General features: G+C 39.2%; 1 protein-coding gene across 10 annotated transcripts; it reads left to right on the top strand.

The window, feature by feature from the left end:
* Positions 1-29,753: 29,753 nt before the first annotated feature.
* Positions 29,754-53,744, top strand: LOC125798652 (uncharacterized). 10 transcript variants are annotated; one of them, XR_007437461.1, is made up of 5 exons: positions 29,754-31,791; positions 31,865-31,942; positions 39,138-39,185; positions 44,623-45,170; positions 47,509-53,744. XR_007437461.1 is itself a non-coding variant. In XM_049474189.1 (4 exons), the coding sequence occupies exons 1-4, from the start codon at positions 30,414-30,416 to the stop codon at positions 44,862-44,864; spliced, it is 1,746 nt and encodes a 581-aa protein (XP_049330146.1). In that variant the 5' UTR covers positions 29,754-30,413; the 3' UTR covers positions 44,865-53,744. The 10 variants fall into 10 exon arrangements, 1 of the variants encoding a protein (XP_049330146.1); XR_007437463.1 differs by having other exon boundaries at positions 44,623-45,380; positions 48,195-53,744; XR_007437460.1 differs by having other exon boundaries at positions 44,623-45,380; positions 46,327-53,744.
* Positions 53,745-55,000: the final 1,256 nt, after the last annotated feature.

Below are 55,000 nucleotides of genomic sequence, written 5' to 3'. Positions count from 1 at the left end.
TGTATAGAGCTGAATGTGCACTGACTGCACTGATGATTCATGGTAGTGTGTGTTTTCTCCTATCAATCACATGGAATGGGTTCTTTCACAAAGCGATAGAAACAGTGCTGGTTGACTGTATATTTTATGTTAAAGGTTGGAGGGTCCAAACAAACATTCATGAAATGTGAAGGGGGCAGGTTCCCCTCAGATTCAATGGCGACGGTGCCCATGAAACGAACAAAACTCTGTAATACATTCCTCTTTTCTCTACAATATAATTTTCATACATAAAGCTACATTAGCAGAGTCTTAAAGGGGTGGCCGGAGTGGCCAATGTCTTTACTACAATCTGGTCACCCAAAAAATATATACATTGTGGTTCTACCAAGAATGCTTTCCCTGTCTTACTTGGCTTTTGAGAGGAGAGTTTTTTCCTATCAAAGAGACTGCAAAGAAAGGCCATGCTCTGAGTGGAATGTAAGCAAGAACTAGGAAAACAGGACACAGCTTTTCAGTGGAATGACAGCGGAATGACAATTTACAAAAGGTAAGTCCATTTTTATATGTCATTAAACGTTTTGCACTCATCAGCTCTGTTGCTCAGATGAGTCGTAAGATACCTTAATCACTCACATATTCATTGTCAAACCTGGTTTATCTGTCAGGGCCTTGGGTGCAATCTGCTTTAAGAAACCTAATGTAAGTAATCCTACACATGCTGAAATTTAATGTGACAAATTATGCTCAATTTGAAAAACCATAGTCATATTTTGCTTGTTTTACTATGACATGTCATTACAAAACCTCCTATTCTTATTATTAATATATTGTTCAAATTCTTATTCGGCCAATAAATCATATTCTTTTAGCCTTTACAGAACCTTTGCTTTATTATATGGAACATAAGACAAATCCTGTTCATGACAAATCCTGCTATAATCCATTAAAGATTTTTTTAACATTCAACACTAAATATTTTTTGATTAACCATCAAATCATTATTTTCTCTTTTTGTTTAGTTACACCTTTGTTTTAAAATGTGAAAAACATCATTTTAGATTATTTTTCTCTGGCTAGTTGGGTAATTATTTAATTGGGATTTTAATGTTACAGCAGAGTATTGTCAGTAAAACAGTTTAACCTCTTAAGCTCCAAGCCTATTTTTACCATTTTCCGCCTGAAATTACATACTCAAATTTGAAGGCTTATCACTCTAGTATTAAATAATTCAGAGACAATTCTATGAATTTATATTACTTAGAAGCCTTTACACAATTCATTTAAGGCACTTTAATTATTCAATGGAACATGTATTGGCCAAAATATGATAAAATATGAAAAAAAAAAAGAAAAAAAAAATTAGGCGCTTTTCAGATTTCTATTTTATTTTTTTATCTTCAGACTTATAAAATGAACTATTTATATGGATGAAGTGTTTTGGTAGCTCCACATTTTGCTATAAAGTGTTTATAATCATCAAATAAAATTATAAACTGCTCCCTTTCACTGGTTAGATATTATAGTGATTTGAACCAGGTATTGAACAAGGTATTTTTTTTTCTCCAAAGGACTGGATATTTTAAGAATAAAAACTACCACTACTCGATTTGCACTGATAAGGCTGTTTTTGTGTGGTCTGCTCATATAGAAACAGAAATCCGCACTGTCGCTTTAACACAGCTCTTTCTGCCGAGTGGGAATTCTCTGAGAGCCAGAGCTCTGTGGCCGAGCAGCCCTGCCCCCCCTCCCCCTCCTTTCAGGTGGCAGAGCTCGGCACCTGATTGGCTGACACAGCTCATTTGCATAGCGTCTGGTCTGCGAGGGTCTCCTGATTCATTAGATATGCGTGGATTCGTGGAGCGACCAATAATCCGCTTTTAATAACGGGTTAAAATTCATATTTTAGTTCTGCCTCAAATTATTTTAAGCACTGGTTGGATAAATGTGAGAATTACTGGTGAGTGGATTTATGGATTTTCTTAAGTTTGGAGGCATTTTGAAGGTAAGAGTGTGGTGGAAGCCCTTGAGGGGGTTGAATGTGTGTCTTGAGTGTCCTGAGGTAAACACAAAGCGAAACACAAGCAGATTTAAACTGTAAACACACACTGTAACGCGCTGTTTTGGCTCTAATTCAGGAACCGTACATCCTACAGTAACGGAGCACTGTTCCATAATCCGGAGAGGCAGACGGTTCACATGATGAATATCATGACCGCATTTGATTAGATATGGACGTATGAAAAACGCAAATATGAAAATAATATTTCATAACGTTCATAAACTATTTCGCCCTAAATGTTTATTTTCTGAAAGAAGATAAAGCCTAAAAAGGCTAGATAACCGAAAAGCAGAGATTCTAAGCTTTAAAATTGCATATTGGGTGTCTATATTGAACCTATAAGTATTCATAAACACAGCCAGATATTAAATATCATATTTTTCTGGCCCGCCGGCGGCCAGAAGCGTGTTAAACTACTTTTGCTAAAACAAAGTTTTGTAGCAGTAATGACATGGGTTTCTGGTAATCAATGAAAAAATGAACACTAACATTAAAAAAAGAGAAAAACCTGGTTTCAAACAAGAAAAAATGTAAATGAGAGGTGCAAGGGAGAAGTGAGAGTGAGAAACAGATTAAAAATTTAGGAGAGGCAGTGTAATGGAATAACTTATTTTAATTATGGGATAAGTCAAAGTATTACTCCACAAGGCAAATAAGGCCTGCTTTTTAAAATAACGGAAAATTACGAATTAAATTATAATAACAGAAAAATAAATAGGAAATAGGAAAATAGCTAACCTAATTAGAAAACTAAACTAATCATATTACAAAAATCTAATCTAACGAATTTCAAAAGATGAAAACGAAAAACTCAGCACAAGAGTAGAAAAACAAAGTAATATTACTTAAATAAAAAACTGCAAATATTTGCGTCTAAATAAATTGCGAATGGACAAGTTAGCAAAGCTATGCGTTTCTCAATGTTTTGTTCTGCTGCACCAAGTGCTGGTATCAGAAAGAGCTCTGCAAACTAGAGTTTAGAATTAGATTTTTTTTACATACTCTATGATCAGGATTTATAGTAGTAGTAGACGAGAGAGGCTCGCGGGCCGGTACACACTACGGCTCACGGTGGCTCACAGCGGCTACGCCGGTACACACTACGGCTCGCGGCGGCACGCGCGTCGGTACACACTGTACACACACATCGTGCTGTACCCGCGCACGTGCCGCTGTTGGCACCGGCGCGCCAGCCTCTGTCCTGAAGCAGAAGCAAAAGAGGTTCCAGAAGCAAAAGTCTTTAGCAGCAAAATCCACAAAAATGCACAGAAAATCCAAAAAACACAAAAATGAAAGCAAAGACTGGCAAAATCCAAACAAAAATATTTTTCTAATAACTGCAAAAAATAATAAAATAACCAAATATATTTAACAATATATTTTTGCTATATATTTTTTTTCTCTTTTGAATTTGTAACATACACTTTTTCCTTTTAATTTTTAAAATTTTGATTGTGGATTTAATATTTTGGCGTAAAACTTTTGGCACAAAATTCACTCCATATAAATCCTCTTCTGGTGCATTGGCCCGCCACCGGGCAAGAAATAGATCATAATTAATATTTGCCAGTCTTTATAAATAATTATTGACAGCCAATATGCAATATTAAAGTTTAGAATCTCTGCGCTTCAGTTATCTAGCCACTTTAGCTGTAATTTCTTTCAGAAAATAAATGAACCTTTTTAGCTAAACTTTTATAAAAAATATTATTCATAATTTGCATGTTTGTGTTTTATCCATATTTCATCCAATGTGGGCATTTTATACATCGTTCATACCAACGAAATGCAAACATGTATTACATCTAATTCAAACTTAAATTAAAATACGTTCTCCTCTAGCTATTGCTTTAAAACTCAAGCTGTCAGCTTTCCAACAACACATCAATCAAACCGGGGTACGTTTCCCAAAAGCGTAGTTGCTAAATACGTTAGCAACTTACATAGTCTGGACGATGCAGCTGCGACGCAGGTGTTTCCCAAAAGCGTAGTTGGAACTATGGAGGTAACCACGTTAGTAACTTACATAGTGCGAACCTTAGTTAAGCTACTCAGGTGTTTCCCAGAACCGTAGTTCCAGCGAATGTTCGCAACTACAGTGGTTCAGCTGTGTCGTTCCAACTACAGCTCTAGACCTGTCGTTAGGAGCTTAGTTCCTGGTGATTAGTGCAGACGATGGACGGTAGGATTCAAAAAGCTGATTTATCACATTAATATTGCTGCACGAGGATTTAAGATGTCAAGTGTACCTTTTTTTTTTAATGTTTGTGTTAATTAAATTAATTGAGCCACTTCACTTTTAGCCATGTGCGCCCAGGGAAAATAATAAAATTCAGTCCTTAAATGTATTTTGAAAATGTAAGTTAATTGCCCATTTTTTAATGTTTGTCTTTAACATTTAGCTTTATTTGGCAAACAGGAATTCAGTGTAGTGAAAAAAGTGCACTGAAGTGCTCTTTAGCTAAAATGTATTTCACAGTCTTGGAAAGATGTATGTCAATTATTCAAGCAGGCATCTATTGAGTAAAGATAACTTGTGCTGTGCATATTTATGAATTAGTTAATTTTTTTTTTAAACCCACTGTGCTTTATGCACTCTCCGAATAAGGCTATTAAACTGTCACTGGGGTAATACTCTAAAATGACTTTAACGTACACACTAAGAAAAGTAAGTACAGATTTGTACCTAAAAGAGTACAAAGCTTGTCGCTGGGGCTGTACCTTATATTGAGGTACAAAAAAGTACCTTTTAGTGAAAGTCCTTTTTTGTACCCATATTTTTGTGCCAGTAAAGATTATAAAGATTATAAACATTATCATCAACTGAATATGTGTCAAGAACTTGATGATCTAAAATTGTCTGGCTTTCAAATGAAACATGTGCAGTTAAAATATATATTGTTTATTAGTACAGTGATACAGAATACTGAATGTACCTTTTGGCTGGTTAAATGGTACAAATCTGTACTTATTGCTGTTAGGAATGACTTTGTACTTCAATGGGAACAAATCTGACCCTGTAAAGACCAATATTGTACCATTGAGGGTACAATTATAAAGAATGTACCTTTGAGAACAAAAAAGTACTCATATCGTACCTCTGTTTTTTAGAGTGTAAACACCTGTACCCTAAGGACCTTTGAGGGTATATTTGCATTGTTTGTACCCAGTGAAACAAATGTATCCATACAAGAAAGTGTCTTTTAATAATATATTCATAAAAAGAAAAAACTAAGTAAAAAGTGTCTTAAAATAAATAGAGACATGCAATAAGCAGGTGTTTTGAATTACCTAACTATCCTCTGGAGGTAACAGGGCCAGACAGAGGAAAAAAAAGTATAATTTAGCCAGTACAACGTGTGTGTTTCTAGGCCTATACAAATGTTATCAATTAGTATTTGTTAAATAATATATTACAGGAAATAAGTAGAAATATGTAGGCTACATTAATATATATGTAAAAAGTAATAACATTAATTGCCATTATGAAAAAAACATTAAGAGAATAAAACCACGACTGGGATTCGAACTAGGCTTCAATCCGATGTTCTGTCGAGTTTTGCTACCCTGTCAAAGCGTACTACCCTAGTGCATATTTAAATTTTAAATATAAAATTGCTAGAAAAAGCCCTATATTTAAACATGCTTTAGGTAGAATATTTGGACAGCCTGAATCAAAATATCAGGAGACAGTTTAGGGTTATTAGGGGTGATTATAACCCTTATTTTTTTATTATTGCTCACTTATTATTACTTTCATTATTATTAGCTGTCATTTATTTGTAATACTCAGAAATAATGTCAAGGGTTTTCTGGTTGTTTAATGCACCAAAAAAAAAATACTATAAAAAAAAACAATAAATAAATAAAAAATGTTTCCACGCATGGGCACTGGTGTTAAGAAGCACATCTCTATGGGTTGCACAATTCGACAGAACGCAGAGCGCTGCACGGTTGTAGGCGCACTGCTGAACCACTGAGTAACACACATTTCTCAGGTCTCATTTTAATAAGACTCATTCAGAATGGTGATTATTTAATAAAAAAAAATATTGCAATAGCAAATATGTGTATGTTTTTTTAAGTAACAATTTCTGTTACAATTAATAATTAAGCTATATAATATATAGCAATTATTGTGTAAATTTTACTTGCAGTTCATTGTAATTTTATTAATAGTATTGTTGTCCATTATGTTGTGGTGATAATTACAATATAAATAGCCTAAACATAAGTAACATATTTTTGGCAAAATATTTTAAAGATTGTGAGTTTTGCACGTTTTCTGCTGGGAAAGTCTGGCCGAACACATCTGGAAACACCTTAGTTAAGACCACGGTGGTTCAAACCAACATAGTTCAGACTTCTGTGGTACCAACAAAGTACGATGGTTTCGGGAAACGGTCGTACTTCAGATGTTAGTTAGTTTAACGATGCATCGTACCACGTTAGTTTAATTCTAGCCTCCGTCGTTGTACGGGAAACGCACCCCCCGGTCAGCCCCCCGGTTTTTTTTTTTTACCATATTTTTACCATTACATGTTAATTTCAATAATTTTAAGTGTTTTAACTAATTTTGTGAATGCTTTTGAGTAATATTACTTCATAAAATTGCCTCTGGAATATTAGAGTAAAAAGCCTTAATATTCGGGTAACTTATGTAATTTCAGGAGGAAATTGGTAAAAAAAAAAATAGGCTTGGATGGTAAGAGTATAAACAATATAGCGCCGACTACAAAATGACAACACGATTGCAGTAGTCAGCATTCTGAAACATAATTTGGAAATATGTTATGTGTTAAAGGTGCAATTTATTAACGAATACATACATTAAAATGGTACAGTGGAAAACAGAATTGTCTTATAAAATTATAATTACATATTACATATTACATTTAGATCATATATCATACACTTTACTGATCAAAATACACTGAGGGTTTTTTGTGAGAGAAAAAAAAAGTTCCCGCCAAATCGACCGCCCCCCTCCCCCCTCCCCCGCCCCTCAGTCAAGTTCTTCTGAGGGAAGGGTAGCTTTGGCGCAGCTGCATTCATTTTTTCATTTTTTAATCATCAACGCGCCTAACTGTGACAAGCGACAGAGAACACAGACTTGACATACGAGTAAGTCGTTAAATGTTTAATAGTTTAAATTTAACAATTGGGTAAGGTTAAACACAGTAACATTAGCTAACTTTAACGTTCTGCCAAACCGATAGCTAGCAGGCTAACTAACGTAACATTACCTCAGTTATGAACTAGCTTAGCTTTTCTTATTTTATTGAAAGGTAAAGCCACTGTGAGGTATGTGTGCAAAGGTAACGTTAGTTAAGAATTTTAGGTTGATGTTAATGTTATTTCATGAGCTAACGCTGTGTTTAACTCGGATAAACAGACTGAAAGACAGACCTGCTACTCTGTAAAGTTAGCTAATGTTACTGATACAGAACTCACTCATTAAGATAAGATCATCTTTTTAGTCCCAATTTGGTAAATCGTATATCCTAGCAAGTGCTGGCGACAGCACTAGGTCACAAAGGATATAAAAGTAATAAAAAAGATGTAGCAAACATGTAATTGGAGGTGGGAAACCCAGGTCCAGAAAGTGTGAATCCATCCCAGGGTTTTGTACCAGCTATAAACGGTAGCCGCCCTGGCAGCTGATACAAAACTCTGGGAAGGATTTTTACTTTGTGGACCTGGGTTTCCCACCGCTGCATATAATAATAAAATATCTATATAGTTAATCTATTAACGTTAACCCAAAAGTCCGTGTAAAGCACTTTCTCAGTCATTTTAACTCATGAAGTTCCTAAGTACATCCGAAATACAGTGAGTGAATGTGTGATTTTGATCTCAGTTATAGAATATAGTGAGGTATTCTGAGTTAGTGCTGGAGATAAAACTAAACTAGGTACTTTAAAAACTGTATTTTCTGCATCTACAGCTATGTTCAAACTATTTAAACATTCAATTGCTTTAATTAAGGGTTTTACGTTCCATATATGTAGTTGTGACCCCATTTCTCGAACAAAATTTTGAAATACAGATTATGAAATGGTGGTGTTCGTTGTGTTGCATCAGGATTTTAACCATCACAATATTTACAGTCACACACTCACAATAATAATAATAATAATAATAATAATTAAAAAACATTAATGCAGCTCAATTAATTTATCTGATTAAATGTTGTACTTATCAATATTCAGAAATGGGTCTGAGCTCTTATGGATTAAATAAATAAGATGAATAAAAGGTAAATAAATATGTTGTTTGAAATTTTTAATTCTTATGATAAGACTAAGATTAAATACATTTCAGATGACTAAATTATGACAAACGAAATGACGTTTTAGTCGAAAGACTATGACTAAAACTAAATCAAAATTTGCTGTCAAAATTAACACTGTCTGTAACATTATATTTTAGTGGAATCAAGGAAGAAACGCAAAAAACTAGACCCCATTAAAGAAGCAGAAATGTACATGTCAGAAGGAAGAGATAGGGCTGATGAACTGGAAATGCGATACATAAACAATGTCAAAGGTATGTGGCCATTAAATTTATTCTAATTGTATTTTTACCAGCAAGAATGTATGTAATTGGATATAAATACGTATAAATACTTATAAATTCAAAGAAGCAAGAATATCTTATTTTGAAAGAAGTAGATAATATCTTGTAAGCCAGTTTTAAGAACAAAGCTTAGTTTCTCCTGGACGCCTCAGACATTGCATGAATTTATTCAACTTCTTCACTGGGCAGTCTTGCTTTAGCTTAATGAAGTACTCAAAGCAGGTATTAGAAGATAACTAAATAATACTAGGTTGTTTCCACAAGGGAAAATTAGAAAGGATTAAACTTACCAATCTATGTAAAAACACTACTTACTCTATTAATACGATTTGAATACTTAAAAATAAAATTTATATGAATAATTTGATATCTGTATTTATTGCTATAAGAAATGTTTCAGTAACGGTGATATAATTTTTGAGGTATTTCGATATGTATTATGTACAGAATCTCTTACTAACAGGCGCTTTTTACTGCCGTCAGTTCACTGCATTGAAGCAGAGCTAAACACAATCAGCCCTCCGTAGCCGGGCTACGTCAGTGCGTGATGATTCACTCACACAGGCATGCAGCTAAACTAAGCTAGGCTAAGCTAAGCTAAGCTGCGCCTTTACTGTGTTAAAACAAGCTACGTGGAACTAACCTCTAGGTAGCTTTTTTTTTTAGAATTACAGTTTTGTTTACTTAGTTTAGCTTTATCTTAGATATGCTGATGCTGTTTTTTATGGTGGAAAGCGAGTGCTTTAGGAAAATGATGTTGGTCGTTGAGCGCCGATATGAGCTCCCTGGCCGGAGGTATTTTTCATGCTCAACTATACCTAAGCTTTATGACAAATTTAGGGAAAGTGTGGAGGAGAAGGTGAATGCCTAGGTTTATGTTTGACAGGGATGTCATGTTTTTGTTTGTATATAAAGGCTATATATAATCAAAGTGAGCATTGATTTATTTGGATTCATTTTTATTTCTATATAAGTATTATATAGTTTTTTGTGGAGTATGTTTTAAAGACATTCAAATTTTAGACAGTAGTAGGTACAGATTTCCATTGTTATGATTCTTAGCAGTTTTTCTGAAGCCTTCAAAAGTATTTATATTGATATCGAAATTATATCGTATCGATCAAAATTAAGGAATATATCACAATATAAATTTAGGACGTAACATCCAGCACTACAACCAACATAATGTCCCTCCCTTATTATGCATGTAGCTGTATGGAGGCCATCAGGTGCTAGTGCTGTTAGGCAACAGAGCAGGAGATTAGTTGTTTAAAGGAGGAGCAGTTGAAGTACCAAGAAGAATCAGGTGTAATGGAAACATGCATTTTAAATGTCCATATTGTATCCAAATTCCACATCAGATTCAAACCATATTTTTTCTACTGCTTATAATACTCATCATTGTCACCTTTACAACAAAATTAAATTGTGTTGTCAGTTGTGAGTCATGAGAGACATTAGAGTCTCTTATAATTTTGAGGAAAATGTAGTTTTAGTCGCTGTGCACCAGTAAAAAAAACAACTTGCCACCTCTTGGGGAATTTCTTTAGTTAAGTTTGGGTTCCACAGCTTTAGTCTACTTTATCAATTTGAAAGAACTTTGAAACTAATAGATATTTCATATTTACCATTTACAGGACGGGGCGTATTTGCAAAATCTCATTTTGAAAAAGGGAGATTCATTTTAGAATACAAAGGAAAGCTTGTCAAAGGAAAAAGTCCGGATCTGTGTACAGCAAATGTAGATTACATGTACAGTTTTCGTTACCAAGGCATGACTTATTGGTAGGTACAGTTCTACAATACTTTTTGAATTACATGTTGTGGTGTTTTCCTCGCCTGCAATTGTGAAATTTTTCATTGATAATTAATTGTGATTTATTTTATTATTATTTTTTTTAGAGATGTATTAATGTACAAGTCTAAAAAACAAATTGAGATATTAGTTCAGTTGTTTCATAGCTGTCAGTATGGCTATAACTAGGCTGTATTGACTTTGACATTGACAAATATTCTGAATAAAAAAATTACATGGCAAGAGCTGTAAATCTCAGTGATGTAAATTAATCTCTACGCAACAGATTATAATGTATGCAAATGTTGACAGAATAAGGAACTCTAGTTATATTGACTTATATAGTTCAGTTTAAGTGCAGTGATTCCTCTCATATATTTACTTGTGTTTGAGTGCCTGTATGAGCTGATCTTTCCTACGTTTACATGGTTTTGATTTTAACATTTGTTTTTTATATCATTTAGTATTGATGCATCTGTTGAAGATGGCTCGCTGGGAAGACTTTGTAATGATAGCGAGAAGCCAAACACCAAAGTAAAGACGGTGGTGATACAGAACAATCCTCACTTGTGTTTATTTGCAATAAAAGACATTGAAGTTGGAGACGAAATAACATATGATTACGGTGGTGAGGGCCTTCCGTGGCGCCAAAAACATCTTAAAAAAAAAGTAAGTTAGCAGTCTTGGTTGATTTCACGTTGAAAGTTTTGTTATTTAATCTCCCTAACTTTCCTCCCGCTCATTCACTCTTCCTCTCTTTTACTGTTTTAACAGCGGATAATCCAGGAATCACAGTCATCAGTCTCTGTTGAAAGTAAGATGTTTTAGTAATTTTATGTTAGTTAAACAATAAGGCTATTTCTAATTATGAATTCCACAAAACTTTGTGACATATTTGTGGCCTAACCTTTTTGTGTGATGCACTCTATTGGAAAACTATTCTTTGAAAGCAACACCATCATATGTTTGCAGGCTGTAATGTTCAGCAATGGTAAAATCACTGAAGCTGCTTTTACTTCATTGATGTTTCTGCTGTTTTATTCTGTAGCTACTGGTCAGGAGAATCACCAGGCTGGCTGTGAAAATCCTGAGATGTGTGGACCGAGCAGTTTAACTGATGAGATCAGATCACTGACTCAGCTTCGAGTGGTGCCCAACCATTCTTCAGACTCTGTTCAGGTTAGTGTGGATTTTACTGTGGCTTTTTTCATCTCACTGTACGTCTCACCCTAAGACTCTCCCTAAGTCTCACCCTAAGACTCTCCCTAAGTCTCTCCCTAAGTCAGTCTCTCCCTAAGTCAGTCTCTCCCTAAGTCAGTCTCTCCCTAAGTCAGTCTCTCCCTAAGTCAGTCTCTCCCTAAGTCAGTCTCGCCCTAAGTCAGTCTCGCCCTAAGTCTCGCCCTAAGTCAGTCTCGCCCTAAGTCTCGCCCTAAGTCTCGCCCTAAGTCTCGCCCTAAGTCTCGCCCTAAGTCTCGCCCTAAGTCTCGCCCTAAGTCTCGCCCTAAGTCTCGCCCTAAGTCTCGCCCTAAGTCTCGCCCTAAGTCTCGCCCTAAGTCAGTCACGTCCTAAGTCAGTCTCGCCTTAAGTCAGTCTAGCCCTAAGTCAGTCTCGCCCCAAGTAAGCTCTGTGTCTTTGACATTAAGCTTCTAGCTGTGGTTGCTAATGTACTGCAGTTTTCTAGGGCATTGCAAGGTGGTTGATGCAGTTTTCTGGTTGGTTGCTACGATGTTGCTAAGCAGTGACTGTGATATCCAATGTGGTTGTTAGGTGACTGTTAGCTGGTTGATATTATGTTGCCAAGTGTTTTTTTTTAAGTGGATGCTGTGACCAAACTCGAAATAGTGGTCCTTCCTAAGCACCCTGTCCTCACATACCATGTATTTATCTTTACATCTCACACAGTCTGGACAGAGTACAGTATTGATCTGTTACCAAACTCACATTAGTAGTGGTCCTTCCTAACCACCCTGTCCTCACATACCATGTATTTATCTTTACATCTCACACAGTCTGGACAGAGTACAGTATTGATCTGTTACCAAACTCACGTTAGTAGTGGTCCTTCCTAACCACCCTGTCCTCACATACCATGTATTTATCTTTACATCTCACACAGTCTGGACAGAGTACAGTATTGATCTGTTACCAAACTCACATTAGTAGTGGTCCTTCCTAACCACCCTGTCCTCACATACCATGTATTTATCTTTACATTCACGTTGAAAGTTTTGTTATTTAATCTCCCTAACTTTCCTCCCGCTCATTCACTCTTCCTCTCTGTTACTGTTTTAACAGCGGATAATCCAGGAATCACAGTCATCAGTCTCTGTTGAAAGTAAGATGTTTTAGTAATTTTATGTTAGTTAAACAATAAGGCTATTTCTAATTATGAATTCCACAAAACTTTGTGGCATATTTGTGGCCTAACCTTTTTGTGTGATGCACTCTATTGGAAAACTATTCTTTGAAAGCAACACCATCATATGTTTGCAGGCTGTAATGTTCAGCAATGGTAAAATCACTGAAGCTGCTTTTACTTCATTGATGTTTCTGCTGTTTTATTCTGTAGCTACTGGTCAGGAGAATCACCAGGCTGGCTGTGAAAATCCTGAGATGTGTGGACCGAGCAGTTTAACTGATGAGATCAGATCACTGACTCAGCTTCGAGTGGTGCCCAACCATTCTTCAGACTCTGTTCAGGTTAGTGTGGCTTTTACTGTGGCTTTTTTCATCTCACTGTACGTCTCTCCCTAAGTCTCTCCCTAAGTCAGTCTCTCCCTAAGTCTCGCCCTAAGTCAGTCTCGCCCTAAGTCAGTCTCGCCCTAAGTCAGTCTCGTCCTAAGTCAGTCTCGTCCTAAGTCAGTCTCGTCCTAAGTCAGTCTCGTCCTAAGTCAGTCTCTCCCTAAGTCTCGCCCTAAGTCAGTCTCGCCCTAAGTCAGTCTCTCCCTAAGTCAGTCTCTCCCTAAGTCAGTCTCTCCCTAAGTCTCTCCCTAAGTCTCTCCCTAAGTCTCTCCCTAAGTCTCACCCTAAGTCTCTCCCGCCCTAAGTCAGTCTCGCCCTAAGTCAGTCTCACCCAAAGTAAGCTCTGTGTCTTTGACATTAAGCTTCTAGCTGTGGTTGCTAATGTACTGCAGTTTTCTAGGGCATTGCAAGGTGGTTGATGCAGTTTTCTGGGTGGTTGCTACGATGTTGCTAAGCAGTGACTGTGGTATCCCATGTGGTTGTTAGGTGACTGTTAGCTGGTTGATATTATGTTGCCAAGTGTTTTTTTTAAAGTGGATGCTGTGACCAAACTCGAAATAGTGGTCCTTCCTAAGCACCCTGTCCTCACATACCATGTATTTATCTTTACATCTCACACAGTCTGGACAGAGTACAGTATTGATCTGTTACCAAACTCACATTAGTAGTGGTCCTTCCTAACCACCCTGTCCTCACATACCATGTATTTATCTTTACATCTCACACAGTCTGGACAGAGTACAGTATTGATCTGTTACCAAACTCACATTAGTAGTGGTCCTTCCTAAGCACCCTGTCCTCACATACCATGTATTTATCTTTACATCTCACACAGTCTGGACAGAGTACAGTATTGATCTGTTACCAAACTCACATTAGTAGTGGTCCTTCCTAACCACCCTGTCCTCACATACCATGTATTTATCTTTACATTCACGTTGAAAGTTTTGTTATTTAATCTCCCTAACTTTCCTCCCGCTCATTCACTCTTCCTCTCTGTTACTGTTTTAACAGCGGATAATCCAGGAATCACAGTCATCAGTCTCTGTTGAAAGTAAGATGTTTTAGTAATTTTATGTTAGTTAAACAATAAGGCTATTTCTAATTATGAATTCCACAAAACTTTGTGGCATATTTGTGGCCTAACCTTTTTGTGTGATGCACTCTATTGGAAAACTATTCTTTGAAAGCAACACCATCATATGTTTGCAGGCTGTAATGTTCAGCAATGGTAAAATCACTGAAGCTGCTTTTACTTCATTGATGTTTCTGCTGTTTTATTCTGTAGCTACTGGTCAGGAGAATCACCAGGCTGGCTGTGAAAATCCTGAGATGTGTGGACCGAGCAGTTTAACTGATGAGATCAGATCACTGACTCAGCTTCGAGTGGTGCCCAACCATTCTTCAGACTCTGTTCAGGTTAGTTTGGCTTTTACTGTGGCTTTTTTCATCTCACTGTACGTCTCTCCCTAAGTCTCTCCCTAAGTCAGTCTCTCCCTAAGTCTCGCCCTAAGTCAGTCTCGCCCTAAGTCAGTCTCGCCCTAAGTCAGTCTCGTCCTAAGTCAGTCTCGTCCTAAGTCAGTCTCGTCCTAAGTCAGTCTCGTCCTAAGTCAGTCTCGTCCTAAGTCAGTCTCTCCCTAAGTCTCGCCCTAAGTCAGTCTCGCCCTAAGTCAGTCTCGCCCTAAGTCAGTCTCTCCCTAAGTCAGTCTCTCCCTAAGTCAGTCTCTCCCTAAGTCTCTCCCTAAGTCTCTCCCTAAGTCTCTCCCTAAGTCTCACCCTAAGTCTCTCCCGCCCTAAGTCAGTCTCGCCCTAAGTCAGTCTCACCCAAAGTAAGCTCTGTGTCTTTGACATTAAGCTTCTAGCTGTGGTTGCTAATGTACTGCAGTTTTCTAGGGCATTGCAAGGTGGTTGATGCAGTTTTCTGGGTGGTTGCTACGATGTTGCTAAGCAGTGACTGTGGTATCCCATGTGGTTGTTAGGTGACTGTTAGCTGGTTGATATTATGTTGCCAAGTGTTTTTTTTAAAGTGGATGCTGTGACCAAACTCGAAATAGTGGTCCTTCCTAAGCACCCTGTCCTCACATACCATGTATTTATCTTTACATCTCACACAGTCTGGACAGAGTACAGTATTGATCTGTTACCAAACTCACATTAGTAGTGGTCCTTCCTAACCACCCTGTCCTCACATACCATGTATTTATCTTTACATCTCACACAGTCTGGACAGAGTACAGTATTGATCTGTTACCAAACTCACATTAGTAGTGGTCCTTCCTAAGCACCCTGTCCTCACATACCATGTATTTATCTTTACATCTCACACAGTCTGGACAGAGTACAGTATTGATCTGTTACCAAACTCACATTAGTAGTGGTCCTTCCTAACCACCCTGTCCTCACATACCATGTATTTATCTTTACATTCACGTTGAAAGTTTTGTTATTTAATCTCCCTAACTTTCCTCCCGCTCATTCACTCTTCCTCTCTGTTACTGTTTTAACAGCGGATAATCCAGGAATCACAGTCATCAGTCTCTGTTGAAAGTAAGATGTTTTAGTAATTTTATTTTAGTTAAACAATAAGGCTATTTCTAATTATGAATTCCACAAAACTTTGTGGCATATTTGTGGCCTAACCTTTTTGTGTGATGCACTCTATTGGAAAACTATTCTTTGAAAGCAACACCATCATATGTTTGCAGGCTGTAATGTTCAGCAATGGTAAAATCACTGAAGCTGCTTTTACTTCATTGATGTTTCTGCTGTTTTATTCTGTAGCTACTGGTCAGGAGAATCACCAGGCTGGCTGTGAAAATCCTGAGATGTGTGGACCGAGCAGTTTAACTGATGAGATCAGATCACTGACTCAGCTTCGAGTGGTGCCCAACCATTCTTCAGACTCTGTTCAGGTTAGTGTGGATTTTACTGTGGCTTTTTTCATCTCACTGTACGTCTCACCCTAAGACTCTCCCTAAGTCTCTCCCTAAGTCAGTCTCTCCCTAAGTCAGTCTCTCCCTAAGTCAGTCTCTCCCTAAGTCAGTCTCTCCCTAAGTCAGTCTCGCCCTAAGTCAGTCTCGCCCTAAGTCAGTCTCGTCCTAAGTCTCTCACGTCCTAAGTCTCGCCCTAAGTCAGTCTCGCCCTAAGTCAGTCTCGCCCTAAGTCAGTCTCGCCCTAAGTCAGTCTCGCCCTAAGTCAGTCTCGTCCTAAGTCAGTCTCGTCCTAAGTCAGTCTCGTCCTAAGTCAGTCTCGTCCTAAGTCAGTCTCGTCCTAAGTCAGTCTCTCCCTAAGTCAGTCTCTCCCTAAGTCTCTCCCTAAGTCTCTCCCTAAGTCAGTCTCTCCCTAAGTCAGTCTCTCCCTAAGTCAGTCTCTCCCTAAGTCAGTCACGTCCTAAGTCTCACCCTAAGTCTCACCCTAAGTCTCACCCTAAGTCTCACCCTAAGTCTCACCCTAAGTCTCACCCTAAGTCTCTCCCGCCCTAAGTCAGTCTCGCCCTAAGTCAGTCTCGCCCAAAGTAAGCTCTGTGTCTTTGACATTAAGCTTCTAGCTGTGGTTGCTAATGTACTGCAGTTTTCTAGGGCATTGCAAGGTGGTTGATGCAGTTTTCTGGGTGGTTGCTACGATGTTGCTAAGCAGTGACTGTGGTATCCCATGTGGTTGTTAGGTGACTGTTAGCTGGTTGATATTATGTTGCCAAGTGTTTTTTTTAAAGTGGATGCTGTGACCAAACTCGAAATAGTGGTCCTTCCTAAGCACCCTGTCCTCACATACCATGTATTTATCTTTACATCTCACACAGTCTGGACAGAGTACAGTATTGATCTGTTACCAAACTCACATTAGTAGTGGTCCTTCCTAACCACCCTGTCCTCACATACCATGTATTTATCTTTACATCTCACACAGTCTGGACAGAGTACAGTATTGATCTGTTACCAAACTCACGTTAGTAGTGGTCCTTCCTAACCACCCTGTCCTCACATACCATGTATTTATCTTTACATCTCACACAGTCTGGACAGAGTACAGTATTGATCTGTTACCAAACTCACATTAGTAGTGGTCCTTCCTAACCACCCTGTCCTCACATACCATGTATTTATCTTTACATTCACGTTGAAAGTTTTGTTATTTAATCTCCCTAACTTTCCTCCCGCTCATTCACTCTTCCTCTCTGTTACTGTTTTAACAGCGGATAATCCAGGAATCACAGTCATCAGTCTCTGTTGAAAGTAAGATGTTTTAGTAATTTTATGTTAGTTAAACAATAAGGCTATTTCTAATTATGAATTCCACAAAACTTTGTGGCATATTTGTGGCCTAACCTTTTTGTGTGATGCACTCTATTGGAAAACTATTCTTTGAAAGCAACACCATCATATGTTTGCAGGCTGTAATGTTCAGCAATGGTAAAATCACTGAAGCTGCTTTTACTTCATTGATGTTTCTGCTGTTTTATTCTGTAGCTACTGGTCAGGAGAATCACCAGGCTGGCTGTGAAAATCCTGAGATGTGTGGACCGAGCAGTTTAACTGATGAGATCAGATCACTGACTCAGCTTCGAGTGGTGCCCAACCATTCTTCAGACTCTGTTCAGGTTAGTGTGGATTTTACTGTGGCTTTTTTCATCTCACTGTACGTCTCTCCCTAAGTCTCTCCCTAAGTCTCTCCCTAAGACTCTCCCTAAGTCTCGCCCTAAGTCAGTCTCGCCCTAAGTCAGTCTCGCCCTAAGTCAGTCTCGCCCTAAGTCAGTCTCGCCCTAAGTCAGTCACGTCCTAAGTCTCTCCCTAAGTCTCGCCCTAAGTCAGTCTCTCCCTAAGTCAGTCTCGCCCTAAGTCAGTCTCGCCCTAAGTCAGTCTCGCCCTAAGTCAGTCACGTCCTAAGTCTCTCCCTAAGTCTCTCCCTAAGTCTCTCCCTAAGTCAGTCTCTCCCTAAGTCAGTCTCTCCCTAAGTCAGTCTCGCCCTAAGTCTCTCCCTAAGTCAGTCTCGCCCTAAGTCAGTCTCGCCCTAAGTCAGTCTCGCCCTAAGTCAGTCTCTCCCTAAGTCAGTCTAGCCCTAAGTCAGTCTAGCCCTAAGTCAGTCTCTCCCTAAGTCAGTCTCTCCCTAAGTCAGTCTAGCCCTAAGTCAGTCTCGCCCAAAGTAAGCTCTGTGTCTTTGACATTAAGCTTCTAGCTGTGGTTGCTAATGTACTGCAGTTTTCTAGGGCATTGCAAGGTGGTTGATGCAGTTTTCTGGGTGGTTGCTACGATGTTGCTAAGCAGTGACTGTGGTATCCCATGTGGTTGTTAGGTGACTCTTAGCTGGTTGATATTATGTTGCCAAGTGTTTTTTTTAAGTGGATGCTGTGACCAAACTCGAAATAGTGGTCCTTCCTAAGCACCCTGTCCTCACATACCATGTATTTATCTTTACATCTCACACAGTCTGGACAGAGTACAGTATTGATCTGTTACCAAACTCACATTAGTAGTGGTCCTTCCTAAGCACCCTGTCCTCACATACCATGTATTTATCTTTACATCTCACACAGTCTGGACAGAGTACAGTATTGATCTGTTACCAAACTCACATTAGTAGTGGTCCTTCCTAACCACCCTGTCCTCACATACCATGTATTTATCTTTACATCTCACACAGTCTGGACAGAGTACAGTATTGATCTGTTACCAAACTCACATTAGTAGTGGTCCTTCCTAACCACCCTGTCCTCACATACCATGTATTTATCTTTACATTCACGTTGAAAGTTTTGTTATTTAATCTCCCTAACTTTCCTCCCGCTCATTCACTCTTCCTCTCTGTTACTGTTTTAACAGCGGATAATCCAGGAATCACAGTCATCAGTCTCTGTTGAAAGTAAGATGTTTTAGTAATTTTATGTTAGTTAAACAATAAGGCTATTTCTAATTATGAATTCCACAAAACTTTGTGGCATATTTGTGGCCTAACCTTTTTGTGTGATGCACTCTATTGGAAAACTATTCTTTGAAAGCAACACCATCATATGTTTGCAGGCTGTAATGTTCAGCAATGGTAAAATCACTGAAGCTGCTTTTACTTCATTGATGTTTCTGCTGTTTTATTCTGTAGCTACTGGTCAGGAGAATCACCAGGCTGGCTGTGAAAATCCTGAGATGTGTGGACCGAGCAGTTTAACTGATGAGATCAGATCACTGACTCAGCTTCGAGTGGTGCCCAACCATTCTTCAGACTCTGTTCAGGTTAGTGTGGCTTTTACTGTGGCTTTTTTCATCTCACTGTACGTCTCTCCCTAAGTCTCTCCCTAAGTCAGTCTCGCCCTAAGTCAGTCTCGCCCTAAGTCAGTCTCGCCCTAAGTCAGTCTCGTCCTAAGTCAGTCTCGTCCTAAGTCAGTCTCGTCCTAAGTCAGTCTCGTCCTAAGTCAGTCTCGTCCTAAGTCAGTCTCTCCCTAAGTCTCTCCCTAAGTCTCTCCCTAAGTCTCTCCCTAAGTCTCTCCCTAAGTCAGTCTCGCCCTAAGTCAGTCTCGCCCTAAGTCAGTCTCTCCCTAAGTCAGTCTCTCCCTAAGTCAGTCTCTCCCTAAGTCAGTCTCTCCCTAAGTCTCTCCCTAAGTCTCTCCCTAAGTCTCTCCCTAAGTCTCTCCCTAAGTCTCTCCCTAAGTCTCACCCTAAGTCTCACCCTAAGTCTCACCCTAAGTCTCTCCCGCCCTAAGTCAGTCTCGCCCTAAGTCAGTCTCACCCAAAGTAAGCTCTGTGTCTTTGACATTAAGCTTCTAGCTGTGGTTGCTAATGTACTGCAGTTTTCTAGGGCATTGCAAGGTGGTTGATGCAGTTTTCTGGGTGGTTGCTACGATGTTGCTAAGCAGTGACTGTGGTATCCCATGTGGTTGTTAGGTGACTGTTAGCTGGTTGATATTATGTTGCCAAGTGTTTTTTTTAAAGTGGATGCTGTGACCAAACTCGAAATAGTGGTCCTTCCTAAGCACCCTGTCCTCACATACCATGTATTTATCTTTACATCTCACACAGTCTGGACAGAGTACAGTATTGATCTGTTACCAAACTCACATTAGTAGTGGTCCTTCCTAACCACCCTGTCCTCACATACCATGTATTTATCTTTACATCTCACACAGTCTGGACAGAGTACAGTATTGATCTGTTACCAAACTCACGTTAGTAGTGATCCTTCCTAACCACCCTGTCCTCACATACCATGTATTTATCTTTACATCTCACACAGTCTGGACAGAGTACAGTATTGATCTGTTACCAAACTCACATTAGTAGTGGTCCTTCCTAACCACCCTGTCCTCACATACCATGTATTTATCTTTACATTCACGTTGAAAGTTTTGTTATTTAATCTCCCTAACTTTCCTCCCGCTCATTCACTCTTCCTCTCTGTTACTGTTTTAACAGCGGATAATCCAGGAATCACAGTCATCAGTCTCTGTTGAAAGTAAGATGTTTTAGTAATTTTATGTTAGTTAAACAATAAGGCTATTTCTAATTATGAATTCCACAAAACTTTGTGGCATATTTGTGGCCTAACCTTTTTGTGTGATGCACTCTATTGGAAAACTATTCTTTGAAAGCAACACCATCATATGTTTGCAGGCTGTAATGTTCAGCAATGGTAAAATCACTGAAGCTGCTTTTACTTCATTGATGTTTCTGCTGTTTTATTCTGTAGCTACTGGTCAGGAGAATCACCAGGCTGGCTGTGAAAATCCTGAGATGTGTGGACCGAGCAGTTTAACTGATGAGATCAGATCACTGACTCAGCTTCGAGTGGTGCCCAACCATTCTTCAGACTCTGTTCAGGTTAGTGTGGATTTTACTGTGGCTTTTTTCATCTCACTGTACGTCTCACCCTAAGTCTCTCCCTAAGTCTCACCCTAAGACTCTCCCTAAGTCTCTCCCTAAGTCAGTCTCTCCCTAAGTCAGTCTCTCCCTAAGTCAGTCTCTCCCTAAGTCAGTCTCTCCCTAAGTCAGTCTCGCCCTAAGTCAGTCTCGCCCTAAGTCAGTCTCGCCCTAAGTCAGTCTCGTCCTAAGTCTCTCACGTCCTAAGTCTCTCACGTCCTAAGTCTCTCCCTAAGTCTCTCCCTAAGTCAGTCTCTCCCTAAGTCAGTCTCGCCCTAAATCAGTCTCGCCCTAAGTCTCTCCCTAAGTCAGTCTCTCCCTAAGTCAGTCTCTCCCTAAGTCAGTCTCTCCCTAAGTCAGTCTCTCCCTAAGTCAGTCTAGCCCTAAGTCAGTCTAGCCCTAAGTCAGTCTAGCCCTAAGTCAGTCTCGCCCAAAGTAAGCTCTGTGTCTTTGACATTAAGCTTCTAGCTGTGGTTGCTAATGTACTGCAGTTTTCTAGGGCATTGCAAGGTGGTTGATGCAGTTTTCTGGGTGGTTGCTACGATGTTGCTAAGCAGTGACTGTGGTATCCCATGTGGTTGTTAGGTGACTGTTAGCTGGTTGATATTATGTTGCCAAGTGTTTTTTTTAAGTGGATGCTGTGACCAAACTCGAAATAGTGGTCCTTCCTAAGCACCCTGTCCTCACATACCATGTATTTATCTTTACATCTCACACAGTCTGGACAGAGTACAGTATTGATCTGTTACCAAACTCACATTAGTAGTGGTCCTTCCTAACCACCCTGTCCTCACATACCATGTATTTATCTTTACATCTCACACAGTCTGGACAGAGTACAGTATTGATCTGTTACCAAACTCACATTAGTAGTGGTCCTTCCTAACCACCCTGTCCTCACATACCATGTATTTATCTTTACATTCACGTTGAAAGTTTTGTTATTTAATCTCCCTAACTTTCCTCCCGCTCATTCACTCTTCCTCTCTGTTACTGTTTTAACAGCGGATAATCCAGGAATCACAGTCATCAGTCTCTGTTGAAAGTAAGATGTTTTAGTAATTTTATGTTAGTTAAACAATAAGGCTATTTCTAATTATGAATTCCACAAAACTTTGTGGCATATTTGTGGCCTAACCTTTTTGTGTGATGCACTCTATTGGAAAACTATTCTTTGAAAGCAACACCATCATATGTTTGCAGGCTGTAATGTTCAGCAATGGTAAAATCACTGAAGCTGCTTTTACTTCATTGATGTTTCTGCTGTTTTATTCTGTAGCTACTGGTCAGGAGAATCACCAGGCTGGCTGTGAAAATCCTGAGATGTGTGGACCGAGCAGTTTAACTGATGAGATCAGATCACTGACTCAGCTTCGAGTGGTGCCCAACCATTCTTCAGACTCTGTTCAGGTTAGTGTGGATTTTACTGTGGCTTTTTTCATCTCACTGTACGTCTCTCCCTAAGTCTCTCCCTAAGTCTCTCCCTAAGACTCTCCCTAAGTCTCTCCCTAAGTCAGTCTCGCCCTAAGTCAGTCTCGCCCTAAGTCAGTCTCGCCCTAAGTCAGTCTCGCCCTAAGTCAGTCACGTCCTAAGTCTCTCCCTAAGTCTCTCCCTAAGTCTCTCCCTAAGTCTCTCCCTAAGTCAGTCTCTCCCTAAGTCAGTCTCGCCCTAAGTCAGTCTCGCCCTAAGTCAGTCTCGCCCTAAGTCAGTCACGTCCTAAGTCTCTCCCTAAGTCTCTCCCTAAGTCTCTCCCTAAGTCAGTCTCTCCCTAAGTCAGTCTCTCCCTAAGTCAGTCTCTCCCTAAGTCAGTCTCGCCCTAAGTCTCTCCCTAAGTCAGTCTCGCCCTAAGTCAGTCTCGCCCTAAGTCAGTCTCGCCCTAAGTCAGTCTCTCCCTAAGTCAGTCTAGCCCTAAGTCAGTCTAGCCCTAAGTCAGTCTCTCCCTAAGTCAGTCTCTCCCTAAGTCAGTCTAGCCCTAAGTCAGTCTCGCCCAAAGTAAGCTCTGTGTCTTTGACATTAAGCTTCTAGCTGTGGTTGCTAATGTACTGCAGTTTTCTAGGGCATTGCAAGGTGGTTGATGCAGTTTTCTGGGTGGTTGCTACGATGTTGCTAAGCAGTGACTGTGGTATCCCATGTGGTTGTTAGGTGACTCTTAGCTGGTTGATATTATGTTGCCAAGTGTTTTTTTTAAAGTGGATGCTGTGACCAAACTCGAAATAGTGGTCCTTCCTAAGCACCCTGTCCTCACATACCATGTATTTATCTTTACATCTCACACAGTCTGGACAGAGTACAGTATTGATCTGTTACCAAACTCACGTTAGTAGTGGTCCTTCCTAACCACCCTGTCCTCACATACCATGTATTTATCTTTACATCTCACACAGTCTGGACAGAGTACAGTATTGATCTGTTACCAAACTCACATTAGTAGTGGTCCTTCCTAAGCACCCTGTCCTCACATACCATGTATTTATCTTTACATCTCACACAGTCTGGACAGAGTACAGTATTGATCTGTTACCAAACTCACATTAGTAGTGGTCCTTCCTAACCACCCTGTCCTCACATACCATGTATTTATCTTTACACCTCACACAGTCTGGACAGAGTACAGTATTGATCTGTTACCAAACTCACATTAGTAGTGGTCCTTCCTAACCACCCTGTCCTCACATACCATGTATTTATCTTTACATCTCACACAGTCTGGACAGAGTACAGTATTGATCTGTTACCAAACTCACATTAGTAGTGGTCCTTCCTAACCACCCTGTCCTCACATACCATGTATTTATCTTTACACCTCACACAGTCTGGACAGAGTACAGTATTGATCTGTTACCAAACTCACATTAGAACTGGTCCTTCCTAACCACCCTGTCCTCACATACCATGTATTTATCTTTACATTCACGTTGAAAGTTTTGTTATTTAATCTCCCTAACTTTCCTCCCGCTCATTCACTCTTCCTCTCTGTTACTGTTTTAACAGCGGATAATCCAGGAATCACAGTCATCAGTCTCTGTTGAAAGTAAGATGTTTTAGTAATTTTATTTTAGTTAAACAATAAGGCTATTTCTAATTATGAATTCCACAAAACTTTGTGGCATATTTGTGGCCTAACCTTTTTGTGTGATGCACTCTATTGGAAAACTATTCTTTGAAAGCAACACCATCATATGTTTGCAGGCTGTAATGTTCAGCAATGGTAAAATCACTGAAGCTGCTTTTACTTCATTGATGTTTCTGCTGTTTTATTCTGTAGCTACTGGTCAGGAGAATCACCAGGCTGGCTGTGAAAATCCTGAGATGTGTGGACCGAGCAGTTTAACTGATGAGATCAGATCGCTGACTCAGCTTCGAGTGGTGCCCAACCATTCTTCAGACTCTGTTCAGGTTAGTGTGGATTTTACTGTGGCTTTTTTCATCTCACTGTACGTCTCTCCCTAAGTCTCTCACTAAGTCAGTCTCGCCCTAAGTCTCGCCCTAAGTCTCGCCCTAAGTCAGTCTCGTCCTAAGTAAGCTCTGTGTCTTTGACATTAAGCTTCTAGCTGTGGTTGCTAATGTACTGCAGTTTTCTAGGGCATTGCAAGGTGGTTGATTCAGTTTTCTGGTTGGTTGCTACGATGTTGCTAAGCAGTGACTGTGATATCCAATGTGGTTGTTAGGTGACTCTTAGCTGGTTGATATTATGTTGCCAAGTGTTTTTTTTTAAGTGGATGCTGTGACCAAACTCGAAATAGTGGTCCTTCCTAAGCACCCTGTCCTCACATACCATGTATTTATCTTTACATCTCACACAGTCTGGACAGAGTACAGTATTGATCTGTTACCAAACTCACATTAGTAGTGGTCCTTCCTAACCACCCTGTCCTCACATACCATGTATTTATCTTTACATTCACGTTGAAAGTTTTGTTATTTAATCTCCCTAACTTTCCTCCCGCTCATTCACTCTTCCTCTCTGTTACTGTTTTAACAGCGGATAATCCAGGAATCACAGTCATCAGTCTCTGTTGAAAGTAAGATGTTTTAGTAATTTTATGTTAGTTAAACAATAAGGCTATTTCTAATTATGAATTCCACAAAACTTTGTGGCATATTTGTGGCCTAACCTTTTTGTGTGATGCACTCTATTGGAAAACTATTCTTTGAAAGCAACACCATCATATGTTTGCAGGCTGTAATGTTCAGCAATGGTAAAATCACTGAAGCTGCTTTTACTTCATTGATGTTTCTGCTGTTTTATTCTGTAGCTACTGGTCAGGAGAATCACCAGGCTGGCTGTGAAAATCCTGAGATGTGTGGACCGAGCAGTTTAACTGATGAGATCAGATCACTGACTCAGCTTCGAGTGGTGCCCAACCATTCTTCAGACTCTGTTCAGGTTAGTGTGGATTTTACTGTGGCTTTTTTCATCTCACTGTACGTCTCTCCCTAAGTCTCTCCCTAAGTCTCTCCCTAAGTCTCTCCCTAAGTCTCGCCCTAAGTCAGTCTCTCCCTAAGTCAGTCTCACCCTAAGTCTCACCCTAAGTCTCACCCTAAGTCTCACCCTAAGTCTCACCCTAAGTCTCACCCTAAGTCAGTCTCGCCCTAAGTCAGTCTCGCCCTAAGTCAGTCTCGCCCTAAGTCAGTCACGTCCTAAGTCTCACCCTAAGTCTCTCCCTAAGTCAGTCTCGCCCTAAGTCAGTCTCGCCCTAAGTCTCTCCCTAAGTCTCGCCCTAAGTCAGTCTCGCCCTAAGTCTATGCCTAAGTCTCGCCCTAAGTCAGTCTCGCCCTAAGTCTCGCCCTAAGTCAGTCTCTCCCTAAGTCTCTCCCTAAGTCTCTCCCTAAGTCTCTCCCTAAGTCTCTCCCTAAGTCAGTCTCGCCCTAAGTCTGTCACGTCCTTAGTCAGTCTCGCCCTAAGTCTCACCCTAAGTCTCACCCTAAGTCTCACCCTAAGTCTCACCCTAAGTCTCACCCTAAGTCTCACCCTAAGTCTCACCCTAAGTCAGTCTCGCCCTAAGTCAGTCTCGCCCTAAGTCAGTCTCGTCCTAAGTCTCTCCCTAAGTCTCTCCCTAAGTCTCTCCCTAAGTCTCTCCCTAAGTTTCTCCCTAAGTTTCTCCCTAAGTCTCTCCCTAAGTCTCTCCCTAAGTCTCACCCTAAGTCTCACCCTAAGTCTCACCCTAAGTCTCACCCTAAGTCTCTCTCTAAGTCTCTCTCTAAGTCTCTCCCTAAGTCTCGCCCTAAGTCAGTCTCGCCCTAAGTCAGTCTCGCCCTAAGTCAGTCACGTCCTAAGTCTCACCCTAAGTCTCTCCCTAAGTCAGTCTCGCCCTAAGTCAGTCTCGCCCTAAGTCTCTCCCTAAGTCTCGCCCTAAGTCAGTCTCGCCCTAAGTCTATCCCTAAGTCTCGCCCTAAGTCAGTCTCGCCCTAAGTCTCGCCCTAAGTCAGTCTCTCCCTAAGTCTCTCCCTAAGTCTCTCCCTAAGTCTCTCCCTAAGTCTCTCCCTAAGTCAGTCTCGCCCTAAGTCTGTCACGTCCTTAGTCAGTCTCGCCCTAAGTCTCACCCTAAGTCTCACCCTAAGTCTCACCCTAAGTCTCACCCTAAGTCTCACCCTAAGTCTCACCCTAAGTCTCACCCTAAGTCTCACCCTAAGTCAGTCTCACCCTAAGTCAGTCTCGCCCTAAGTCAGTCTCGCCCTAAGTCAGTCTCGCCCTAAGTCAGTCTCGTCCTAAGTCTCTCCCTAAGTCTCTCCCTAAGTCTCTCCCTAAGTCTCTCCCTAAGTCTCACCCTAAGTCTCACCCTAAGTCTCACCCTAAGTCTCACCCTAAGTCTCTCCCTAAGTCAGTCTCGCCCTAAGTCAGTCTCGCCCTAAGTCAGTCTCGTCCTAAGTCTCTCCCTAAGTCAGTCTCTCCCTAAGTCTAGCCCTAAGTCAGTCTCGCCCTAAGTCAGTCTCGCCCTAAGTCTCGCCCTAAGTCAGTCTCACCCTAAGTCTCTCCCTAAGTCTCTCCCTAAGTCAGTCTCTCCCTAAGTCTCTCCCTAAGTCTCTCACTAAGTCAGTCTCTCCCTAAGTCTCTCCCTAAGTCTCTCCCTAAGTCTCTCCATAAGTCTCTCCATAAGTCTCTCACTAAGTCAGTCTCTCCCTAAGTCTCTCCCTCCCTAAGTCAGTCTAGCCCTAAGTCAGTCTCGCCCAAAATAAGCTCTGTGTCTTTGACATTAAGCTTCTAGCTGTGGTTGCTAATGTACTGCAGTTTTCTAGGGCATTGCAAGGTGGTTGATGCAGTTTTCTGGGTGGTTGCTACGATGTTGCTAAGCAGTGACTGTGATATCCAATGTGGTTGTTAGGTGACTGTTAGCTGGTTGATATTATGTTTTCAAGTGTTTTTTTTAAGTGGATGCTGTGACCAAACTCGAAATAGTGGTCCTTCCTAAGCACCCTGTCCTCACATACCATGTATTTATCTTTACATCTCACACAGTCTGGACAGAGTACAGTATTGATCTGTTACCAAACTCACATTAGTAGTGGTCCTTCCTAACCACCCTGTCCTCACATACCATGTATTTATCTTTACACCTCACACAGTCTGGACAGAGTACAGTATTGATCTGTTACCAAACTCACATTAGTAGTGGTCCTTCCTAACCACCCTGTCCTCACATACCATGTATTTATCTTTACATCTCACACAGTCTGGACAGAGTACAGTATTGATCTGTTACCAAACTCACATTAGTAGTGGTCCTTCCTAAGCACCCTGTCCTCACATACCATGTATTTATCTTTACATCTCACACAGTCTGGACAGAGTACAGTATTGATCTGTTACCAAACTCACATTAGTAGTGGTCCTTCCTAACCACCCTGTCCTCACATACCATGTATTTATCTTTACACCTCACACAGTCTGGACAGAGTACAGTATTGATCTGTTACCAAACTCACATTAGTAGTGGTCCTTCCTAACCACCCTGTCCTCACATACCATGTATTTATCTTTACATTCACGTTGAAAGTTTTGTTATTTAATCTCCCTAACTTTCCTCCCGCTCATTCACTCTTCCTCTCTGTTACTGTTTTAACAGCGGATAATCCAGGAATCACAGTCATCAGTCTCTGTTGAAAGTAAGATGTTTAAATGTGTAATAATAATAGCAAAAATAACATGTGGTCATAATATGTCTGAAATCAGTTAACATTTACCTTACATTAAATTAAAATAAACTTTATTTTAAAAGGAGCGTTATGTAAGTTTTAGCATACAAATCAGAATTATCAATTTGCTGCTCTTTGCTCTAAAATGTTTGTTACAATGCTTAAAAAAGTTCTTGGTTTCCAAAATATATCTTAAATGAGAGCTCCGATGTGAAAAGGATTGTAGGGTGTAGTGAAACATAATTACGAGTGCTAACCTTTGCTGAATACCACAACTCTGTCTTCTCTATGTGGTCGAAAATCCACCATTTTCTTCAGTTTCTCCAAACAGCCCTGGCCTCTAAAAAGAGGCATCAAGAACTTTGAAAGTGCACAGGAAGTTTATTAAATAAGTCTTTTTACATCACGATAGCACTAAGCTAGTTCTCTGGGCGCTGCTGTTGTTGGCAAGTCACGGTGAGTCGTCAGTCGACCATGAATGAATAGGTAGGATAGGGGAATCTTTTTTCACAATTGAATTCTAGCTCTTGCTGAAAATTTCTGGTTACTGACAATATGAGATGGAAGAGCACCAATAACAAATTAAATAAACGTTGCTAAAAATGTTTTATTATTCGTCCTGAAACAGCGACTCGCCATGACTGAACTTTAAGATAGCTGTGGCCAGAGAGCTAGCTTAGTGCTACGCAATGTAAACAGTCTATTTTAATAAACTTTCTGTGCACTTTCAATGTTCTCAATGCCTTGTTTACGTGTGGAACTACTTTGAGCTTGTTAGCGGTGGAAAAAATTATTTCTCTGCATGAGCAAAATATGCTCCTATAGCGCCCATTCTAAAGCTTGTTTGGAGAAACCTGAAGAAAATGCTGTGTTTCTGAATACTGGGGGAGAATGGAGGTGAGCTATTCAACAATGGTTAGTACTCGTAATTATGTTTTACTACACCCCAAGTCCATTTCACACTGGAGTTCTCCTTTAACACCGAAGTGGTTTGGACTTTGGAAATTGTTGAACTGTTTGAAGAATAAAATTTGTACTAGTTTTGGTAATGAGAATATACATTTTTAAAATGAAAACTAGCTGTTATCAGTCTGAGATAAACAGTACATCAACAACCTTCCGATCATGAACTCTTTAAGCTTCATGAATTAAAAAAATAGGATAAGTAGCTGTTTTTACACTGTCATTGTTTCCAGTACCAATTTTTTACTTATAGTATTGTGATTTCATGATTGGAAGGTTGTTGATGTACTGTGAACTTCATTTACAGAACCCTGCAGAGGACTTACAGAGGAAAGTAGAAGCATAATTGCATCCTCTGACCTTACAAATGGTCCAACTTTATTGAAAATCGTCATCTTATTTGTCCTTTTTGACCAGTCGCGTTTCCAAACTTGTATATATTTGTATGTTAACGGTTGTTTGGTCAGTTGTCAAATGTTAACTAGTTATTTACACGTCACTTGTACGTCTTTTAATTAAGGGATTTGTCAAGTCATATTATCTAACACAAGGTGGTTTAGTGTTGCTTAGTCATCTGAAGTAATTACCTTTTTTTATATAGTAAGCAGTGGTGTATGGCATAGAGCATGCCTTAAGAAGTCTGAAGGCTCAAGGCTATCCTGTGTAAGTTTACTGGAACAAATTACCTCAAACAAATGATACTCCTCGGATGTAAACACTGTACTTATAGTATGATTTTTCTTTTATGTTTCATATATAGGACATCAATTTATCTGAGGAGGAGTGTAGTGTAGAAGACAGTTATTCATCAGGAGAAGAGTACATTCCAGATTCTGCATCTGAAAGCTTGGACTCTGAATATGACATTGACTCTGACAAAAATCAAGAAAAAACAAGAAGAGAAGATGGGCAGATCCTTTTAGAGACATCAAGATTGGATATTTCAGAGGACGTTCAGATTAACCGTTCCATTGGAGATGTTCAAAACAGCAATGAGACTACAGTAACAGAAGACAAATTGGAAAGCTGCGTAGGAACAACTGAGAAAAATTATTGTTTTGTGTGTGGAAAGCCTCAAACTAAAATTACACGACATTTCAAAATACATGAAAAAGAATGTCTAAAAATTGCTCAAGCTCTTAGCCTCCCCAGTGGATCCAAAACCAGAAAAATACTGTTGGAAAAATTTAGAAATGAGGGAAATTTTAAGCACAATGCAGAAGTACAAAAGACTGGAATAGGTTGTCTGAAAGTAAAAAGGATCCCAAAAACTAGCAACAGAAAAGAAACATTTGACTACTGTTTGTACTGTAAAGGAATGTTTGCGAAGAAAGAACTGTGGAGACATGCACGGAGATGCCCTTTAAAATCTATAGCCCACAGAGAGAGCTCACATGATGCATTTAAAGACAGAAGAAAAGTTTTGGGTGTGGCAACCTCTCAATCAACCCTGTCCCAACCCATATCTGATGGTGTGTGGAAGATATTGTCGAAAATGCATCAGGATGATGTGTCACTTGCAGTGAGAAATGACCATTACATACTGCAACTTGCTCAGTCATTATTTAATAAACATGGCCATGACCCATCTAAACATGAATACATTCGCCAAAAAATAAGAGAACTTGGTCGATTAATTGTCACCCTTCATAATACTACGAACATTCATAACCTGGAAGAAGCCATACAGCCCCGGAACTTCATCACACTCACCAATGCAGTAAAGGATGTAGCAGGATTTGATGGTGAAAACAACAGCTACAAGTCTCCAAGCCTTGCTTTAAAAATTGGTCATTCTCTGAGAAAGGTCAGTGACCTCATACAGTGTCGAGCACTCATGACGGATGATCAGGAGGGCATCAGATCTGTCGAAATGTTCCAAAAACTGTATGAAGCCAAATGGTCAGAGTTCGTCTCCCATTCTGCTTTGTCAAATCTAAGTGAAGCAAAATACAATAAAGCTTCCTCTCTGCCACTAACTAGAGACATACAAAAGCTCCATCAATTCTTAGATCAGGAGGCAGAATCAGCACTGAAGGTTCTAAAAGGGACATCATGTGCTACAAATTATGCTAAACTGTCTAGATTGACTCTTTGTCAAGTCATTCTTTTTAACAGGAGACGGGCAGGCGAAGTGTCAAAGATGACTGTTAAAAATTACCAGGACCGCAAGACTTCAAAGTTAAGTGATGTGAACTTTGGCCTGTCTGAGATGGAAAAAAAACTTTCTGAGCATTTTGCCAGAGTTGAGTTAAGAGGCAAAAGAGATCGAAAGGTTGCTGTTCTTCTCACTCCCAAAATGACCACTGCCCTTTCACTTCTTGTAAGCAAAAGACAGGAATGTGGTGTGGAGGACTCAAACACCTACCTTTTTGGAATTCCTCGATGTCAGAGCCACTACAGGGGTCAAGACTGCCTTAGATCCTATGCAGATTTGTGCGGTGCAGAAAACCCAGCATACTTGAGGTCTACAAACCTAAGAAAACATGTTGCTACGATCAGCCAGGTGATGAACCTAAAAGATAATGAGTTGGACCAACTTGCTGATTTTCTTGGGCATGATATACGAGTGCACAGGGAATTTTATCGCCTGCCAGAGTCCACAATTCAGGTGGCAAAAATTTCTAAACTGCTTTTGGCTATGGAAAAGGGAAGTCTGTCCAACATCCAGGGAAAGTCCCTTGACCAGATTGATGGTGTGTATTATTGCAAAGGTGATCCACATATGATCTGAAATGACAAGTGTACTTAAGTTTATTTGTATTTCAGATGAAGTGGATATGAGCAATGCCAGCAAGGAAGGAGTTGAGGCAGACATTTTTACCACTTGGCAAACTGAGGGAGAAGGTAAGTGTCTTTCTGCTACTTAATGTGATTTTTAACTATGGGTTTTTAACTATGGGTTACATTACAGTATTACCACCTCTAATGGCATTTTAGACATCACTTTGTTGTGACTGTATAGCAGGGGCACTGGGCACTAGTCCAGGGTATCTGCCATCATGAAAATATCAGATTCATCACACTTGGCTCTAATAATAAGATGCCTCTGAAGGCTTTAGGCTTGGAACTTAGTAGAGTGGTAGATCTCCAGGGCCAGGCATCCCTGTTCTGTTAATGCATTTAAATTTTTTAAGTTCTACTAGGGGTGGGCGATATGGCCTTCAAATATTGTCACAATATTTTATGATATGTTTGCGATAACGATATTCAATAACGATATATAAACAATAATGTTTTTTTTTTCCCAAAAATTGTTTTGCAGGCAACTGTTTAACTGTAACTGTAAAACAGGGTTCAGTGCTAAAACTCAATATGCACATAGGGGTGGGCGATATAATATCGTTTACGATAATACAGGTGTTGTACCGAAATCTGACTCCCCCACAGAATCTGACTCCCCTTCGCGTGCAGGCCTGCTAACATTCAGCCCGATTTAAACCAAACATTTTTTAATAAGTAGAGCTTTAACTGAACTTTTTACAAAAAAAGAAAACATTTGGGTGGTTTGAATGAGCGAAATCAGTTCAGAATGATGTTAATTAACATTGCAACACTGAAGACGCATAGACCTATTATTTAAGAAAAATGTTTTAAGAACAGATCTCTGAAAGATTAAAATGCCAACAATGCGAACAACAGGCCTGAACATTAGTAAAATAGGCTACAAGTATGCTGTCTGAATGACTTTCCTCTAATCTAATATAATTTAACATGGTTTAAGAATATAAAATACTTTCTAAACAAACAAACTTTTTTATATTGAGCTTTGCCTACATCCAAAAACACACACAAAAACAGTAATACGGCTATACACTGCACAATCATTAAACCATAATAGGTCAAGAACAATATCATAATTTACAATTACTTTCGTGTTCTCTAATATTATTAACAATGTTTAAGAATATAAAATACTGTCTGAACAACAAATCTTTTTTATTTTAAGCGCAAAAACACAAACCGCAATAAGGTTATGCACTGTACAATCATTAAACCGCAAAAGACCAACAATTTGCAAAAAGAAAAATAAAATCGGATATATATTTTTGTTACATAGTAAAGGCATATCAAACTATCAAACAACATGTATTCTACTTAAAACTTCAAATATATTGCACATATTGCACAGTGCAGTGCACACTGCGCAGGTCAGAGCTGTGTGATAACATTCTAATGTGTTCAACTTAAAAAAAAAAACAGTTTGATTTGTTACTTTGCTATATTGCGATTATCACGCCATAACTTTATATAAAATCTAAAAAGCATTAAAAAAACTGACATCACAGACCAATTTCTTGAGCCCGACCCGGCCGAGGAAAGTGGTGGGAAATATCTGCCCAACCAGGTGTACTGGGCCGAAATCCGACTCCCCTTTGTGTGCAAGCATGTCATGTAAACGTGGGCGCTAGAGGTTACGCACGTGCTGTGGGTTATTTTTGTGTGTAAATAAATAACACTTTATCTTTATATTTCACTCAGAACACAGTAAGATATAAAGACTCTTGCAGTGCTGGTTGAGTTTAGTTGTAAGGAAACAAAGAAGGTTGTTGCAGTACTAAATAACCCGTAGGACTGAATGCCTTTCAGCCATAATGATCGATATTACGAGAACATGATACACACAGTGCTGGGGCTCTGGGGTGTCCAAACTTTTGACCCATGTCTCCATTACACACAGTACTGGGCTCTGGGGTGTCCAAACTTTTGACCCGTGGCTCCATTACACACAGTGCTGGGGCTCTGGGGTGTCCAAACTTTTGACCCATGGCTCCATTACACAGTACTGGGGCTCTGGGGTGTCCAAACTTTTGACCCGTGGCTCCATTACACACAGTACTGGGGGGGCCGGGGTGTCCAAACTTTTGACCCGTGGCTCCATTACACACAGTACTGGGGGGCCGGGGTGTCCAAACTTTTGACCTAATGCTGTTTTATCCCATAGCTGCTCCATACACTCACAGTACTGGAGTTCTAGCTACCTGTCCTTCGATCTAGCTGCCGTCCTCCGATTGGCCCCATTCATTCCTATGGGGCCACTTCGTACGACATTCGTACGAAATCCGTACGTCGTAACTTTTCGTAACGCATATTTTCGGAAAGAGCTCAATAAGTTCTACAGGTCCTCAATTGGTTTCATCTTCGTATCTCAAAAATTGCGACGTCCACGGGCGTGCAAAGTTCTGCCCATTCATTTTCAATGCGCGAAAAAACGCGTACTTACGAAGTTTTTACGAAAAACGTAATTCCGATCGGAAAGCTTTATACAACCCACCATTCCCGATAAGGACGCACGTTTTCTCTTTTGAACGAAGTCGATATTTCGAAAACTGCGGCACTAGTTAACCGGACAAAAAACAGGTGGAATAATAATAATAACTAGATTGCAGTTCCTACAGAAACTGCGAGTGTGATTGCAGTGCTGGCCGGGGTACCCAAACTTTTGACCCGTGGCTCCATTACACACAGTACTGGAGTTCTAGCTGCTGTCCTTCGATCTAGCTGCCATCCTCCGATGGCCCCATTCATTCCTATGGGGCCACTTCGTACGACAATTGTACGAAATTCGTATGTCGTAAGGTTTCGTGACGCATATTTTCGGAAAGAGCTCAATAAGTTCTACAGGTCCTCAATTGGTTTCATCTTCGTATCTCAAAAATTGTGACGTACACGGCCGTGCTAAGTTCTGCCCATTCATTTTCAATGGGCAAAAAAGCGCACACTTATGAAGTTTTTACGAAAAACGTAAGTCCGATCGGAAAGCTGTATACAAGCCCACCATTCCCGATAAGGACGCACGTTTTGTCTTTTGAACAAAGTCGATATCTCGAAAACTGCGGCACTAGTTAACCGGACAAAAAACAGGTGGAATAATAATAATAATAATAAGAAGAAGAAGAAGAAGAAGAAGACTTAAGAAGATCAATACTGTGATTGCATTACTGCAATCACACTAATAAGACTTAAGAAGAACAATACTGTGATTGCATACTGCAATCACACTAACTAGATTGCAGTTCCTACAGAAACTGCGAGTGTGATTGCAGTGCTGGCTGGTATCTGCTATGGTGTTGCTAAGGTGTTGCTAAGTGGTTGCTAGGTGGTTGCTAAGGTGTTGCCAGGCGGTTGCTAAGGTGTTGCTATGGTATCCGGGGTGGTTGCTAAGGTGTTGCTAGGTGGTTGCTAGGTGGTTGCTAGGTGGTTGCTAGGGTGTTGCTAGGTGAAGAAGAAGAAGAATAAGACTTAAGAAGATCAGTACTGTGATTGCATACTGCAATCACACTAATAATAATAATAAGAAGAAGAAGACTTAAGAAGAACAGTACTGTGATTGCATTACTGCAATCACACTAATAATAATAATAATAAGAAGAAGAAGAATAAGACTTAAGAAGAACAATACTGTGATTGCATACTGCAATCACACTAATAATAAGAAGAAGAATAAGACTTAAGAAGATCAGTACTGTGATTGCATACTGCAATCACACTAATAAGACTTAAGATCAGTACTGTGATTGCATTACTGCAATCACACTAATACTAATAATAAGAATAAGACTTAAGAAGAACAGTACTGTGATTGCATACTGCAATCACACTAATAATAAGAAGAAGAATAAGACTTAAGAAGATCAGTACTGTGATTGCATACTGCAATCACACTAATAAGACTTAAGAAGAACAGTACTGTGATTGCATACTGCAATCACACTAATAATAATAATAAGAATAAGACTTAAGAAGAACAGTACTGTGATTGCATTACTGCAATCACACTAATAATAATAATAAGAATAAGAATAAGACTTAAGAAGAACAGTACTGTGATTGCATACTGCAATCACACTAATAATAATAATAATAATAATAATAATAATAATAAGAAGAAGACTTAAGAAGATCAGTACTGTGATTGCATTACTGCAATCACACTAATAATAATAATAATAAGAAGAATAAGAATAAGACTTAAGAAGAACAGTACTGTGATTGCATACTGCAATCACACTAATAAGAAGAAGAAGAAGAAGAAGAAGACTTAAGAAGATCAGTACTGTGATTGCATTACTGCAATCACACTAATAAGAAGAATAAGACTTAAGAAGAACAGTACTGTGATTGCATTACTGCAATCACACTAAAAAGATATAACACTGAGTGCTAGATAAAGGTAACGCTTAAACTCTCGCTCAGCGGTGCTCCAAACCGCGATAGTAGGCGGTGCTCCGAGCTGCGAAAGTCAGCCTTGGACCATCGCCAACTCCCTGTTCGGAGCACCGCAGAACCATTTCTTTCAGCTAAACTCTTACCTCAGACTTGGTGATTGGGGGCTTGGCCAGTTTCACCACGCTGAAGTCGCTCTGTGTCCTAAAATACAACGCGAGCGGCACCCGCTCTGACCGGTGTTGTGTCGAGTTGTTACCCTGTCAGAAGGACCCCTTTAAGAAGACACGGTTTTCTGTACCAAACATTTCCTTGTACTAGTGCTGGACGATATGGCCAAAATTTATATCACGATATATTCCTTAAATTTCGGTCGATACGATATAATTTCGATATCGATAAATACTTTGAAGGCCTCAGAAAAAGAATCCCTGCAATCTCTGCAGCTTGCACTGCAAATTTAAATTATTATTTAACTGTGTATTTGCACTTTTTGTATCAATCTATCTAATGGAAATCTGTACCTACTACTGTATGAAAATGTTTAAGTCTTTGAAACCTCCTTTCACAAAAACTGTAATACTTTAGAAATAAAAGTAGTCAAAATAAATCAATGCTCAATTTTATTTGCATATAGCAAAATAATAACATGACATCCCTGTCAAACATAAGCCTATATAACTATTACAAATAAAAATAACTTTAAATGACAACAGAGGCAGAGCTTCTTATTCATTGTAAACAAATTTAACAGATTAAAACAAAAGTGTTTTAACTAGGATATATAATACAAGAAGCCTTTATATACATAAAAGCAACAAGATTTTCCCGTCAAATAAACAAACCTATAGGATTTTTCAACTATAAATAACTTAGTGACAACATAATCTATTAAAGTGCTTCAGCCAGAATACAAGAGGTATTCAACATGATATCAACGGCAAATAAACAAACCTAAAGGATTCATAAACTTTAAATAACTTAGTTTCAACATAATCTATTAAAGTGCTTCAGTCAGTATAAGGAAAATATTGTATGTAGTGAAGATGCTTGAGGTGGTGGAACAGATTAGATGTATTAACGTTACGCTGCTTGTCGGCTCCACTCACCGGCACAATTTGCAGCAAAGCGGCAAGCGAGCGTACCTGCGGCTGGGCGAGCGGAGCCGCGGATGAGCGAGCGGAGGCGCGGATGAGCGAGCGGACCCGCGGCTGGGCGAGCGGAGCCGCGGATGAGCGAGCGGAGGCGCGGATGAGCGAGCGGACCCGCGGCTGGGCCAGCGGAGCCGCGGATGAGCGAGCGGAGGCGCGGATGAGCGAGCGGACCCGCGGCTGGGCCAGCGGAGCCGCGGATGAGCGAGCGGACGAGCGAGCGGAGCCGCGGATGAGCGAGCGGACGCGCTAATGGGCGAGCGAAACAGCGGCTGACCGAACCGAGTCTACCCTAGCCTTGGATCCGCTCGTCCCGGCTCCGTTTCGAGACATTTTAGATGCGTAGCGGAGCGGACCTGAACCTAACCTAGCCTAGCCTAGCCTAGCCATTTTAACCTAGCCTAGCCTAGCCTATCTGGCTACGTGCCTGTGTGATTGCGTCATCACGCACTGAGGTAGCACAGCTATGGGGGCTGAATGTGTTTGGCTCTGCGGCGAGCTGACGCCAGTAAAAAACGCCTGTCCGTGACAGATTCTGTACATAATACATATCGATATACCACAAAAGTGATATCACCGTTATTGAAACATTTCTTATCGCGATAAATACCGATATCGAATTATTGTCCAGGCCTACCTTGTACTGTGTAAGGTAATAAAATGTAAATAGGTCTAGTAATCATGATTATAGAGGACATTGTTTAATTTAAGATGCCTGAAGACAGTCAGTGGAAAATGACACCATCAATTTATTCTAAATAGGGACACAAGAACTTATGATATTTTTTTTTATGCAGTCTGATTCAGGACAAATAAGCCTATAATAAACAGAGCAATGTAAAAGAAATTATACTGTTTTCAGCAAATAGCACCACATTGTACACCAGGAACATTTGAGTACTTTCATATAGTTCTGCCATTAATATCCAATGTCTAAACAAAAATTATTGCTACTGGGAAATACAAGATACATGACATTTATTGTGAGATAATTTAGGACACAAACTTATAATATATGGGGCAATAAAACAAACTATAGCAAGTTTTATGTAATCTAAATCATTAAAAAATGGGGCATTATCACCTAAAACAGTTCTTTCAGCTGTTGGCACCACGTTTTACACTATGCTAATACACAAAATCTGTGGAATTCTGATATTTTTACTAATGTCTGTACTAAAACAATTACTGCTGGGACATGTAGCATTCGGTTGGAATGATTCTAATGTGATATGAATCAGGATACATAGATCTATTATAAATGGGGCATTAGGACAAAGTATGCTTCATTCAGCCTTTGGCACCACGTTTTACACTAGGCTAATACACAAAATCAGTTGAATTCTCAAAATTTTTTGACAGACTGGTGAACCATGCATTTACCTCTTAGAGACTCTGCTTCTCTAAAATGATATTTTTATTCCCAATCGTGATTTAGTTGCAAACTAACTAATTAGTTCTGTTAGTAACACCAGCTTTTTTTAAGATGTGTTACACCATCAAGATTTAAATGAGTTAATTAAATGGTAAAATGTCTGTTTTAAATCTTTCTTTACCCCCCGATCATTATTTTAAATAAGTTCCGCCTAAGAATCATGTGCTTCTGGACTAAATGAAATTGCACTGATTGCACCAACATTTAGGTTTTATCTAGTCCGTTTTTGATTTTTTTTCCCCCTATGCGTGTGCTAAGTCTGCTAAATCTTATGTAACATTTCTCTTAGGTGGAAACATTGGTGCAGGCAGCAGTGTGGCTTCTTCTGGAAATACTGGTATGATTTTCCTTTATTTCTATTGCAAATAAATGATATATAGAATACAAAAATTGGCATTTACATATTGTCATTCCATCTGAGTACAAGTACACAGTGGAGCAAAATTACAGTGAAATATGGAACAGTCTGTACAATACAGACATACATAAACATACAGTACAAACATACAAAATCATTAAGCGATGAAAAAAAAGTATGTAAGTTTACCCGCTGACAAAGATATAAACTGTCTATAATTTTAAGGGCAGTTTTATTTTATATAATACAGTGGCTTGCAAAAGTATTTGGCCCTCTTGAACTTTTCAAACTTTGACCACATTTCAGGCTTCATACATAAAGATATGAAATTGTATTTATTTTTGTGAATAATTAAGAAGTGTGACACAATCGTGAAGTTAAACTAAATTTATTGGATATTTTAAACTTTTTTTTTTTTTTTTTTTTAATAAAAAACTGAATAGTGGGGTGTGCAATAGGGCTGCAGCTATCGATTATTTTTGTAATCGGGTACTCTACTGAAAAATCGATTCGATTAATCGAGTAATCGGATAAAACTTTTTTTTGTTAAAGAGCAATTAAAAAGGCATTTTACTCAATAATGAATGACCAATTGGTTTCCTTTTTTAGATAAGTTATATTTTTAAATTCACAACATATATTTCCAAATTGCAAATACAAATAAATAAGACACAATAAATAAATAAATAAATACCACAATAAAAAAATACATTTAATTACATTACTTTCACATTAGGATTTCTTGTAAATATCAAATATAGGGTATAAATCAATAAAAAAAGGCATAAACATCGTCTTTGTGTTGTGCATCTTAGCTTCTGAGACGTTGTCAGTTCTGCCAGTGTTGGATCAGTGTGCTGCATTCTTTTACCACCAAGCCGCTTCTCCAAAATATATCAGGACCTGTGGAATAATTGTGATACACAAGTATTACAAATGTGGGTTTTTTCTTTATTTATATGTTGGACTACTTGGGTCTAATTACATCACTAAGACTAATAACTCTAATAATAAGTTCATGGCCGTGCATTTATGAACACTAAGATTGACACCTATCGCATTGGGGCACATTAGACACTAGTGGTAATTAATATTTTATCCAATAAATAAGAGACACACTTCCTTATATGAACAACACAGTGTTCATACAGTTTTTGTCTCACCGGCCAAATGTACTCTTAGATGAAGAAATTATGCATTTAGTTTCCAGCCAAAGTAACTTCAGTTTAGCTAACTTTTAACATTTTTATTGTTTATATTCTGAACTCCACAGCGCTGTGTTTACTGTTTACATAAAGCCTGTATGAACTCTGTTCTAATAAACTAACCACACATTATAGACAGTGCTTCTATTAATTCACACTCCAAAGCGCTGTCTTTTTTTTATTAATTCACGTTAATGTCAATCTCATTGATTTATTATAAGTTATATTTACCTGCTCTCTCGGCGTCCTCGCGTCTCGGGTGTCCTCGGCTCAGATGGTGCAGCATTAAAACGCGCTGTTTTGGCGCTGCACCGAGTACAGGTCACAGTTCGAACATAAAATGCTTTTATTCCTTTAAAATCACCGTTTTCTCTCGCCATATCCATTTTGCCGCTGCTCAAACCTCCGTCTCCTTGTTCCCGGGCAGGGTGACGTAACGCTGAGCGCGTTGTCAAAATAAAAGTCGCGAAAATACTGCGCGCTGAGTTTATTAATTAAATAAACGATTACTCGAGGCACAGAAAATTAATCAATCAATTTTGTGAATCGAGTTACTCGATTTACTCGAGTAATCGTTTCACCCCTAGTGTGGAATATTATTCAGCCCCTTTGCTGTCAGTGCAGCAAACTCACTCCAGAAGTTCAGTGAGGATCTCTGAATGATTCAGTGTTGACCTAAATGACTGATGATGATAAATAGAATCCACCTGTGTGTAATCAGGTCTCCGTGTAAATGCCTCAGTGTTCTGTTTAAAGTGCAGAGAGCATCGTGAAGACCAAGGAACACATCAGGCAGGTCCGAGATACTGTTCTGGAGAAGTTTAAAGCTGGATTTGGATACAAAAAGATTCCCCAACCTTTAAACATCTCAAGGAGCACTGTGTAAGCGATCATATTGAAATGGAAGGAGTATCAGACCACTGCAAATCTTCCAAGACCCGGCCGTCCCTCTAAACTTTCAGCTCAAACAAGAAGACTTAGAGGTGCAGCCAAGAGGCCCATGATCACTCTGGATGAACTGCAGAGATCTACAGCTGAGGTGGGAGACTCTGTCGACAGGACAACAATCAGTGGTACACTGCACAAATCTGGCCTTTATGGAAGAGTGGCAAGAAGAAAACCACTGTTGAAAGAAAGACATAGGAAGTGCCGTTTGTGCAGCAAATATGTGGAAGAAGGTTCTGTGTTCAGATGAGACCAAAGTTGAAAGTGCTATGTGTGACAGAAAAGTAACACTGCTCATCTCCCTGAACACACCATCCCCAAAGTGATCCCCATGGTGGTGGCAGCATCATGGTTTGGGTTTGCTTTTCCTTCAGCAGGGACCGGTAAGATGGTTTGGGCAGTCCTGGCGGAAAACCTGTTGGAGTCTGTAAAAGACCTGAGACTGGGACGGAGATTTATCTTCCATCAAGACAATGATCCAAAACATAAAGCAAAATCTAATTTGGAATGGTTAAAAAATAATCGTATACTGGTGTTGGAATGGCCTTTGTAGCGCCACCTTTTGCTGTGATTACAGCTGCAAGTCACTGGGGGTAGGTCTCTATCCGTTTTGCACATCGAAAGAGAAATTTTTGCACATTCTTCCTTACAAAACAGCTGGAGCTCAGTGAGGTTGGATGGAGAGCGTTTCTGAACAGCAGTTTTCAGCTCTCGATTGAATTCGGGTCTAGACTTTGACTTGGCCTATTAACGCAGGGGGGCTGAATAATTTTGCATGCCCAATTTTTCAGGTTTTTATTTCTAAAAAAAAAAAAAAAAGTTTTAAAAATCCAATAAATGTTGATTCTTCCCCCCCCAAAAAAAGACAATTTCATATCTTTATGTTTGAAGCCTGAAATGTGGCAAAAGGTTAAAAAGTTCAAGGGGGCTGAATACTTTTGCTAGGCACTTGTATATACATTTACAGAGAGAAAAATATAGGAGTTCTGGCTCCTACAGGCCAGTTAGATGCTCCTAATCAACTCGTTACCTGCATTAAAGACATCTGTCTTAAATTGCCACCTGTATAAAAGACTCCTGTCCACAGACCCAATTAATCAGTCAGACTCTAACCTCTACAACATTGGGCAAGACAAAAGAGCTTTCTAAGGATGTCAGGGACGAGAACATAGACCTGCACAAGGCTGGAATGCTACAGAACCACAAGGAAGACACTGGGTGAAAAGGAGAAAACTGTTGGTGCAATATAAAAAAAATGGAAGAAATACAAATTGACTGTCAATCAACATCAATCTGGGGCTCCATGCTAAATCTCATCCCGTGGGGTATCCTTGATCATGAAGAAGGTGAGAGATCAGCCTTAAACTACACGGGGAACTTGTTAATGATCTTCAAGATCTCCAAGAAAAACATTGGTAACATATTAAGGTCATGGAGTGGCCTAACTTATGCGGGAGCTGAAGGTCCAAGTTGCCAAGCAACAGCTTCAAAATCATAATGATTTCGAGATGATCTGCGAAGAGGAGTGGACCAAATTCTTCCTGACATGTGCGCAAACCTCATCAACTACAAAAAACGTCTGACTGCTGTGCTTGCCAAAAAGTTTCAAGTCTTGTTTGCTAGAGGGATCAATTACTTATTTCTCGCTGCAAAATGCATATTAATTGATGTATTTTATATGATGTGATTTTCTGGATTTTATGTTGGGTATTCTATCTCACTGTGAAAATTAACCTACCCTTAAAATTATAGACTGTTCATGTCTTTGTCAGTGGTCAAACTTACAAAATCAGCAATCGAAAATATTGTGAATATTTTTATCTTAATTACGTTTATTCAATTAATACATTTTGGCCCTATATTATTAAATAGTTATTGAGAAATTTATAAACACAATTGCACAGAGATAATAACTTTGACACGCAGATCATACGTCACAGTATATCTTGATTTGGTTTATATAAAACACAGACAGTCCTCATGCTATGGAGGACCAAAAATGACATAAGTATAAATAAATAAATGCACATATAAATGTAGAAATAAATAAATATATAAATAAATAAATGTTGAAATAAATAAATAAATATATATATATGAATAAATAAATAAATACACGCATAAATAATTTTATAGGTAAATAAATACATTTCTTATTAATTATGTATTTATTTATTCATTTATATGTGCATTTATTTATTCATTCATTTATTCATTTATTTATTTATTTCTACATTTATTTATTCATCTATTTATTTCCACATTTATTTATTTATTTATTTATTTCTACATTTATTTATTTATTTCCAAATTTCTTCATTTATTTATTTCTGTATTTCTGCATTTGTATGGTAATTTGGAAGGCGGTCCTATCCTCGCTCTATAGCAGGATTGGTTGCTTGCTCGCTCGCCGGTGTTACGGTGAATTCAGTCCCCCTGTTCGCAGCGCAGCTGTTTCTTCGTGTCGGCGACTTTTTACTTCTGTTGTAAAATAGTGTTCATGTAATTTCATACTTTAAAGTGTAAAAAATAGTCAGAATATGTTTAAATACTCATTAAAAACAAGATTTCGCTCCCTGCAATAGACTGAGTTTAGGTGATCTAGTGGATTTAGCCGTACCGTTTATATAAAGTTACTTTATTCTGTTCAGACTCCAGTAAGTGTAGTTTGTGATTCTCTAGTCTCACCACACTCACTAAACTGGGTAAATAAAAAACAGAAATAAATGAAAAAAATGTGGAAATAAATAAATAAATGTAGAAATATATAAATAAATAAATGTTGAAAAAAAATAAATTATGAATTATTCTCGTAATATTACAACTTTATTCTTGTAAAATTAAGACTTTATTCTCGTAATATTACGACTTTATTCTCGAAGTGAACTGTTTTTTTTATTTTTTTAAGAGTGGCCCTAAAACGCCGTCATACTTTACTGCAAATTGTTAATGTTAATCTTTTCTGCATTGGGTTGAACATTTTATGGCTTAGTTTTCTCTTTTATGCTATTGTATGCTGTTTTGTTTTTTTTTCCCTGTATGTGTCCATTTGAAATCTGTTACTAGAAAATCTGTAAATTTCTTAGAACACTCTTTAGATGGAAACATTGACAAATGCTTCAGAGAAGCTAATTCTATATTTGAAAATATCAGTGATTTTATGAGTATATATTTTTTAAACATTTATTTTGCCTTATGTTGTATCCATTAACATATTTTCTTTGTGAAGTTTCATGAGATAACTAAGTTTGTTTTATTTCTAACAGCGCAAAGAGGAAGAAAGACGGCTTATGTGAAGCAACCATGGAGCAGTCTGGAAACTAAGGCTGTCATGAAGCACTTTGGGCAGCACATAAAGAAAGGAAAGTTAGCTACCTTGACAGAGTGCGAAGCATGCAAAGAAGCAGAAAACCCCATTCTGGAGAAACGGACATTACAAAATATTAGAGACTTTGTGCGAAACAGGGGAATATCTCACAAGCGCCTTTTACTTTCAGTAGATAGATAAGTAAAGGTGTACTGCTGTATGAATCAGTTATGTGAGGTGTAGTGCTGTATGAATCAGTTCTGTGAGGTGTACTGATGTATGAATCAGTTCTGAAGGGTGTACTGCTGTATGAATCAGTTATGTGAGGTGTACTGCTGTATGAATCAGTTCTGAAGGGTGTACTGCTGTATGAATCAGTTCTGTAGGGTGTACTGCTGTATGAATCAGTTCTGTGAGGTGTAGTGCTGTATGAATCAGTTCTGTAGGGTGTACTGCTGTATGAATCAGTTCTGTGAGGTGTACTGCTGTATGAATCAGTTATGTGAGGTGTACTGCTGTATGAATCAGTTATGTGAGGTGTACTGCTGTATGAATCAGTTCTGTGAGGTGTAGTGCTGTATGAATCAGTTCTGTAGGGTGTACTACTGTATGAATCAGTTCTGTGAGGTGTACTGCTGTATGAATCAGTTCTGTAGGGTGTACTGCTGTATGAATCAGTTATGTGAGGTGTACTGCTGTATGAATCAGTTCTGAAGGGTGTACTGCTGTATGAATCAGTTATGTGAGGTGTACTGCTGTATGAATCAGTTCTGTGAGGTGTAGTGCTGTATCAGTTCTGTGAGGTGTACTGCTGTATGAATCAGTTCTGTGAGGTGTAGTGCTGTATGAATCAGTTCTGTGAGGTGTACTGCTGTATGAATCAGTTATGTGAGGTGTAGTGCTGTATGAATCAGTTCTGTGAGGTGTACTGCTGTATGAATCAGTTCTGTAGGGTGTACTGCTGTATGAATCAGTTCTGTGAGGTGTACTGCTGTATGAATCAGTTCTGTAGGGTGTACTGCTGTATGAATCAGTTATGTGAGGTGTAGTGCTGTATGAATCAGTTCTGTGAGGTGTACTGCTGTATGAATCAGTTCTGTAGGGTGTACTGCTGTATGAATCAGTTCTGTGAGGTGTACTGCTGTATGAATCAGTTCTGTAGGGTGTACTGCTGTATGAATCAGTTATGTGAGGTGTACTGCTGTATGAATCAGTTATGTGAGGTGTACTGCTGTATGAATCAGTTCTGTGAGGTGTACTGCTGTATGAATCAGTTCTGTGAGGTGTACTGCTGTATGAATCAGTTATGTGAGGTGTAGTGCTGTATGAATCAGTTCTGTGAGGTGTACTGCTGTATGAATCAGTTATGTGAGGTGTACTGCTGTATGAATCAGTTCTGTGAGGTGTAGTGCTGTATCAGTTATGTGAGGTGTACTGCTGTATGAATCAGTTATGTGAGGTGTACTGCTGTATGAATCAGTTGTGAGGTGTACTGCTGTATGAATCAGTTATGTGAGGTGTAGTGCTGTATGAATCAGTTCTGTGAGGTGTAGTGCTGTATCAGTTATGTGAGGTGTACTGCTGTATGAATCAGTTATGTGAGGTGTACTGCTGTATGAATCAGTTATGTGAGGTGTAGTGCTGTATGAATCAGTTCTGTGAGGTGTACTGCTGTATGAATCAGTTCTGTAGGGTGTACTGCTGTATGAATCAGTTCTGTGAGGTGTACTGCTGTATGAATCAGTTCTGTAGGGTGTACTGCTGTATGAATCAGTTATGTGAGGTGTACTGCTGTATGAATCAGTTATGTGAGGTGTACTGCTGTATGAATCAGTTCTGTGAGGTGTACTGCTGTATGAATCAGTTCTGTGAGGTGTACTGCTGTATGAATCAGTTATGTGAGGTGTAGTGCTGTATGAATCAGTTCTGTGAGGTGTACTGCTGTATGAATCAGTTCTGTGAGGTGTACTGCTGTATGAATCAGTTATGTGAGGTGTACTGCTGTATGAATCAGTTCTGTGAGGTGTAGTGCTGTATCAGTTATGTGAGGTGTACTGCTGTATGAATCAGTTATGTGAGGTGTACTGCTGTATGAATCAGTTGTGAGGTGTACTGCTGTATGAATCAGTTATGTGAGGTGTAGTGCTGTATGAATCAGTTCTGTGAGGTGTAGTGCTGTATCAGTTATGTGAGGTGTACTGCTGTATGAATCAGTTATGTGAGGTGTACTGCTGTATGAATCAGTTATGTGAGGTGTAGTGCTGTATCAGTTCTGTGAGGTGTACTGCTGCATGAATCAGTTATGTGAGGTGTAGTGCTGTATCAGTTCTGTGAGGTGTACTGCTGTATGAATCAGTTATGTGAGGTGTACTGCTGTATGAATCAGTTCTGTGAGGTGTACTGCTGTATGAATCAGTTCTGTAGGGTGTACTGCTGTATGAATCAGTTATGTGAGGTGTACTGCTGTATGAATCAGTTATGTGAGGTGTACTGCTCTATGAATCAGTTATGTGAGGTGTACTGCTGTATGAATCAGTTCTGTGAGGTGTACTGCTGTATGAATCAGTTATGTGAGGTGTACTGCTCTATGAATCAGTTATGTGAGGTGTAGTGCTGTATGAATCAGTTCTGTGAGGTGTACTGCTGTATGAATCAGTTCTGTGAGGTGTACTGCTGTATGAATCAGTTATGTGAGGTGTAGTGCTGTATGAATCAGTTATGTGAGGTGTACTGCTGTATGAATCAGTTCTGTGAGGTGTACTGCTGTATGAATCAGTTATGTGAGGTGTACTGCTGTATGAATCAGTTATGTGAGGTGTACAGCTGTATGAATCAGTTATGTGAGGTGTAGTGCTGTATGAATCAGTTATGTGAGGTGTACTGCTGTATGAATCAGTTCTGTAGGGTGTACTGCTGTATGAATCAGTTATGTGAGGTGTACTGCTGTATGAATCAGTTATGTGAGGTGTAGTGCTGTATGAATCAGTTCTGAAGGGTGTACTGCTGTATGAATCAGTTCTGTGAGGTGTACTGCTGTATGAATCAGTTATGTGAGGTGTAGTGCTGTATGAATCAGTTCTGTGAGGTGTACTGCTGTATGAATCAGTTCTGTGAGGTGTACTGCTGTATGAATCAGTTATGTGAGGTGTAGTGCTGTATGAATCAGTTATGTGAGGTGTACTGCTGTATGAATCAGTTATGTGAGGTGTACTGCTGTATGAATCAGTTATGTGAGGTGTAGTGCTGTATGAATCAGTTCTGTAGGGTGTACTACTGTATGAATCAGTTCTGTGAGGTGTACTGCTGTATGAATCAGTTCTGTAGGGTGTACTGCTGTATGAATCAGTTATGTGAGGTGTACTGCTGTATGAATCAGTTCTGTGAGGTGTAGTGCTGTATCAGTTCTGTGAGGTGTACTGCTGTATGAATCAGTTCTGTGAGGTGTAGTGCTGTATGAATCAGTTCTGTGAGGTGTACTGCTGTATGAATCAGTTATGTGAGGTGTAGTGCTGTATGAATCAGTTCTGTGAGGTGTACTGCTGTATGAATCAGTTCTGTAGGGTGTACTGCTGTATGAATCAGTTCTGTGAGGTGTACTGCTGTATGAATCAGTTATGTGAGGTGTAGTGCTGTATGAATCAGTTATGTGAGGTGTACTGCTGTATGAATCAGTTATGTGAGGTGTACTGCTGTATGAATCAGTTCTGTGAGGTGTACTGCTGTATGAATCAGTTCTGTGAGGTGTACTGCTGTATGAATCAGTTATGTGAGGTGTAGTGCTGTATGAATCAGTTCTGTGAGGTGTACTGCTGTATGAATCAGTTCTGTGAGGTGTACTGCTGTATGAATCAGTTATGTGAGGTGTACTGCTGTATGAATCAGTTATGTGAGGTGTAGTGCTGTATCAGTTATGTGAGGTGTACTGCTGTATGAATCAGTTATGTGAGGTGTACTGCTGTATGAATCAGTTATGTGAGGTGTACTGCTGTATGAATCAGTTATGTGAGGTGTAGTGCTGTATGAATCAGTTCTGTGAGGTGTAGTGCTGTATCAGTTATGTGAGGTGTACTGCTGTATGAATCAGTTATGTGAGGTGTACTGCTGTATGAATCAGTTATGTGAGGTGTAGTGCTGTATCAGTTCTGTGAGGTGTACTGCTGTATGAATCAGTTCTGTGAGGTGTACAGCTGTATGAATCAGTTATGTGAGGTGTAGTGCTGCATGAATCAGTTATGTGAGGTGTAGTGCTGTATCAGTTCTGTGAGGTGTACTGCTGTATGAATCAGTTATGTGAGGTGTAGTGCTGCATGAATCAGTTATGTGAGGTGTAGTGCTGTATCAGTTCTGTGAGGTGTACTGCTGTATGAATCAGTTCTGTGAGGTGTAGTGCTGCATGAATCAGTTATGTGAGGTGTAGTGCTGTATCAGTTCTGTGAGGTGTACTGCTGTATGAATCAGTTATGTGAGGTGTACTGCTGTATGAATCAGTTCTGTGAGGTGTACTGCTGTATGAATCAGTTATGTGAGGTGTACTGCTCTATGAATCAGTTATGTGAGGTGTAGTGCTGTATGAATCAGTTCTGTGAGGTGTACTGCTGTATGAATCAGTTCTGTGAGGTGTACTGCTGTATGAATCAGTTATGTGAGGTGTAGTGCTGTATGAATCAGTTCTGTGAGGTGTACTGCTGTATGAATCAGTTATGTGAGGTGTACTGCTGTATGAATCAGTTATGTGAGGTGTACTGCTGTATGAATCAGTTATGTGAGGTGTACTGCTGTATGAATCAGTTCTGTGAGGTGTACTGCTGTATGAATCAGTTATGTGAGGTGTACTGCTGTATGAATCAGTTCTGTGAGGTGTACTGCTGTATGAATCAGTTATGTGAGGTGTACTGCTGTATGAATCAGTTATGTGAGGTGTACTGCTGTATGAATCAGTTATGTGAGGTGTAGTGCTGTATGAATCAGTTCTGTGAGGTGTACTGCTGTATGAATCAGTTCTGTAGGGTGTACTGCTGTATGAATCAGTTATGTGAGGTGTACTGCTGTATGAATCAGTTATGTGAGGTGTAGTGCTGTATGAATCAGTTCTGAAGGGTGTACTGCTGTATGAATCAGTTCTGTGAGGTGTACAGCTGTATGAATCAGTTATGTGAGGTGTAGTGCTGTATGAATCAGTTATGTGAGGTGTAGTGCTGTATGAATCAGTTCTGTGAGGTGTAGTGCTGTATGAATCAGTTCTGTGAGGTGTACTGCTGTATGAATCAGTTATGTGAGGTGTAGTGCTGTATGAATCAGTTCTGAAGGGTGTACTGCTGTATGAATCAGTTCTGTGAGGTGTACTGCTGTATGAATCAGTTCTGTGAGGTGTACTGCTGTATGAATCAGTTCTGTGAGGTGTACTGCTGTATGAATCAGTTCTGTGAGGTGTACTGCTGTATGAATCAGTTCTGTAGGGTGTACTGCTGTATGAATCAGTTATGTGAGGTGTACTGCTGTATGAATCAGTTATGTGAGGTGTACTGCTGTATGAATCAGTTCTGTGAGGTGTACTGCTGTATGAATCAGTTCTGTGAGGTGTACTGCTGTATGAATCAGTTCTGTGAGGTGTACTGCAAAATATTTTCTATTTCTATTTTACAAAGTAAAAATTATTTTAAATAAAAAAATAGTTCAGCAAATGTAATGTAAGATGCGAAGTTGATAAACAGTTAATTTATTTGTAAAATAAAGCATGTTTAGTTGGAGCTGGTTGATTGATTTGGTGTAGTTCAGTCACAGGAGGTACTGTGTTATTAGCGAGAGTCTGAGGGGTGGGGTTGTCCTGTGCTATGTGTTTTACACATCATAGATAAATGAGTCTTTAACAGCAAAATACCCTGAAGCTTCAGGTGAAGCAGCCACTGAATCTCTAACCTAAAGAACCGAGAAAAGCAGCATAAATCCAAACAAGGAAGATCCCGCAATGAGTACCTACCTATCACTAGGCTTCACATGTGATTAGACTGTCTGCCCGAGCCGAATTCCCACCGCTTTCAGGAAAACGGTCTATGACGCTTTTAATGATAATAATCACAATACAGCAAAGTAACAAAGCAAACCGTGATCTTTGTGATGTTGCACAGGTGATAAATGTAATTTAATTGTATGGTATTATAATTACGTAGCGCTGGTCTGTGGCCATGCTACACGCGAACTTCTCCGCAGCTCCGCACGTCATTCATATCGCTGCGCCACGCAACTTGCGGGTCAAGATAACAGAAACGTTTAGGGCAGAAATCAGAAAATATATATACACACATACATACATACATACATACATAGAGGAAACTGAAACACCTGTCATCATTTTAGTGTGGGATTTTAGGTTTCATGGCTAAATTGGAGCAGCCTGGTGGCCGATCTTCATTAATTGCACATTGCACCAGTAAGAGCAGAGTGTGAAGGTTCAATTAGCAGGGTAAGAGCACAGTTTTACTCTAAATATTGCAATGCACACAACATTATGGGAGACATACCAGAGTTCAAAAGAGGACAAATTGTTGGTCACAGATGCTCCAGCAAAATGGCACCAAGACAGCAAGTCTTTGTGATGTATCAAGAGCCACGGTATCCAGGGTACCAGAACTGTCCGTCGGGAGCTCCACAGGGCAATCTAAAACCAGGTGTTTCAGTTTCATTGTCCAACCCTTGTATATATATATATATATATGTATATATATATATATATAGATAGATAGATAGATAGATAGATAGATAGATAGATAGATAGATAGATAGATATAGATATATAGATGGCACAAGATCTTGAGAAATTTTAAAACAGCACAATGATTTCTTGTCAGGAGTTAAATATGTCTCTATGCGCGCGCACAAAACAATTTTAAGGCAATTTATTTACTTATTAACAGTGTACAGATCAGTATACAGATCATTTCAAGAATGTGCAAGGCATGTGGCCTACCTGATTTTCTTTGCAAACATTTACAACAAATCAAAGAACATTTTAAACACACTTTAAAATGAACACATGTCCAAGATAAGTACTCTTCATAACTGAAATACAGAACATGGCTATTTAAATCGTAATAAACTTAATCGTAATAAAATATTTCTATTTATTTAGCTGCCTTATATTTAGAAGACAAGTAATCTCTTATACATTTTCATTTGTACTTAACTGCATTTGTTCTCTCTTGCCATCTGCTGCCTTTTTTGTCGTAGGCACTTTTTTTATAGAGTGACTCTGAAGTTTGCTGAGTTTGTGTTTTGGATACCTTGCCTAGGTGGTTTAGGTTCGTCTTGGACAGTGGGATCCAGAAGCTTTTCATATTACTCATACTCTGTCTGATGGTTTGTACGGAGATGATGGAACAGGTTAAGTTAGTTGTCGATCTATCTTTAATGTCAAGCAGTTTTTACAGAGTTTTTACATGTCACCGTGTTTAGAATAATGTCCGGCTTTTCGAGTCCAAACTCGTCCGGTAATTAAATCCAGGGTAGTAGACTGAGATGCTGGTGGTGTCTGAGCGTTTTACTCTGGCGCAGTGCATTCATTCACTTTCAGTGCTGTTTTAGCCAGCTATTCTAACGCTAGCTTTAGCATATGCTAGTACAATGTAGGACACTCAATGCACACGCGTAGCAACCTATACTAACACTAGATGCGTGGAGTCAATGGGCTTTGATTGTTGTTTTTTCCTCAGTGAATAGCATACTTGATAGAATTTTCTCTATACATATTGCTGTTATATTTTGAAAATGAATGATAAACATGAACAGACTTTAATTTGAATATAATCTGTTCTTTTTTACTATAACTTGGCAGAATTTCATGTTTAATATACTTTTTCGTAACTAATGCTGTGCTTATATTGTCAATGAGTTTGTTCCAAATCTGTTTTTGTTTCTGCAAGGTATTCCCAGTGTTTCATCCAGCATTCTTGTGAAGAAGACGAGGTCTGTTGTGAAGAGGCCATGGTCCCAGGATGAGACTAAAGCTGTCTTTAGACACCTAAAGGGTCACATCATGGATGGACGTACTGCCTCCAAAGAGGACTGTGAAAAATGCAAAATGGCAGAGCATCCGGTATTAGCAGCCAGAACAGTTCAAAATATCCGAGACTTTGTGAGAAATAGGGGTATATCCCTTAGGAGACATGACAATGAAGACTGATGTGGATCAGTAAAAAAATATTAGATGTTTTTGCCTCTGTCCTGTCAACAACAGTCAACAATGGTCCCATGTTAGGGCTTTATTGAACGGACATTTCACTAATTTTCACAAGTGACTAATTTACACTACATTTTAAATGGAGTTTTCCCATTGACTTGAAAATACAGTCTAAGACTAGGCTTAATCCCGGTCTGAGAAACTTTCCCATATATTTCTAGATACACAGATAAGCCTTAACATTTAAAAACACGTTCTTGTTTCTAATTAATAGTTAATTTTACCATATATGTAGATCAGATCCATGTACTGTATATTAGCACTGCATAGTTGTACAGTTACTGCCTGTGTCACTGTATACTTTAATGCCCTGTTGTTCATTGGTCAGGACTCCCACAGTACGACCATAGGGCAAGTACCCGATTGGTGGAGCGGCTGACGTGGTGGTGTGTTATTGTGTTGTGCTGGTGTGAGTGGATTAGACACAACAGTGCTGCTAGTTTTTTTACACACTGTATCCACTCTTGTAAACAATCCTTTGTTGTTGATCCATTTTGTAGAAGTCAGAGAATTTATAGGTCCTCTGCTACTGTACAGGACGCTGTTGGCTGGAAAGTTTTGGTTGGTTGACAGTCACTACTAGACTGAAATTTGAGGTGTTTTAAAATCTAGCAGCATTGCTATATCTGATCTACTCACAGCATGAATTTCAGTAATTTTTAGTCAGTTACTGTTTTCTTATTTGTGAAGTTTATCTGTTTTCAACAAACATTTTAACAATGAAACCTTTTAACTTAATTGAACTAGAATGCCAAATATAAAAGAAACCTAATAGCCCATACAAACTAGAGAGTTTGAAGTTGGATATCTTGATGTCTTTTCAATTAAATACAGTTATTAAATTATCATTGAACTCCTTTATTTATTTATTGCACAGGACCACAACTTTTTAATAGAAATTTGTGTATATATGAGTCTATAATATAAAAATGTCTGCTTGCACTTTATAAGTGCTCCAAAGTGACCACTGGCCAGCTTGGCTTCTGATCAGGGTCATAAATACTTTAGTGCATTTAGTTTTGGTGGCAGTGCTGAGCAAATCTGGACTTTGTTCATTGTATTGATGGTTTGCTTCCTTTCATTCAAGATAATTTGTCAGGGCTCTAGGTATTTAATATTCTGAAATCAAATGGGCCTGATTTTCTTTGCAAATTGTAACTTGTCACTGAACACTTTGGCTGGTAACTTTTTGTTTTTTACACTGGCAGCTCTGGGAGCAAGACAAGAGAGTCACCTGCAATTGTCCACTGAGCAAGTACAGCACATCACACTTTTTTGTTGTTGTTTAGACACTGCATCTCAGAACATATCCACTCCTGCAGCACTTTTGTTTTCTCCCACATCTACTGGTCTTTAAATAAGAATCGGGAAAGTTCAGGTCTGATTTAGCTGAACATCATATTAATTTCAATTGCTGCTACTATTCACAATGTTCATATTATTGTGCTCTGTTGTACTCCAGACCCTCTTATTGATTTAATGTCTCCATTTCCAGAAAATGGCTCTTCTGTTATTGAACGTTTGTGGTCTCCCCACAATCACTGCTAAACTAACCCTCCACCTTTCGGTAGTAGGCAACACTACTACCCCAAAAATAAACTAAAAGAATCTTCTTTATTTTTCTTTACAATCTTATTGTTCAGGCCTATGGATCTTGTTTCTCTATACACAGCAGCACAGCTTGAAATGCAAGGCAGGTCTCGATGTCTTATTTGGGCTTTTGTGGTGGGTAGATATAGCCCAATGGGTGGTTCCTCCTATTGAGTCTTGTCAGGTGTGTGTGGCTGTCCTTGTTATTCATGGTTGTTCTTCTAAAACAGATTATTACCAGGTATGTGTGTGGTGTTCAGGCTGTCCTTGTTATTCATGGTTGGTCTGCTAAAACAGATTATTACCAGGTATGTGTAGTGTAAAATGTACTGTCCTTTTAAACCATGTCTGACCTTATAATCAGCGTTACAGATATGTCTCTGTAAACCACCAAAAGGTCAGATACATCATATCATGAAAGAAAATGCACAGAATTGAAATTTTAAATTGGATGTATCATATCTTAAGCTTATACTATTTTTTAAAATATTTATCATGTTGCAAAGATTGAAAG

Source organism: Astyanax mexicanus, unplaced genomic scaffold (genome assembly GCF_023375975.1).
Source record: "Astyanax mexicanus isolate ESR-SI-001 unplaced genomic scaffold, AstMex3_surface scaffold_70, whole genome shotgun sequence".
NCBI classification, from domain to species: Eukaryota; Metazoa; Chordata; class Actinopteri; order Characiformes; family Acestrorhamphidae; genus Astyanax; species Astyanax mexicanus.
Note: the sequence above shows the minus strand (reverse complement) of the source record. Positions and strands in the feature narration are given on the sequence as shown.

Bases quoted from the DNA above. Each gene is read 5' to 3' on its own strand.
- LOC125798652 (XM_049474189.1), top strand. From the start codon at position 30,414: ATGTTTGCGAAGAAAGAACTGTGGAGACATGCACGGAGATGCCCTTTA. The intron at 31,792-31,864 runs GTGTGTATTATT...TTTGTATTTCAG, and splicing joins GTCCCTTGACCAGATTGATG to ATGAAGTGGATATGAGCAAT. The intron at 31,943-39,137 runs GTAAGTGTCTTT...CATTTCTCTTAG, and splicing joins TTGGCAAACTGAGGGAGAAG to GTGGAAACATTGGTGCAGGC.